This window comes from Verticillium nonalfalfae (genome assembly GCF_003724135.2).
Source record: "Verticillium nonalfalfae strain VnAa140/NRRL 66861 chromosome Unknown scaffold_159, whole genome shotgun sequence".
Lineage (NCBI taxonomy): Eukaryota > Fungi > Ascomycota > Sordariomycetes > Glomerellales > Plectosphaerellaceae > Verticillium > Verticillium nonalfalfae.
The window spans coordinates 1-60,388 of record NW_021167384.1 but is presented as its reverse complement, the minus strand read 5'-3'; the positions used below and the strand labels follow the sequence as shown (position 1 = coordinate 60,388).

The 60,388-nt window shown below is 56.0% G+C and overlaps 19 protein-coding genes across 19 annotated transcripts; 11 read left to right on the top strand and 8 right to left on the bottom strand.

Annotated features, from left to right (window-relative positions):
* Positions 1-880: 880 nt before the first annotated feature.
* Positions 881-1,978, bottom strand: D7B24_002408 (uncharacterized protein; the record flags this gene model as incomplete). The annotated part of the gene is made up of 2 exons (XM_028636617.1): positions 881-1,524; positions 1,618-1,978. The coding sequence occupies 2 exons, from the start codon at positions 1,976-1,978 to the stop codon at positions 881-883; spliced, it is 1,005 nt and encodes a 334-aa protein (XP_028491224.1).
* A 2,607-nt stretch (positions 1,979-4,585) lies between these two features.
* D7B24_002407 (uncharacterized protein) lies at positions 4,586-6,231 on the top strand (the record flags this gene model as incomplete). The annotated part of the gene is made up of 4 exons (XM_028636616.1): positions 4,586-4,656; positions 4,720-5,011; positions 5,081-5,934; positions 5,988-6,231. The coding sequence occupies 4 exons, from the start codon at positions 4,586-4,588 to the stop codon at positions 6,229-6,231; spliced, it is 1,461 nt and encodes a 486-aa protein (XP_028491223.1).
* Positions 6,232-9,643: 3,412 nt separating this feature from the next.
* D7B24_002406 (uncharacterized protein) lies at positions 9,644-10,675 on the bottom strand (the record flags this gene model as incomplete). The annotated part of the gene is made up of 3 exons (XM_028636615.1): positions 9,644-9,649; positions 9,715-10,552; positions 10,668-10,675. 3 exons carry the CDS (start codon positions 10,673-10,675, stop codon positions 9,644-9,646), a joined length of 852 nt encoding a protein of 283 aa, XP_028491222.1.
* A 1,520-nt stretch (positions 10,676-12,195) lies between these two features.
* D7B24_002405 (uncharacterized protein) lies at positions 12,196-14,671 on the top strand (the record flags this gene model as incomplete). Its single annotated transcript, XM_028636614.1, has 3 exons — positions 12,196-12,206; positions 13,176-13,587; positions 13,688-14,671. 3 exons carry the CDS (start codon positions 12,196-12,198, stop codon positions 14,669-14,671), a joined length of 1,407 nt encoding a protein of 468 aa, XP_028491221.1.
* A 697-nt stretch (positions 14,672-15,368) lies between these two features.
* Positions 15,369-16,009, top strand: D7B24_002404 (uncharacterized protein; the record flags this gene model as incomplete). The annotated part of the gene is made up of 5 exons (XM_028636613.1): positions 15,369-15,425; positions 15,529-15,693; positions 15,775-15,837; positions 15,901-15,950; positions 16,000-16,009. 5 exons carry the CDS (start codon positions 15,369-15,371, stop codon positions 16,007-16,009), a joined length of 345 nt encoding a protein of 114 aa, XP_028491220.1.
* Positions 16,010-16,904: 895 nt separating this feature from the next.
* Positions 16,905-19,320, top strand: D7B24_002403 (uncharacterized protein; the record flags this gene model as incomplete). Its single annotated transcript, XM_028636612.1, has 3 exons — positions 16,905-16,916; positions 16,991-17,770; positions 17,836-19,320. 3 exons carry the CDS (start codon positions 16,905-16,907, stop codon positions 19,318-19,320), a joined length of 2,277 nt encoding a protein of 758 aa, XP_028491219.1.
* Positions 19,321-20,083: 763 nt separating this feature from the next.
* Positions 20,084-22,534, top strand: D7B24_002402 (uncharacterized protein; the record flags this gene model as incomplete). The annotated part of the gene is made up of 4 exons (XM_028636611.1): positions 20,084-20,366; positions 20,451-20,619; positions 20,672-22,120; positions 22,192-22,534. The coding sequence occupies 4 exons, from the start codon at positions 20,084-20,086 to the stop codon at positions 22,532-22,534; spliced, it is 2,244 nt and encodes a 747-aa protein (XP_028491218.1).
* Positions 22,535-22,770: 236 nt separating this feature from the next.
* On the bottom strand, positions 22,771-25,368 carry D7B24_002401 (uncharacterized protein; the record flags this gene model as incomplete). The annotated part of the gene is made up of 1 exon (XM_028636610.1): positions 22,771-25,368. The coding sequence occupies one exon, from the start codon at positions 25,366-25,368 to the stop codon at positions 22,771-22,773; it is 2,598 nt and encodes an 865-aa protein (XP_028491217.1).
* A 2,967-nt stretch (positions 25,369-28,335) lies between these two features.
* On the top strand, positions 28,336-29,346 carry EXOSC8 (Exosome complex component RRP43; the record flags this gene model as incomplete). Its single annotated transcript, XM_028636609.1, has 1 exon — positions 28,336-29,346. One exon carries the CDS (start codon positions 28,336-28,338, stop codon positions 29,344-29,346), a length of 1,011 nt encoding a protein of 336 aa, XP_028491216.1.
* A 462-nt stretch (positions 29,347-29,808) lies between these two features.
* On the top strand, positions 29,809-31,635 carry MRS6 (Rab proteins geranylgeranyltransferase component A; the record flags this gene model as incomplete). The annotated part of the gene is made up of 3 exons (XM_028636608.1): positions 29,809-29,882; positions 29,972-31,086; positions 31,277-31,635. 3 exons carry the CDS (start codon positions 29,809-29,811, stop codon positions 31,633-31,635), a joined length of 1,548 nt encoding a protein of 515 aa, XP_028491215.1.
* A 524-nt stretch (positions 31,636-32,159) lies between these two features.
* On the bottom strand, positions 32,160-34,623 carry REC8 (meiosis-specific component of sister chromatid cohesion complex; the record flags this gene model as incomplete). The annotated part of the gene is made up of 5 exons (XM_028636607.1): positions 32,160-33,028; positions 33,329-33,966; positions 34,177-34,452; positions 34,515-34,551; positions 34,605-34,623. The coding sequence occupies 5 exons, from the start codon at positions 34,621-34,623 to the stop codon at positions 32,160-32,162; spliced, it is 1,839 nt and encodes a 612-aa protein (XP_028491214.1).
* Positions 34,624-35,498: 875 nt separating this feature from the next.
* Positions 35,499-37,074, bottom strand: WBP1 (oligosaccharyl transferase glycoprotein complex, beta subunit; the record flags this gene model as incomplete). Its single annotated transcript, XM_028636606.1, has 4 exons — positions 35,499-35,921; positions 35,978-36,690; positions 36,746-36,856; positions 36,930-37,074. 4 exons carry the CDS (start codon positions 37,072-37,074, stop codon positions 35,499-35,501), a joined length of 1,392 nt encoding a protein of 463 aa, XP_028491213.1.
* Positions 37,075-37,499: 425 nt separating this feature from the next.
* On the top strand, positions 37,500-37,795 carry D7B24_002396 (uncharacterized protein; the record flags this gene model as incomplete). The annotated part of the gene is made up of 2 exons (XM_028636605.1): positions 37,500-37,689; positions 37,749-37,795. The coding sequence occupies 2 exons, from the start codon at positions 37,500-37,502 to the stop codon at positions 37,793-37,795; spliced, it is 237 nt and encodes a 78-aa protein (XP_028491212.1).
* A 364-nt stretch (positions 37,796-38,159) lies between these two features.
* D7B24_002395 (uncharacterized protein) lies at positions 38,160-46,262 on the bottom strand (the record flags this gene model as incomplete). Its single annotated transcript, XM_028636604.1, has 6 exons — positions 38,160-38,192; positions 38,253-38,939; positions 38,994-39,151; positions 39,203-42,625; positions 42,674-43,615; positions 43,664-46,262. 6 exons carry the CDS (start codon positions 46,260-46,262, stop codon positions 38,160-38,162), a joined length of 7,842 nt encoding a protein of 2,613 aa, XP_028491211.1.
* Positions 46,263-47,634: 1,372 nt separating this feature from the next.
* Positions 47,635-48,591, top strand: D7B24_002394 (uncharacterized protein; the record flags this gene model as incomplete). Its single annotated transcript, XM_028636603.1, has 1 exon — positions 47,635-48,591. The coding sequence occupies one exon, from the start codon at positions 47,635-47,637 to the stop codon at positions 48,589-48,591; it is 957 nt and encodes a 318-aa protein (XP_028491210.1).
* Positions 48,592-49,938: 1,347 nt separating this feature from the next.
* On the bottom strand, positions 49,939-50,272 carry D7B24_002393 (uncharacterized protein; the record flags this gene model as incomplete). Its single annotated transcript, XM_028636602.1, has 2 exons — positions 49,939-50,008; positions 50,070-50,272. The coding sequence occupies 2 exons, from the start codon at positions 50,270-50,272 to the stop codon at positions 49,939-49,941; spliced, it is 273 nt and encodes a 90-aa protein (XP_028491209.1).
* Positions 50,273-54,862: 4,590 nt separating this feature from the next.
* SUB2_1 (Suppressor of the cold-sensitive snRNP biogenesis mutant brr1-1) lies at positions 54,863-56,502 on the top strand (the record flags this gene model as incomplete). Its single annotated transcript, XM_028636601.1, has 2 exons — positions 54,863-55,234; positions 55,294-56,502. 2 exons carry the CDS (start codon positions 54,863-54,865, stop codon positions 56,500-56,502), a joined length of 1,581 nt encoding a protein of 526 aa, XP_028491208.1.
* A 394-nt stretch (positions 56,503-56,896) lies between these two features.
* HST2 (Sir2 histone deacetylase Hst2) lies at positions 56,897-58,317 on the bottom strand (the record flags this gene model as incomplete). The annotated part of the gene is made up of 2 exons (XM_028636600.1): positions 56,897-58,056; positions 58,185-58,317. 2 exons carry the CDS (start codon positions 58,315-58,317, stop codon positions 56,897-56,899), a joined length of 1,293 nt encoding a protein of 430 aa, XP_028491207.1.
* Positions 58,318-59,193: 876 nt separating this feature from the next.
* On the top strand, positions 59,194-59,982 carry D7B24_002390 (uncharacterized protein; the record flags this gene model as incomplete). The annotated part of the gene is made up of 3 exons (XM_028636599.1): positions 59,194-59,235; positions 59,298-59,631; positions 59,744-59,982. The coding sequence occupies 3 exons, from the start codon at positions 59,194-59,196 to the stop codon at positions 59,980-59,982; spliced, it is 615 nt and encodes a 204-aa protein (XP_028491206.1).
* Positions 59,983-60,388: the final 406 nt, after the last annotated feature.

Sequence of the window (60,388 nt, the reverse complement as noted above, 5' to 3'; positions counted from 1 at the left end):
TAACATTTGACGCTCTCACCGTCAGGCTCAGGGTTCGATTCCCTGGTTCGGAAATTCTTTTGCCAGTGAGGTGTACTGACTTTTTGCACCAGCACAGAACCTCTTGAAATCAGTAAGGGGTTCAGGCCTTGGAACGCCCCGCGGTCTGAGATTTGTTGGGCATATTGTACAATGAAACTTCCAAGAACAAGTGCGCAGGTACGTCGGGGCGACCATCTGACTTGGACGCCCGGCCTGATCGGACGGCCGAAGAGGAATACCCGCGGAGACGGTGCCCGGCTCCTGACTCGGCGATCGGAACTATCGGGCTTGTCATGTTTGAGTGCGGCCTTGGCCGTCTGGTAAACTTTCTTGGCGATAAGCTCGCGGACGGACAATAGGGAGCCCCATTATCATACGTGGAGACGTTGGGATGGTGCTGTACGTGCAGTGGGTAGGGGGAAACGAGTGGTAGATGAACTTGACAGAGGGCGACTCGTGCTTCGATTTGCTGCGCCTCGATGCCGGCGTCCATGCGTTTTATGATTGCTTCACTGAACAGAACGCTAACCGTATCTTCCGACGACAGAGGTTCCGAGCCGGGCGGGTCTTCTCCAAGGAGCAGCTTGACGCGGCAGTGCGATATTTGTAATGAAGTTTAGCCGATGTCGCGCTCCTCTTAAGAGCAGGGATGCATGCGTAAAAGGCAAGGGTGCGAATCATCACGACCATGTTGCTGCTGAAGTATCATGTTTGTTCTTTTGAGTCTGTCCTGTTCGCCAAGCCATGGCTAGAAGGGTTCCTAATCTCCTTGCGTGTCCTGATCGGACCATGATCTGATCGTCATTACTCGTCTTCGTTCCAAGTTCCGTTCGTCGCGCCCGCAAGATGCCGTTCAGTTTCACAGAAAGGGCTCCAGTATCTCCATCGTTCTCGTCCAGGCACGCTCCTGCGCGGAGTCCCTGAGCTTCTCAAACACGGGCTTTTTGAACTTGACATCGCATCTGTGGTCGAGCAGGTAGAGGCCTCCCCCCTGGCGACCGCTCGTGCTCTCCGCATGGACGCTCTCAACCTTGGGCCCCCGGCCGCCAAAGTCCCCACTCGTGGCGAGGTACAGGTGCCGCTGTCCGGTCTCGTCGAGGCTGTAACCCATGATCCAGTAGATGGGCTTCAGCAGCGCCGTCAGGGGCAGCGGCGCCCAGAGGCTGGGGCCGTTCCAGTGACGGTAGGCGTTGCCTGTGTCGACGGCGCCGGGCCAGTCGTGGGTGATGGACAGGCTCGCGTTGGCAGGGTCGGCGGCGAGGCGATCGAGTGCCAGGTTCGTCAGGGAGCCGACCTGGGTCTGCGAGCGGATGCCGCCCCAGGCGCCGGGCTTGTCGAGGGTCATGTCATCCACGTTGAGGGATGTGTGAAGGAGGTTGCCGGAGAGGACGGTGACGACGCGCGGGCTCGCGGCTGCGCGGAGGTTGGGTAGAAGATGGAGCGTCATGAGGATGCGGCCAAAGTACTGCAGGGCCATGGTGACCTCGAAACCCTCGCTCGTGTCTGAAGGAGAGGAGGGGGGAGCTTGTTAGCTGACTGAGGGGAGACGGGGACAACTCCTGGTTGAAGGAGACAGGCAGGCAGGTGTCATCATACCGATGCGCCCCCCGAGCGGGGCATAGCCGGCGGAGAGGAACAGCAGGTCAACAGTTGGTTCACGCGACTTGATGTCGAGGCTGATGCGTTCCACCTCGGCGAGGAGCGAGACTTCGCCGGGCACGTAGATGAGGTCGGCCTTGGGGTTGCTGGCACGCAGTTCATCGAGAAAGGGCTTCATGGCAGACTCGGTCGATGCGCGACCAACTATGTACGCTCTCATGGGAGAGCCAATATTGACCAGAGACTGCAGCGTGGCCTTCCCAATGCCAGAGGTAGCACCGACAAAGACGGCGGTCCGGGGCACCGTCTCGTCGTTAAGCTGGGCATTGCAGGCTCGGATCTGTTTGATGGCGACCATGTCTGCGCAAAGTGTAAATGATCTGCAGCAGCGGCTGGATAACCTTGGGAAAGGCCGGGAACGACTTCTTGACCCTCTCTATTTGTGTTATCAAGAGGGTGGCATCTTGATATTTCTCTCCACAGAATCCTTCCAGGCAATGTTGACGAGGCGCTGTTGCCTGCCTGCCACCCACCTCATTTCGTCCCTGTACAACCGACCTAAGTACCCAGGCACCTACCTACCTACAGATACACCGAGGACGTCACGGGTAGACGACGGTGAGTCACCGAAGCACTGACACGCCAATGCGCGACCTAGCAGGCCTTCGGTACCGAAGATGCTGGAGTGGGTACCTACCTACCTACCTTACCTACCTAGGTACCTATAGGTAGGGAAGTAAGCAAGGTAAGGTAAGGTAGGTAAGGCACTTAAGGTAGGCAGGAGAAAGGGAGGGGGAGGTAAGGTGAGGAAGCGAGGAAAGAAAGAGGTAAGGTGAGGAAGGCAAGGGCAGGGGCGGCCGGGTCAGTGGGGGGAGGGTGGTTGTTTCGTCGCCATCTTGGCGGGGCAGCACAGGCAACAGACCGTCACCGACGCATGACCTCCCCCAGCACCCAACAGCAACAACACCACTTTATCTGGCTAACACGACCGTCGCTTGCCATCACAGGCTCCCGCATACACCGCCAGTCGGTTGCTGTGCATCTGAACTTCGCTGCAACATGTCTTTCTCTATTGATGACATGTTTTGTCTCAATGAAGACCGCATTGTATCGTGAGTCAACAAGAGGCCAGGCGGCCCTCCTCAAGATTGACTCAATACGACCGGGGCGGCGCTGGCCCAGACGCGCCACAGCCCGAAGGAGTCGTGGTTGTCATGCGGCACATCGTCCATGCCATCACGGAATGGCATCTTGGCTCTCCAGTCAACACGCAAGACCGAGACGGACGATCAAGGCTGTCGTTCCTCGACCCAATCAACGCCATGGAGATGCTGCTCCGCCGTCGCATGCGCTCGACAGCACAGACTGATACCGTCTTGAAGCTTGGATGGGATCAGAGGCCGGCGCTCGACAGGGGTCGGCTTCGGATGGTGGCCAGCCAGTCATCGAGCTGCTGATTCCCTCCAGCAGAAGGTCTTCCCTGTTTCATAGGGGTCCATCTCTGACTCTGGGTCTGCAGAAATCACCTGTTTTTTCCTTCTTACCCATGGGGTTACCCCCGAGTCGGCCCCCCAGTCGGTCCCCGTCCAAGCGTCTCGACGTCTTCCACCTTACCGTACCTACTGCTCCCACTCGAGACGACAAGCCAGCCAGCCTATTCTGTTGCGCCAGGCCTCCTTTTGATCCGTGCTCCTTGCCGTAGGCCGGCTTGGGCAACTCTCGCGGTTTGCTCGCCTCAAAGCAGCCAGCCCCGTGTGCCTGCTTGCCTGGCTTTCAAGCCTTCGTGCCTTCAGCACTCGTTTCACATCGTCGGAACTCCAGTTAGAGCTTTCAGCCATCACGTCCGGGGCAAGCTACCTCCAGGGGAACAGAGAGGGCCCAGGCCCAGGCCCGGCAATTCCTTCTCTTCTCTGTAGGGCAGCCCCGCCCAGGCTCCCCAACGTACGGGAACGGGGCCACCTTGGAAAGCTTTTGGGGTTTTGGGGGCCTTTTCCCCCCGGACGCTAAGCCTTGCTAAGTGTCTGGACAAGCCAACCTTGGCCTGGCCACCATCTGCATCGCAACCACGAGGGATCATCGACGCCTTTTTTCTTGGACATTCTTGGCTGCTTCTGACCGGCTTGGTATGGCAGAGCCGCATGTCTTGTTTAGCTCGATCGAACTTTCTCATGGTGGTCGATATTGTTTCCCATCATCAAGGATCGCCATGGCGGCCGCCTCACCAGAGTCTTCCTCTGAGAAACCCACTGGACGGCTGTCACAGACCTTGGCATTTGAGCCCCTTGACCCCCTTCACGCCATAGCTGGAGTGTCGGGCCTCAGCGCGTCGCAGGACAGACCTGCCGTCGCAACATGAGTCGCCCGCTGGCCTATACCGGCAATCTGGTTCATGCCGGGGGTCTTGCTCAGATGGTGCTGCCTTGGGAATCTTGACCTGGAGAGGACCGTCCGAAGAAAAATGGCCTTATTCCCCACGCAGTCTATCTCTCATCCTTAGTCGCCCCGGTTTCAGTACTTTATGGCAGTCTTGGCGGTCTCCTCTCGGGCTACCACATCCCAGGTAGACCCTCTTCGACATCCCGAAGGCGCATCCACCCCGGACGGCACCTAGAACGTCCTTGACGGTGTTCTTGCACCACCGCTCCCTCACGTAGCGCCCTACGCCAACCTTGGGCTTGTGTCCTCTCGTTCCGCTCTTGGGCGCCCTCCTGGCTGCTGCTTCGAAACACTGCACTTGCCTGCTGAACAGAGCGCCCTTGTAAGTGGGCCTGACTTGGGCCACAGGGGTTGTCATGATTCTTTTCACAATGTTTGGAAGGCCGGCGGGATCTACTGCTCGGTAGCTCATCATGCAGCCATCATTTCTATTGTTAGCTTTGTGAAAGTCGATCATAGAGGATCGTAGGCCACGAGCGGTCTGCGGACCAGAGTCGTGGTATATAACCATGTATGCAACCGCCGAGACATGGCGATGATCTTGCTCCCCATCCCGCTCAACATCCTCTGTCCGCACCTTTTCCGTCTCTTCAGACACTCGTCTGTTTGTTCTTTTCTGTCTCTATTCTTTCGAACACTTTTTGTATCTCACTCTTTCAGCAGGGCCGGTCTCTGTTCCACTCGAAAACCTTCTTTTCCCAAGTCCAACCTTGATAACCAAGCCTTTAACTTCTTCGCCTGGGCTCCCACAGCTTTCTTCTTCTTCTTCTTCTTCTTCTTCTTCTTCTTCTTCTTCTTCTTCTTCTTCTTCAACATGGTTCACTACGTTTTTTCGGGCCTCGTGATGGCCGCGTCTGTGACGCAAGTGCTGGGCTCTTGCGCCTATGGCACCCACTTGATGCCTCGCGCCGAGGAGGGCGTGACGATCAACACCTTCGGCTACACCGGCGATATCGTAAGTGTACCCATGCTCTCTCGTCCCACACCGTTTCACAATGGACCGCTTACTCACACGTGAGAACAGGGTCCTCTCAACTGGGTCAACCTGGATAATGCCAACGCACTCTGCGCGACTGGCACCCAGCAGTCACCTATCGACATGACCACGGGCACTTTCGAGCTCATCCCCGGCAGCTCTATCAACCTCCAGATCCCCAATATTGCCAACGGTACTCTCTTCGAGAACCTTGGCACCACCGTCGAGGTCGTCGCTGAAGGCGGCACGATGGAGATCGGCGGCGTTGCCTACACCATGCAACAGTTCCACTTCCATCTCCCCAGCGAGCACCTCGATGATGGCACCAGCCAGGCTATGGAGATGCACATGGTCTTCCAGAGCGCCGACAACCAGATCGCTGTCATTGGTACCTACATTGGAATCGACAACAACGCTGCCGGGGCCGCACCCGCCGCACCGGTCGTGCCCGAGGCTGCCGTCCCTGCCGAGCCTGCTGCCCCTGTTGCCCATGCTCCGGCCGTCCCTGCCGCTCATGCTCCGGCCGCCCCCGCCCAAGCAGCTCCCGTCGTCCATGCCCCGGCTGCTCCTGCTGCTCACGCCCCCGCGGCTCCTGTTGCCCACGCTCCCGCAGCTCCTGTTGCTCATGCTCCCGCGACTCCTGCAGCTCCTGCCGTCCCCATTGCTCAGGACCCTGCCGCCGTCGCCCATGCCCCCATGGCCCGACGTGGCCTCGACAAGGTGCTCAGGCGCGAGGCCGCCCGCAGCAAACATGCTAAGCGTGCCAACGCTGTGGCTTCGCCTCTTCTCGAGACTGTCCTTGCTTCTGTTGGTCAAATTGCCACCCCTGGTACCGTCACTCCTCTTGGTGCCATCGACATGACCGAAGTTGTTTCTCTCCTCACAGCCGGTGACTTGCAGGCGTAAGTTGTGTTCTCTCTATTCCACGTATGTACAGACACTGACACAGACACAGCTACTCCGGCTCTCTCACCACCCCTCCCTGCAGCGAGGGTGTGCAGTGGCTCGTCTCCACCCAGAAGCTCAGCATCCAGCCCCAGACCTTTATTGCCGCCCGCGATGTTATCAAGTTCAACTCTCGCTTTCCTCAGAACACGCCTGGCGCGGAGAACATCCTGCAGGTCGGCCGCCAGGGCGCTGGTGCTGGTGTCGTGGCCCCCGAGGCCCCCGCCAACGTCACCGCCGCTGTTATCCACTAAGCGGCGTGGTCACGCGAGGTGTCTCTCATGTACTAGCCAATGGTCCCCTAGGTGCGGACGAGGAGGGGATGAGGGGACCTTTAACTGGCAACTAGAATTTTGTTTAATGATAACTACGACGTGGCTGGAGCTTAACTTGGTGCACAATTGTGCTGTGACATGCCATGTTCGTGTTGTAACCAACATCCCCGTTCCAAGGTAATAGCTCAGAAACCAGTTCATCTGTTCTCTCCAAGACAATCAGCATAAGCTAACATTGATATGCCGCTCATTCTTTGGACGGCTTCAGAGAGTCCGTCGACATGGAAGCCAACTAGCTTAGTGAGTCAAGTGGGCGCTTGTTCCTCTTCGCTCATGGCGAGCGGTCACGTATACCCGATCTCAGCGGTTTCTCGGTGACACTGGGCCTTTGTCTAGCCTCTTTCTATGGGTGCCGTGTATGGCCAATACTGCGATCACTCATCTGGGCAGGCCAGCGATGTTCGAGCTACAACCTCGTAGACAACCTTGCTACTATCCAGTGATGTGCCCCCAGAGAAGGGTTCACGTGACGCTGTCGGACAGATATCGCAACTGTCTATCCCGCACCGGCGCCTCCTCCGACGAGCCAGGCGTCCGAACTCCAGAAACCCATCTCGCGGCCTCCGCACGTCTGACGCCCGGCTTACAACCCCTCCCCAAAAGCCCGGAGGAACGGTCCAGATACGGTAAAGCGTCCGTGACCCCCGCACCGCGGCCCGACCAGTGCGTCCGCAACCCGCGCGGTCCACACCGTTCCCACCCCCCTTTTCCCCCCTGTGTTTTCCCAGCGACTGTGGACGGGAGGCGGGCTCGGGAAGAGAGGGGACTCGGACGATGATCGACGAGCAGCCTTCTCTATACGGCTAAAACGTCGTTTCGTCAGACCCTGAAGGGACTCGACTTGAACGAAAAAAGGGGGGTGATCAGGAAACAGATGGACACGCGCGCCCGTGCGGCGATTCTGCAGCGAGCCGATCGCCATGTCAACGGCCGAATTGGGCCACGAGTGCTGTGCCTTTGCTCGCATTCTGTATATCCCCCCCCCGCCCGCCTGCCCGCCTGGCGTTCTGCGCCTCGTCTGTGCGTTTGCCAACTATTCACAATGGGCCTTCCTCCCTGATACCTCGACCCAGCGGCTGCTGATCGCGAGCGAGGTGGGAAATCATGACGGGATGATCGCAATCCTGTTTTGACACGTCGAGAGTGTGCCTTCTCCCTGTGCCCTCGTCGAGGAAGGCCGTTTTGTGCAGCACCAGGCAGCAGGGTTTGGTGCACAAAAGACCCTCATGAGAATTTCAAGAGGAGATGTGCAAGCACCGGGAATCGGAACTCAGCAACAGCTCCCCCCCCTCCCCCCCCTATCCTGGTCGCTACCACCCGGAGTGGTGGGGGGGGGGGGGGGGAAGGCGACGAGGCCACACGCCTGATGCGGTCCAGATCGCGAATGACGACACATTGCCACGCTGCTGCTCTGCCAGGCATCATCCCTTGACTCTTCCCATTCTAGTATTCCATTTAGGACAGGGCTGAAGATTTAAGATGGGCTGGTGGGGTGAGGGTGCAGCGAGGTGACGACTCGTGATGAGCTTCGCGAGAGTCTGAAACCTGGGGTTAATTTACCATTCTCTGAATCGGTCGTGCTCCGTGATTGCGAATCACAGTTTCGGGACCACGCCAAGCCAACGTCGTCAAGTTGGAATATCCTTGGCCGTTAGAGGAAAAGTCCCATGATAATAGACCATAAGGCATACTCGAGATGAGAGAAAGCACAAGTGGTATCGTACCAGTCAATTTAGAACGTTTCATTATGAATATCATACAGAGTCCGTCAAGCCGTGCCGCCGGCGACGTGATCCGGTGAACCCCTCCGGGATAGAGTCAACCATAAAAACTCCGGCTCGCGATTCGCGGCTTTGTGCAAGGGTATAAACACCGTCATCCGCGCCCAAACCTTATAATATCTGTCCTATCAGAGAGGACAAAAGAAAGACAAAGAGAAGAAGAAGAGAAGGAATTGATGTTCCAGACCGCTGTCGTTGAGAATGAAGACTAGGCTTATGCCGTCTCCTCACAACAGCGTACAATTTCGCACAACGATCGCACCAGCAAGGGGTCGATGTTCTCAAGCTTGGAATCCTCACCCGCCAAAAGTAAGGTTTCGTCTTCGGCACCCTCATCAGGACTTACACGCAGCGTCGTCACGAGCCGGCCTATGCATCGAGCCAACCCGACTTGAATTTCTTTCATAGGCCGACTATCCATGGATGTCGATTGCGTCGAAAGCGGTAAACGAGAGCCACGAAGCGTATCCAGAATGCTCGACTTCTTGCGAAGTCGTTGGGCTTGTGGTGAATGGGGAGAAGGTGGCGTGGCAGCATCTTGTAGCCCGAGAAGATGCGCCGCCTTCTTCGGAATGTCATTTGAGTTCGAATCCCTACTCTTCAAAGACTCGATCGATTGGCGCTCATGATTTGGAGTCGAAGGCATTCGGTCCACGCGGTTTGAGTGCTTGGTATTCGAGCGGGGTACCAGACCAGATACGTAGCTATATGCGACCAAGTGGGCGTACAATGCGTCCAGCAGATAATCAGAGCCATCAGGGAAAATGTTGCGAAGCCGTGACCATGGTGGCTGTGGTGACGGACACGCCGTCGTTGCTGAAGATTCGGTGCACGTGTTGAGCTCCGTGGAATGCCGTTGTGAAAGCGAATCACGTTTCAACGAGGAGACACTCCGTCGCTGACCCAGGACATTCGACCATTTCCACCTCTTTGGTGACGGGGGCGGAGTGTGTAGGCTGGCTGGTTCATTGGCCGGGTGCTTCACCTTCTTTGCATAGCTGCGAATGGTCTCGGTAGACAGGCTCGAACACAGCAACATCGTTTCTGGGAAGCAAGCGAGGGAGACCCGTAACGTCTCGACCACATCTGGCGGCAGTGGCATGCGGTGGCCCTCTTCCAGCTGTGAAGCGTCCAGTGAGCTGTCGAGCCAGGATTGCACTTCATCCAGCGGTGGAGTTGGCAGCGTGTGGGATTGCCGTTTCGAGGCATGAACTGTTCTTCGTCTTTCGGCGGAGGAGACGTGCTGCTGGTCTACATATCGGAACCACGGTTCTATGTCGTCGTTGAGGTCATCAAGAGCTGGGTTCGTCGCCTCTGCTTCGGCCGATCCGCGACCTTGATGAGGGACACCTGAGGCAGGCGCCTCGAATGAGGCTTGGCAAGACAAGTCAGGCGTCGCCAGAAAGCTCAAGTTCTTTAAATTGGCTGTTGTGTCGGCATAGAGCGAAGATCTCCGCTGCGGTATGGACATCTCAACATGATTGAGCGAACGGCGTCGCTCAGCATGGGTCGATGGAACTACCTGCATTTGCAAGCTCCATGTTCGGGTGCTAGATCTAGGAAAGCTCTCAAATGGGCTCGGAGCAGCTCGTAGCGCAGCGTTCGCTGTTGCCGCCCGTACAGGACTGCCGCCTCGATGACTCTCGTCAACGTCTGAAGATGGTCGCAGGCGCCTTGGCACAGTGACCCCATCGATGCTCGCGCCATCGTCCTCCGCAGTCACGTCGGGCTCCAAGTCTATCCAGCTGGCGTCGGTGTTGTGGCCAAGCGACGAGAGGCGTTTGTGGGAAGCCACAGAGTTTCGACCACCCGTGACAGACGTGGCAGCGGTAATTACTGACAGTTGCCTTGAGGATGCAGGCTCGACTTCGCTGAATGAAGGGCCGCTCGAGATGGATTCGGAGTCTGATAGTTCATGCTGCGTTGCCCGGAACTGCGTCTTCTCTTCCGTCTTCGGTTCAGCCGACTGGAATCGTACCGCAGAGTGCTGTTGCGGGGCAGCGCTGGACAGGGCCACCGAGGACTGCCATTGCCCTTCATCGGATCCAAGGGCAGGGGAGGGGGCGCCGGCGGACAGGTTCTTGGCGGTGAAGATCAGGTTTGAGAACTCGAGGTCGTTTGCTAGCAACTCGGGAAAGTTACAAGCGTCCATGTTGAGTTCGCCGTCGACGTCGAGGTGGGCCATGCCGCCACGTAAGAAGAGTGGTTGGGCCTGGGCCGAAAAGGTGTAACAGTTGGTATGCAATGCCAATGGCAGGAGGTTTTTCATGCTCCGGACGGACCGCCTGCGCGGGATGGTAGGGGATGAATCTCTTTTAAATCGGGGAGAGGATAGTGCTCGTCGCCGTGCCATATTTGCAAGGGCATCGGCCGAGCGTGGGGCTTGGGCAGGGGAGCTGCTTGCTGCGACGTCTAGAGCGAACATGGGGTGCAGGCCACATGGGTTGATGACGGTGCCACTGGACAAGAGATGTGAAAGCAAAAGAGCAGCAAGCCAGGGCTGGCGACGACAGGCTGTGACCTGTGTATTATACGGAGGGCAGCTGGCCGGGGTCAAGTCTACGCCACGAGGACGATAACATGAAGGCGCACGAGGGGACGAGGGATGAGGAAGACGGGCTTGCGGTGGAGCGCAGAGCGGAGGCAAAAATGTCGGGAGACTGGGACGAGACTGAGCTTGTGCAAGGAAAGCCGCGTCTGCAGTGATACCACACGGATTTCTTTCGGACGCACTCGACGAAAAAGAACTGTTGATGCCTAGGGCGAGACATGATCCCCCCTCGTCAAGAGAAGAGTGGGTGGGTGGATGGTGTGGTCCTCTTGCTCCCCTTGCCGACTCAGAGTATCCTCACAGCTGATGCTGTGTGTACCTGGTGGCCCTTCAAGACAGAGATTCGTAGACAGACACAAGGCAACTCCAGTTTCTCGAGGGTTGCCGCTCCGCCACTCCACCAGAGCCGAAGGTCAAGGGGGTCGAAGTGGAGAGCTTCCGATGGCGAGACAAGGGTGATCCTGACACCCTGGTCAGGGGAGATGGAGCGCTGACTTCGAAAACCCCAACTGCGGACGCTCGGATCAAGATATGAGAGAATAGAAGAAGAAAAAATAGGGTCCGTGATCAGGGTGTCGACCCTCCAAGAAGCCAAGACTCGAGTCCAGCTTGGTGCCCTCCGCTTCAAACTCAAAAGAAGTCGAGATTAGCGCATTCTCAGTCGCAAGTGCCCTGCGCAGAAGAGGAGTATGTCATGGATGTCACCAATGATGGAATCAGATCGTGGGTAACACTCGGCTGTTGAGGTCCCTCTGACACATGCGACGCGGTGGGCAAGCGGCTAGGCGGGCAAGAGGGATAAAACCGCTGAACGAGCGGAGCCATACGGCATGTCAGAGAGGGTACCTCATGCGGCTGCCGTGGTGGTTTTCCTGAATGAGAGCTGTCTAACTCGAAGAAATTAAGAGGCGAGGCAAAAGGGAGAGAGGCTTGGTGATTACGGGTAGGTGGCCCAACACTAGTGTGAAGGGAGGTGCTTGCCGAGCGCTCGACCTTCGGGAGAGACCAGTAGTGTATCTCTGACGTCCCGTCCCGATTCTAGTCGAACGGTTGGTCGCACGGTCGCACATTCATAAGAAGTACGCGAACGCCGCGCTTGCTCGCCACTGGCTGTTCGCAAGTAGATGAGTAGGGCGCTCGTGTCCTTGTCGTGTTGGAAATGATGCATAGGTTTCGGCGGGTAGCGGCAGAGGTTTGACAGAGTCGGCTGTCTATGGTGTTGAACTTGGCTCCCCCCTTTGAAGACCCTTGCGGACAATCCACCCAATTGCCTGTCATACTTTTGCTAGATCGCTCAGCGGATCGGCCGCATCCTATCCATTGGGTGCTGCCGTGCATTACCATGCCGGAGGTGGGCTGGATGACGGGGACAATTAGCCCAGACGTAGCATATGCAAACCCCCCATTCGTGGCTGCGGACAGGGGTACTCGGTTACTTGGGCAAAGACGGGGAGGGGTTTAGGTGCAGCGAGACGATCCACGCCAGGCACAACGCTATCGGGGAGAGTCGTTGTCGGAGCTGGCGGCAGGCCGTTGGTAACTGGTCGAGTCATGAAGCAAACGTTAGTTGCTTTGCTTGCTTGTCTCGGTGGTAATTGCGGAGGATTGTCGTCACTATCATCGTCGTTCGGTTGTCTGCTCACATCCAGGTGCCTGTGTTGCGGACTCTCTCTCCCCCTCTCTCGGCTGACCAGCTTCACCTGTAACGAGACGCATAGAGAAGATGCCACGAGGCTTCGGCATAGGCGAAAACAAAGCCCTACAAGGCCCCCAGAAGTGGCTGCAGATGACAGTGGCGGCGGTGGCCCAGAGTAGTCGAATCACCCAAGACAATAGCTGTCATGCTAGGAATACGCAAGATCGCGACATGGATGATGTCTTGAAAGAAAAAGGAATAGATGATCTATCTGCTGGCCGCAGGGAGACGTGGCCCCAGGTGCTGCTAGTGCTTGCAGGTGAGTGTGACCATGACCCCAAGCCTTCAAAAGAAAGCGTCGATTGATGGTGTCGATTGTCGGACGATGGCTGCATTGGAGCATTGGATGAGGGCGATGCAGGTGCGAAGGGAGCTTGGGCCAAGCGGCGTGGCAGGCAGCCACTACAGAGGACAGCGCCGTGGTCGCTTCCAGTTGTGGTGTTGAAAGGCAAGCCACAGGCTGAAGGCCCCACTTGGCCGAATGCTCCTGCTGCAACCCCCAATCCCCCATCACCTCCGTCGGCAGATAGTGCGCAGCACCAAGGCCAGCCGGCGCCGGCTGCAAAAGAAAAACCTCTATTTTTCCATCACCACCTTGTCGACGCTTGTCGTCTCAACATCAAGCCGGCTCACCCAAGAACGCCTTCAGTCTATGCAAATCGGGCCATGCTCAGCGTTGAATAGACCGGTCCGGAACGAAGCAGCCGCCGTCAGCTTCTATCCCCTCGTTGCGATCCATCGTACTCTGGGCATAGCGTGGTAGTGGCATTCCGCCACGGCATCCAACAGCACTTTCACCTCCACTCAGCTCCGGCAACTCTGAAGCCTGACCCAGATCCAGACTTGGTCTCGATCTCATCTCCTCGCCTAACACACTAAGGGACATCTACTCGGACCAACGTATCCCCGTCATGCTGTCTGAGGAATTCTTCTCCGCCGTTTGCGGCCCCCCTATCGCCGCCAATACGGCCATCTCAAAAGATGTCGGCATTCACTGTCACACTCTGACGCCGAGCTATGCTGTCAAGTCCAACTACAAAAAAAGCGCTGCTCCGACGAATTGCTTGGCCATCAGCCCGTCCCACGTGTTTGCCGCTCAAAACGAAAAGTCCCAGATCCATGTGTACTCCAAGGCGCGTGGCACCCAGGAGGTGACCGTCACCTTGGGTGAACGCATCAGGAGCTTGACCCTGATCGGCGATGTCCTTGCAGTTGGCACAGTCGACGGAAGCCTCATGCTGTGGGAGGTGCGTGCCCATTTCTTTTTTTTTTCGTCCCTCCTGCATTGTTTCCTTTCCTCCCTTTCATATCCTTCTTCTCGCAAACGATAGGCTGACGAGCACGCAGACATGTACTGGGCGTCTGGTTACGACACCGCCATGCCACGTCCAGCCCGTCACCTGCGTGGCCGCCACTTCTCACCACGTTGTCACAGCGTCTGAGGACTCCAATATCCACGTGTGGACCTTGTCCCGCCTCCTCGAGCTCAACGCCACCACAGAGCTGGAACCCGACTTGACCTTGTCAAATCACAGGGGCGCCATCACCTCGCTCGTCGTCAGCCAGAGCGTGAATCCCGAAACCAGCCTCTGCGTCTCAGCCAGTAAGGACAAGACCTGCATCATCTGGAATTACCAGACCGGTGAGCCCTTACGGACCTTGCTGTTCCCCAGCGTCCCTCTCTGCGTCGCCCTCGATCCCTGCTCGCGCGCCGTCCTCGTCTCGTGTGAGGACGGCTCACTCTACCTCGTCGAGCTTTTTGGTGCCAAGCCTCTGGTCGGCCAGCACAGCGCCGAAGTCTCCTCGACCGCCGTCCAAGTCACTTCTCCGCTTGGTGTCGCCGACGCCGAGTGCGGCCCAGCTTCGTGCCTGGCTATCAGTCACGACGGCACGGCCGTCCTTACCGGCCATACCAAGGGCAAGATTCTTCAGTGGCAGCTCACCGACAATGGCCACCCGACAGAACTGACGGACCTCAACGCCTCCGTTACGAACCTCGTGTTCCCACCTCTTACGCAGGCGACCCAGACGACAAGGCCCGTCACAGTCATCAAACCCAGCCTTGCCGAGAGGCAGTATACCTTTACGGCCCAGCTCGAGGCTGATCTGGCACCGCCCAGCAGATTCCAGAATATGCTCAACAGCGCAGGGTTCCCGGATGACGTTCTGGAGAAGGCTATTCTGTCCTTTACAGAACTACCGGCAACGCAGTCTGGCAACAGTGCTGAGGCGCAGACGCAGATTGATGAGCTGAAAGAGATTATCGAAGGTCAGAAGGCGCTGCATAAGGCCACACTGCAGAAGCTGGCTGATGCCAAATCTTCAAAATGAGGCCTCACTCCATTTTTTCCCTGGGCGTATATGATGGAGAAGGAAGAATGGCTTGACGGACGGATCATCCAGCCTCGCAGGAAGGTCTGCTAGACCTGCAGCATCGTGAGCACCGACAGCGCACACGACTGCTGGGCTTGGCCGGTAGCCGGGCCATAAGGTCACCTCTCGGAGCATATCCTGTAGACGTAGAGTCAAGAAGCCTCACGAGATCAGAGATAGGACTTGACGAATCTTGTCCGCGCAAGGGACGGCAGCTTAGGAAGGCTTGGACGACCTGCTGAAGGCTCCTGTTTTTTGGTTTCCGCTACACAAAAGCGCAGCATATCAGGGTACGGATTTGGGCGGTCGATTTTTAAGAAGATAATAGGAAAGAATAAAGAGTTCAACGAATGAAGAGCACGTAGAGTGTGACACTGTTCTACTGCCCGTCATGGCAAGAAAGTGAGGTGTCATCGCCAGAGACATGTCGATATGCTGAGTCATCCAAAGTCCGAACCCCCCCCCCCAAACCGCATAATGCCGAAGACGCTGAAAAGTGTTGCATCATACCCCGGGAATCCTCCAGCGAAATAATCCCCAGCACCTCCACCGTTGACCACCGACCACGCCTCTCCCCCCCCTTCGATCGTCCGTCCGCCACAAAACATCTACCTCCGATCCTTCAATCCACCAGTGCAGCACAGCATCACGCACCATGGCGACAGCGATCCAGGTGCTCAAGGGCGACGCGCCGCAGCAGGCTCGCTCCCTGGTACGTCCCGCCCAAACCACCCTGCGCCCGCCCGCGGCGCCTGCCTCAGCGCAGGGACAGAGAAGGACTTTTGTTGTACTGACGAGAGGTCCCAACATTGCAGTACCGCCAGCTCCTGCGACAGGGCGAGCAGTTTGCGGCCTACAACTTCCGGGACTACGCGAAAAGGCGAACGAGGGATGCGTTCAGGGAGCACCAGCACGTCCAGGATTCGCGGGAGGTGCAGGAGCTGATCCAGAAGGGCCTCAAGGAGCTGCAGGTGATGAAGGTTCGTGCCTTGACCCCTTGTCTTTCTTGGAGGCGGGCCATGCCGTACGCAGAGGGTCGTGGAACTGACCAAGGGCTGTAGCGTCAAACGCTGGTCAGCCAGTTCTTCCAGATGGACCGATTAGTTGTCGAGGGCGGCGTTGCTGTAAGTTTTCCGGTGATGCGTTTCCGATCATCCAGAATCTGCTCCATGCTAACTTTTTGGAAGGGCAAGGAGAAGGGCGACCACAGCGAGATTGTGAGGCAAAAGGAGCAGGGGTACGTCGTTTTCTTCTCGCATTCTCGAGCAGTTACTGATGTGATACAGTTACGATTAAGTCATCCCCACGGGGAAGCTGGCAATCGACCCTGTGTCTTGCACGACAAGAGATCATCAGGCAGGGAGGACCGCTGGACTTTGTACAATATGATCGGGGATGGAACGAAACTGTACACCAAAACACAAATGACTGGGCTGGGAGGGGAGGCAGCAGGGGACGCTGCATGCGCTGCGGGAGAGCTGACTTGGCTATGCTTTGGAAGCCGGATAGAGGACAGACGCCCCTCTGAGCACATAGATTCTCACAATGGAGTTTGCCTGGGCGACACTTTCTGCCGTCCACGCCACCCTTTAGCGTTACCTACGGTACGATGTGATTGCGAAGACACGGGCTTTGTCGACGGAAGTGCTACATCTACGGTCAGACAACTTTGGAAACCCATCCGTTGATAAACAAGAACAGACTGGGTTCATTCGATGCATTCATCCTCTACATCACCAAGTTTCCTTCCGCAGCATCTCTCTCCACTGGCCGATCATCAGAAGTCGGACCTCTGGGGATGGTGGTTGCTGAGTCATCTGGCGAGTGGGAGACTCGAGGTGGTCCGAGTGCCTTTTCAGATCGCGACTCTTGTCAACGCTCGTGCCTCGCCTGTTTGCATCCAAGGATCGCGTATCTGATCAGCTCGCGGCGCATCAATTGGCACCACCAGCGAGCAAATCGTCAACTCTGGGCTTTCGCTTCGGGCGCATTGGGCCCTGTCATTTCAGCACTCGTACAGAATAGACGGCATCTGTAGTCACGCATCGCACGCGTAGCGCCGCTTCTCAGCCTCGCATTGTTTCCACTTGCTGCAGTGCGCATTTGACGACATCTCGCTCCCTGACGGTCAATCCAAGCATCGGCATTTGCACCAGTCAGCAGCGGCCTACTTTTCGAAGAACAGGAAAAAATGGCGCCAGGTGTATGTCCCTCTCATCCCCATCCTCCCATCTTGGTGTGCACTGGCAGCAGGCTAAACCTTGTTGCTTCCTTCAGACTCGACGCGCGAATCGCGGCGGCTACGTCGAACACGACGACTTTGAAGGCCTACCCGTTCGGCAATGGCGCCAGGAAACCGTCAACGTCGCCCCGCCCCCGCCCCCGGAGACGACACGCAAGAATGACATTTGGTCGCGCGAGCTTCTCTGGGGCATGCCCCGGGACGCCGGCCTCCTGCCGCAGCACAGCCAAGACCTGCTGCGCGCTGCGCGCTCCGGTCGCCTCTACAAGCGGCCGGCGCCCGTCGAAGAAGAGGAGGTCGATCCCGAGGCCCCTGTCGAGAAGCCCGAGAAGAAGGAGGAGGAGGAGGAGGCCGTCAAGGGCTTCCACATCAAGATCTGGAGGCAGGTCCACCGCAACGCCGAGGGCGCCACCGTCTCCCATCTCGCCAAGCGGAGGAAAGGCACCGTTACCATTGCATCCAAGACAGTCACCGCGCCTGCCGTGGGCGCGACCGTCACCAAGGCCACGGTTCGCAAGGTCGACGCCGCCGGCAACGCGTACACCCAGGAAATCACCCTCCAGGATGGCCAGCAGGTCGAGGGCGAAATCATCTCCACTACGGTTGTGCCCGCTGCCGTTGCCGCACCGCAGGCCCAGGCCACGCCTCCGCGCAACCGTCGACCGCCACCGCCAAAGAAGAATAAGAAACTCGGAGGCCCTGGCCGCGGGCGCAAGAAGAAGATGCTGCCGCTGCCGGCACCAGTACCCGGCCAAGAGGGAGCCGTGGGCGCGACTGTTCCCACGCCGGCAGTCCCGGGTGTCGAGGGCGCAACGGTATGTATCCTGGAGAACCCTTTCCATGTCACGAAAGCTAACAGAAAATGCAGACACCTCAACAGGACCAGCGCGAAGGTTCCAACAATGCAGACAGCGAGATGGCTGATAACGATAATGACGACGACGAAGGGGATGATGATGGAGAGGATGGCGAGGACGGCGAGGACGGCGAGGACCAGGACCAGGAAATGACCGACGCATCCCCCTCGGCGCCTCCCGCGTCAGCCGATACTACCATGGACATGGGCGATGCTGAGTCGCCATCTACGAGCCGCCAACTGCCGCCGCCCAGCCAGCTCTTGGCGCCGCCCCTCAACCTGTCGCTGTCGACGTCTCCCAAGCTCGAAGGAAGCCCGCTGAAGAACGTTGTCATGCCATCTCCAACAGTGGCCTCACCTCAGGCGACGTCGCCACCGGCGGAGAAGCCTGAGCCGGTAGAAATGACAGCCTCTGAGCCAGAGAGGCCCAAGGTTCCCGAAGACGCCAAGGAAGCAGCTGAAAAAGTGTCGGAAGATGTTGCCACCCAAGACACACAAGCGAGCGCGCCGGAAACCAAGGCAGAAACAACATGTGAGCCTGCTAAGGAGGCTACGCCGGTTTCCACGTCAGAGCCCGCTGTCGAGCCTTCTCCAGAAAAGCCAACAGCACCCGCGCCAGAAATTGCGCCAGAACCCGCGCCAGAGCCCGCACCAGAGCCCGTGCCAGAGTCTGTGCCCGAGCCCGCATCACAGCCTGTAAATGAAACATCGCCCGAAGCTGGTGCAGACAACGAGAAGGAAGCAACCTCCGGATCGACCAAGTCCCCTTCTGAAGATGCTTTGGTTGCATCTCAGGCGCCGGTCGAGGGCCAGGCTGAGGTGGAGATGACACAGGCATCCACTTTCATCCCACCGCCAGAACGTGTGGGAGATATTGTATCTCCGGAACTGAGTCCTGATGTACCCATGCAAGACGCGGAGGACGCAGACGAGGCTGTGACACGGCCGGTCACAGAGGTTGCAGAGCCAGCCTCAGTAGCCAAGCCAACGGAAGTCGTAACCACCGAGGTGACCATTACCGAGAGTGTTACAGAACCCGTGGTGGACGAAGTAACCGACGTCAAGCCCGTAGAGCAAGTCACGCCAGTCGAAGAAGTGGCTGAGACGAAGGACGAGGGCGCAAGTGCCGAGGCGCCCAAGCTGGAAGAAGTTCCCGCGACAGAGTCTCTCGAACCCGTTGCGGAGCCAACTCCGGTAGCCGAATTAATTGCCCAACCAGTCGTGGTCGAATTGACTCCTCCCGCAGCAGCTGTGAGAAGCCCGACACCACATGCGCCTGCGGCACCTAAGCAGCCCTCACCCGAGGACGACGGCCCAGATCTGTTAGCCGGACTGGAGACGGCATTGGATCGCCAAGCCGAGGCCCAGAAAGCGCCGGAGCCCGCCGTTGTCGAAGCTGCCTCTGCACCGACAGAAGAGAAAGAGGTACAGCCGGAACCCGCGAGCGAGGATACTGCGAATGCGGAACCCGCCGTCTCGGCGCCAGAGGAGAAGTCCCAAGATCCCTAGAGGGGAGAAGCGTGCTTAGAGGTCAACACTTGGAAGCCGGGACTCGGCGCTTGGCATCGTCCATATGGGTTTACGAGTTCCCCGGGATTGGGAGAGATAGGGGTCAGGATGGTCTGATGGCGTAGGTTTCCGGCCCGCGTTGAGCACTTTGCCAACCGGCGCCTGGCGTGTCTGGCGTTTGTGCACTAAGCAGAATTCTATATGTATAGGTCGGAAGACGTTTTACGCATCCCGTATCCGATGCTCGCCGCTCACGAGCAAGATTGTGAGCAGATTATTCGAAAGATATCTGTGATGGCCTGATCTTTCCGAGTCACTCGTCCCAACCGTCAAAGTCTTTTTGGTGAGAGCAACTGCGTCGAAAAGTTTAACGCGGACCATGCTGCTAGCGAGCTGTCATGTTTTATGCTTATCGGCACTAAGGTCGCGACGAGACGCTGATCACATGGTGCCATGAGTGCCAACAACTTCCACGAGGCTACCAGTACCCGCCCCTTACATTCGAGGACGCGTAACGTTACGGGGTCCGGGAGTCTCTTGACATTGACAGTCGCCGTCTCAATGGCCAAGAGGGTGAAACGATCTGAGGTCAGAAAGGGGCCGAGGCCGGCGCGGGGCGTCTGCGGCTCTTTGCTAGGGCCGATGAGGCTTGAAGTCTATTGTCGGCGCGTCTCGATGAATAGTAGAATGACGAGGTTTGCCTACAGACGTATCAGTATAAGAGTACCTGTCGAAGCAGAAAGGGCCACCAAGTCCGCTCACAATGCAGAATAAGAGATGGGTTAGCAAAATGAAGAACTCCAACATGCCCAGGGAAGCCTCCGACATGTTCCAGCGAGGCCTACCTCAGGAGAATCCGCCCATCCCACCCCCCGTTCCCGCCAATACCCCAACTGACTTCCCAGACCTCGGTTCACTGTCTCCGAAGAAAGATCTCGGCCCTGAGACGGGCGAACTGGTCTCGGTGCCTGACGCAATTTGTCACATGCGAACTATCACACTCCCCAACATGTCTTCTGGGCCTCAGACAGATCCTCCAACCTCAGGTTGGTGCCAGGCACAAAGCGATAGGCATACTCTACATCGGGCGTCGACCTGGGCGTCCTCTGACACAAGAGTCGCAACAACAGACGTGCCAGTTTCGGCGCCCGCAGCGATGAGATGCTGGCAACGACCAGCAGTGCTGCTCTGTTTCTTCTATCTTGTTGGTCTGAGCACAACGTTGAGCCACATCGTGTACTACATCCATCTGAGCGGGACTGTTGCTGGGGATGGCTATCGTCAACAGAGCAACATCCGGTATTCACATTCTTCAGTACCCCTATGCAGCCTGCTGCTTACACCATTCTAGTATCGGGACGGCGTTGGCTGTTCTCACGCAATTCTCCTTCGTCACGGCCGTCTGGCTCTGTTATACCCAGTGTCTCTGGCGTAACCTCCAACGCAAACCGATGAGCCCTCGGGCTCTCAACGCGGCCTTCGGAGCCAACGAGTCGATTTTGTCTCTCGCCAATACAGAAATGCTGCGCAGATTCAAGCTCGGGTCCGCCCTCGCTCTGCTGGCCTGGTGTCTCCTCCTCCCAGCCTTCTTCACGCCATCGACGCTGTACATTCTTCCCAGCACCAGGCGGTCCGTGGTAGACCAAATGGTCCCCCAACTCGCCATCTCAAACAGTACAGAGGGCCACCGGTTCGCATACAGCCCCCCGACGCAGAGGAACGTGACGTACCTGGCAGCCGACGAGCCCCGCACCTTCGCCGGCCCCCGAACAGCCCTGAGCCTCGTGTCGACAGCCGCCTCAGCCCTCGGGGAGATCCTCCCGCTGACCGCTCCGCATGAGCACGCGAGTTACAACACGACCTTCTTCGGCCCTGCCGTCCGCTGCGGCCCCGCCAATGCGAGCGCAGAGGCCCTCATCGACGGCTTTCTCCAGCAGAAGATGGCCCAGCCGCTCGGTTCCGCCCGCGAGACCGACAACGCCTACTACGCCTTTGTGCCCGTCCGCGTCAACGGCACGCTCGCGCCCGTGTCGAAACCGCGCGACAGGGCGCCCAGCAATGCGACGAACGAGGTCTGGATCAGCTTATCGCGCTACGTCGATGAGGATGCCGACGCCGACGGGGGATCGCCGCGGCAGGGTGGGCTCCGGCCCCGCGCGAGGCAGCGGCTCGTTTGCGAGCTGTGGAACGCGAGCTACCACATCGCCGTGTCGTGGGACCACGGGGTACAGAGCGTCCGCGGCAGCTCGGTTCCGCTGGGACGCGTTGGGTTCCCCGCGGCCGGCGAGGCGGTGGCGGCGACAGATATGGCGAAGCATGCCTATTCTGCGTTGATGTGGGTCATCACAGACCAGGTCGTGGGTTCTCTGTCGTGGTACGAAGACGCAGCACAGGGGCAGCAGGAGCGGACGCCTCAGAATAACAAGGCGCTGCTCCCCGATTTTGAAAGGTGGTCGGACGCCAAGCCTTCGGCGTCGAGGGACAAGAAGCCGCCGGTTGATAGACGTCGCAGCGTGTCCGAGGTGAGCAAAACAGGCGCGTCAGCCCCTGCGCCGGGAGCCGCGCAGTTCGGTGTCATCGACACGCAGCTGGAACACAATGTCCTCCTCGGCTGCGACGACTTGGACGTCTTCTTCGACTTTAGCCAGCGGCTCTACAGCTTTGACACCTCGCGGCTGAAGGGCCTCAAGGAGCAGCGCCGGCGAGACAAGGCTGTGGCCGGTGGCCTGCCGCTTGGTAGACTCATCCAGCAGCTGGCCTTTAACGTGACTATTAGCTTGCTGCACAATGAGCTTTTGACGTGAGTTTGAGGGCCGGTCCTCCGCATGTGAATTGCAAAACAACAATGCGAAACCGCTGACACAAAAGCAGACAACCCGCCAAGATGTCTGTAGAGATTATAGATGACGTTAACCGTTACGGATACTTAGTGTTGGGCCTTTTGATACCGTATGCCCTGGCGAACCTCTTTACATTAGCTGTTGTTCTGTTGGGTTGTTACTCCTACTTCAAGCATGGGCCTATGCCGGGGAAATCCTTCTCCGATGTGGCTCGAGTCTTGCGGGATCCGGAGGTCATGGATTCCTTGGACCAGAGCCAATGTTCGTTGAGGGTCGTCGAGGTGGAGAGGCGACTCTCGTTCCGGTGCGATGAAAGCAGTGGCGGCAGCAGGAAAACTTCCGTCTGGTCATCGGGCGAAAAATGCCAACTTTGACACGCGGCAGGCTGTCAGTTTGAGAGAGATTATGGCCAAGAATAAGCGGATGTCTTCGCTGGAAAATCATGACATTAATTAAGTAAATATCTGGGGCAATGTGCACCGTCAAATCAGTCCCCGTGTGGGTATGCAAATCCCCCGTCTTGGTCCCCAACCTACGATCGCTCATGGTATCTCTAATCCACTTCAACATCCTTCCCATTGATAGGTTGATTGTACAGCTTCCAGCCCTCTCACAGGGCATAGTTCTCGGTGTGCAAGAAGATCTCCTCAAGCTCATCATCGCCCCAGATGCCCGCCTGCAGCGACGCAACCGTGTTGGCAACGCCCACACGCATGGCAGGAGGTCCGCACACAAAGACAGCGGTTCGTCTGCCGAGGATGCCGCGTCCATCGGCGCCGCCTGTTGCCCACTCCTTGAGCATATAGCCCAGATCCGGCCGGCCATATTCGACGGTCCAGCCGCCGTCGATTTGGTGGGGAATTGGGAAAGCAAAACGCATCAAGTTCTTCTGGAACTCGGTCGGTGTTTGTGGGAACCCAAAGTCGAAGCCTGATGGAGGCCCGAATGTGCTGGTCGGTCTCTGCGCCGCCGCACGCGCCGCGGCCTCAGGGCTGAGCTTGCGGAGGTGAGCGAGCTCGGGAGCGCGGACTGGGAGGTCGGAGCCGTCCTCATCTGCGTAGGGGCTCTCGGGTGGCGGCATGCGCGGCGAGGGTTGTGGTGGAGCGTAGTTGAAATGAGGGGCATCTTTTGTGTTGATTGGAGGAAAGTGGAAGTCGCGAGAGGCTCGCTTGTCAGTATCACTCTTGACGTCGAGCGGGAAATCGCGGCCCTCGAGCCTTCGGAGTGAGTCCTCTTGCAATGAGTGTCTGTTCGATGGCGGACCGTTGGGTCCTGGTGGGGGATATTGGTGTGGTTGCAAGTACTTTTGCTGAGGCAAGGCTGTGATTCTGTCCTCATTCTCGGCGCGGAGTTCTTGCTCGCGTGCAGGATCGCCCTGGGCCTCGGCCTGGATGAGAGCCGAGTTGCGTTTGGATGCGACGCCGGCAACGAAGCCGTCCAGCTTGTCATGGAACATGTGGCTGAGAGCGCGGGGTGCTGAGCGGTCGGCGCCGCCTCCAATCTGCTGGTGGCGGTTCCGAACCGTCGACGTAACAAAGAACTTGCAAGTGACACTCTCTGGTGGTGCTGACTCCCGGCAAATTCGGAGCTCTTCGCGGAACCAGTCGAGAGACTCGAGGCGCTTGATGGCCCAGACGACGACAACCTTTCTCGTGATTGCCTTGCCGTCGCGCATGCGCTTGATAAGGTTGAGGAGTTGCGACATTAATGCGGTGATGCCGCTTCCGCCTGCAATCAGGATGCACGTATCGAATGCAGCGAGATCTCTTCGCATGCCGCCGTAAGGTCCATCAAGGAAGGCACGGTACGTGTGGAAAGGCCCCTTCTCGATCGCTGTGTTGAGGACCTTGCGCGTGAAGCCACCGTAGGGCTTGAACACGACGACGCAGTCTCGGTACTGTTCTCCGTATTCGGAGGGGAAGTCCTCGCTGCACAAGGAAGAAATGGTAAAGGGGTGGTTCTCGAAGAGAGAAATGCCGGGCATACGGAGATAGACAAATTGGCCGGGCTTCCACCTCATCTGGGTGGGGATCGTGACCTTGATTGCGTTTTCTGCAAGAAGAGTAATGGCAGCCTCGTCACCAACCATGAACGCCAGACGCCATGGCTTGAGCCAGTTGAGCTTGAAAGCGCGGTATACGAGACAGAAAATCCAGATGGCGACAGTGGCCCATAGATAATCCCATGAGGCCAGGTAGTTCTTGGTGTGCCAGAAGAGCAAGCCGACGTAGACCATGGCCACGGGGATGTGGAGCAGAATGAATGCCTCATACGCAACTCTCCTGATCGGTGGCAGAGAGGCGACGCAGAGCCAGGCCAGCGGGACTAAGCAGGCGATACCGGTGCCGTAGATAACTCCGCTTCCGCCTTCAAAAAGCTTCTGGAACACTTCCATGCCACCATCGTCCCAGACTGGTTGTACGTAGAAGGGGACGGTATGAACGAGTGACAAGAAGAGAACGAGATATCCAGCCCATCTGTGGAATACATTGAGGCGTTCAGGTCCGATGCCGATGACGAAGGACATAACGTTGGCCTTCATGCTCGTTGCGATGATCCAAGGCGTTAGGGCGACAGCAAGCATGCCAGCCCGAATCGCGACGGGGGGCGAACCAAATTGTATGCTCTGCCAGTAGAGTGGCTGCAGCAGGAAGCAGTAAAGAACGACGAATACCAGTGCGATGAAGACGGTCGTCAGGACAGCGAGGGATGAAAAGGTAAAAACGTGTCGCTTGATCTTGATATCAGGGATGGGTCGGTAGAAAATCCACCGAAACAGCGCCAACGTGTCATTGATCCAGTTAACGGAGGACATGTGCTTCTGAGGGCGGAACTGCTTCTCCCCAAGGCCTTCGGTCTCAGGGAAGAAGTGCTGCGCCATCTGACCGGTCCTCAGCGCGGTTGCTCGTTCTGGGTCGAGGGTGTACATGTCCTCGTAGTGCTGCTCGACTTCGGCCTTGTAGATAGCCTGTCGAATCTTGTCTTGCCAGAAGTGCCAGACTCGCATAAAGACGACTGTGCCAGCCAGCGCCAAAGCGAAGTACGTCCATCCTCTGGCATACTTTCCGGACTCGGTCCAAGGGTCGACGGTGTTGGCCTCTACCAGTCCGGCGGGGCTGTCAGCTTCTAGCGGGATGTAGATACGCTTGTTGATATGCGATATGGCGTCAGAGGCGGCATTCGCCAGAGTGCCCAGTGGTGAGGCCATTGTGAGGGTGGGAGCAGGGGCAAAGCGCGCTCTCGCGATGAGAGTCCGGGTGGGCGACTACGCGCAGGAGGTCCGAATTCGCGTCCGCATGCGATTGGAAAACAAGCTGCGGGGTGCTCAATAAGAAACTGATGCTGAGCTGCTCGACCCAGGTGTTGCCGGTCGTCTTGATGTTGCTGGTGGGCTCCCTTCGAATGTCCTTCCAGTTGGGGTTCCGAGTCCAAGGTCCTGAGCCGAAGTGAGGGTCTTACTCAGTCTAACTGACGGTGAAGTGACGACCTTGGTTTGGCAGAGGAATACCAGACCCCTCAGCGAACAAGGCGAAACACGTCAGCGTGGGAGTAACACGGCAGGGAACGAAGGCCGGCAGTGAAACAGCGTGGAGGAACGTCGGTGGGCAGGTTTGGGGTCGGAAGACCGGATATATGGGACCAAGAGACCAGCAGCAAGGAGGGTCTGGTCAAGCAAGCAGGTGAAATCGCGTGAGGGCCTGTAGGTGAAAGCTCAGGGTGGCATGAGTGAGATGCAGGATGGCCATGTGGATGTGCACACTCAATGTTGCAATGTCGAATCAGCCAGTCAATCAAAGACAGAAAGAGGTCGAGTACCAGTCGCGGGATCGTGAGGATCGAGGTGGGAGGCGCAACGCCCAGCGGCTGGCCGGACCTTAATATTGGCTGGTCGAGATTTCGGCCGGCCCCCCCGCTGGCAGATGTCACGCAGCCAGGCCTCGTTGTGGTGAACAAGTGAAGTGAAGCGTAGGCGCTAGAGGTGTGCGTGGGTATGCAGGTCGTGCTGCAAGCTCTCAGCCAGGGTCTCGGCAGACCAGGTGTAATCACGGCCGAGGGCGGGAAGCGTCCACTAGGATGGGATGTGATGCTGGGCTCGCGCTTGCAGATGCTTGTCCAACGGAAGCTGCGCGAAGTGGAGGGTCGATGGCAGGTGAGCGCATTGATCGTCGAGACCAGCGAGTTGTTGGCACGTATCGCCTTGACCAAGGATTTGTCTTGTTCAAGCGTCAACAGACTATCTCTCTCTTTCAGCAATTGTGCACATTGTGGGCTAGTATTCGAAATGGGTGAGTCGGTAGAGAGCAAGAGCATGAGACGAAGCGCGCAAAAGAAGGCGAACAAGCGGTCGACATGATAGGCCTCTTTTTCCGTTCACCTATCTCTTCTCTCCGCGCAGTGTGCGGGGGAGGACCCTTTCAGGCGACCAAACGGCCGCAGGCGGCAAGGGGAATCTGCAGGCAAAGCACGTTCTGTGCACGCACGGCACACTGGGAGTTTGCTCCCCGAGCTCCGTCCAAGCCGCGGCCAAGCAATATTGGGGGCCGTGATGGGCGATCGAATGGCATGGCAGAGGACAGGCGGGCATGCAGGCGGGCGCCGTGATGTTGGTGAGGGTGGTCGTCGAGATGGCTGGGATGGCCGTCTTGATTCGCGGGGGAACCTTGTCAGGTGGAGGAGCCAGGAATTCCAGTTTGGCCTAGAAGGGCGAAGGGTCGCTCGACGGGCGCCAATGCGAAGCTCGTGATTCGCCCAGGCTGTGTGTCGAGCCGTGCATCCTGCCACCGCCTCGAGCCACTGGACGCTGGCTTTCGCGCTTTCGCCAACTGGCTATCGGTACCTGGATGCTCCAAGCCGAATGCTCCAAGCCAAGGGCTCGAGAAAGGCCAATTGAGTGAAGGCATTGCCCTGTTCCAACTGGTGCGTGCTGCTTGTTCGTGTTGATGGAACTCACGCGAGTCGTGCCTCCGCGGCTGGCTCGTTTGCTTGTCTCTTTAGTCGCAGCAGACGCAGACTGGGCTCTCGACTTGGCCAGTCTCGCAGACAATAGCAGGGGGCATGGCGCCATATCTGGCGAACCTGGGGCCGGCGTGGTACGCGTTGAGGAGTCTTGTCCGAATGAGGACGTTGGCGGGCAAGAAGGGATCGTGACGATGCTTGGCTCTTGGTTTGTTGAAGCAGAGATGGACAGGCGGTTGGTGGTCTGGTCGCGATTGTACCTCCCATCGATGCCTGCGGCATATTGCCCGCCGACCACATCCCGGCACTAAAACCCACGGAGATCAGATTGCCCGCGGTCTTGGCGGTTCATCGCCCATCTACGGGCCGCAACGTCCTTCCACCCTTGCAAGTCCGTTGGTGATAGCTGTTGACAATTCCGCATCAATGCCAGGACCAACAGTCGACTCGACTTAAGGCCGAGAATGTCGAGCGCGAAGACCGATGGTCGAGGATAGTGGTTCCGGGACATGTCCACTTGACTGTGACCTCGAACTGCTGTGGCCTCGCTTCGTACCCCAAAGGGACCTGCTGACCGGTCTCATGAAGTACATGGTTGGTGCACCTTTCAGGCTTGACTACGGCGTGCTGCCGTGTTCGACGGGGTTGCACACGTTCTTCATTTGTCCATGGGTCATGTTCGTCGCCACTGTGCTGACCACAATGCAACATGTCTGCCCTTCGATCAGGCGTGTTCATCCCAGCTAGTAGCGGTCTGAACTTGGTACACAACCTGGCAGCCAACCAGTACACCACCTCTTCCGCAGTGTACTGGAAGCAGAAGTGTCGTTCACGAATCGCATTTCCCCTTTCACACAACCGGTAGATGAATTGGTGACGCAGTTTGTCAGAGGAGCAATTAAAAAGCACCTAGACAAGCTGGTGATGAGGGCAAAGAAGGTAACACTCCCTAGGCATGCTCCTTCCTGGAGATGGATGACGAGGCTGAGCAAGCTCAGGTTCTATCTACGCTGATTGGCCACTTGTAGTGTGCCCCGCACAAAGTACTCTACGAGGCTGCGCTGGCTCTCGAAAAATCGAAGCAGTTGCCAGGTCCAAAAATCCACCCTTCTTTTACTTGCTTCACTGTCCAGATCCACATCTTCATGCTGTACAATCCGAATCTCAATCAATTCGTTAGCCCCAATACACATCGCATAACACACTTGGTCAAATTGCGATGGCCACGCCCCAAGGTCTCCCCCGCGAGACCTTCGCCAAACTCTCCCCACACCCATACCTTCTCGCCAATCTTCAGACTCCCCAAGCGGCAGGCGCAACGACACCGACGCGCAGTAACGGTCGGGCGCCCCACGAAGCTCGCACTCCCAACATCAACACGTCTACTCTGACCCACGCTCACGGCAGCGCCCTTGTCCGGATCGGCGACAACACAGTCATCTGTGGCATCCGCGGCGAGATCCTCCCGACCGCCAACATTCCCAACTATCGTGCCTCCATCCGCGACAGCGACGATGGCGGCCGCGCCGAGCTCCGAGACTACGACCTCCTCGTTCCTAACATTGAGCTGGCTACCGGCTCCGCACCCCAATTCCTGCCCGGTGTGCCCCCGACGAACCTCGCTCAGACTTTGAGCACCCGTGTCTTCTCGCTCCTTCACTCCTCTGGCCTCGTCAACGCGGACGACCTAAGGATATGGCACACGCGCCCAGCCGAGAACACAGGCTACAGCGCCGCAGATGACGAAGACGATGACATGGGCGAGCTGGAGGCTGGCGAGAGGGTCGTCATCGCGTACTGGGTGCTCTACATCGACATATACTTCATCTCGTTCGACGGCAACCCGTTCGACGCCGCCTGGGCCGCTATGCTAGCTGCACTGCGGAATACAAAGCTGCCAGCGGCACGGTGGGACCAGGACCGCGAGATTGTCGTCTGCTCGCGCGCAGAGCAGAAGCCGCTGACATTGTCAGGCTTCCCGATTGCCACTTCGGCTGCCGTCTTCCAAGGCAAAGAGCCCGGCCGCTTCTGGACACTGGTGGACCCGGACCGCCTGGAGGAAACTCTGTGTCGCGAGAATCTGACGGTTGTCGTGGACAAGAACGGCGGCGAGACGAAGCTCCTCGCAGTGTCCAAGCACGGCGGCACAACGTTACAGCCGAAGCTTGTCGGAGAGTTTGTGGCCGTTGCAGAGAGGCGGTGGGACGAGTTCCGTCGTGTGATGACCTGAGCATCATGATACCCCAATAAACAATTTCAAAACAAGGACGCACGTGAATAGCATTATGACACCTGAATACCGTGATTTGCAAGACATCACAAGAGCGACGAGATGTATTCCTCACATCGAGCTACCGTATCAGACGTTATTCTAGGCAGCAGATACTGGAGGAAGAAAGCAGTTTGTCTTCCGCCCAGCGTGGATCGCCTAATGAAAGACGTCGTATCCTGCCCGCGAGTCTTGTTGACAACTTGCGGTGGATGCTGAGCGGTTATTTCAGAAGAGAAAAGAGTAAAGCACCGAATTTCGTAACGACGAGAATTTGAGGCTCGGGCTCTACGGTGTTCCGATACAGTGCACACGGTACACCCCCACCAGTAGTTCTCCACTTCTCTAGCAGCCGAACTTGCCATCAATTTCTGCTTCGAGGTCAATCTTTCTCTTCGGTTTCCTTCCTTCACACCTCGCACCATGGAGTCCCTCGCAGAGACCGTCTGGGACGTCGTCATCTGCGGTACGGGGCTGCAGCAGTCCCTCCTTGCCTTGTAAGTTCCTGAGCCATTCAAGTACCACCTGCATCGTCATCAAGGCGACCTGACCTGACTGACTGACCCAGTCCTGGCGCTTCCTGAAGAGCTCTTTCGCGCTCGGGCAAGCAGATATTGCATCTCGATCCCAACGAGTACTACGGAGGCAATGAAGCGGCTCTCACCCTTCAAGAGGCAGAAGCATGGGTAGAGCAGTTACAAAAGCAGCAGCCTGCCGCCGAAGCGCCCATGTTCTCCTCCGCGTCCGCGTCACGGCAGGCAGAGGCCGGGAGCCCCCTCTCCTTCTCCCGCGCCTACTCTCTAGCCCTCGCACCCTTCATCCTTCACACCCGATCCACTCTGCTCTCACAGCTTGTCTCATCCCGGGCCTACCGCCAGCTCGAGTTTCTCGCCGTCGGCGCCTTCCACGTCTTTCGGCCAGGCGACGACAGTTCTGGTGGTTTGCCTCTGCTAACCCCCATCCCTTCGACGCGAGAGGCCATCTTCGCCAGCACAGCCATTCAGCCACGTCCCAAGCGTGCGCTGATGAAGTTTCTTCGCTTCGTGCTTGACCACAATGCCCCTGCCCAACAGGAGAAGTGGCAGTCCCGAGCCGACGATCCCCTCGCCGCGTTCATTGAGGACGAGTTCAAGCTGGATGCTGAGCTGCGCACCCTGATTCTGGCCCTCACCCTCTCTCTGGACGGAGCTATCAAAGTCCGAGACGGCCTAGTTGCTATCGAGCGACATTTGACCTCCATGGGCATGTTCGGTCCCGGCTTCGCTGCCGTATATCCCAAGTGGGGCGGCGGAAGTGAGATCGCGCAGGTCGGATGCAGGGCGTGCGCCGTCGGCGGCGGCGTGTACATGTTGGGCACTGGTGTCAAGAGCACACGTCCCCTGCAGGCTGACGAAGATGGCGCTCAGTTCGAGGTGGCGCTCGGCACGGGAGATGTGAAGGTCAAGACCAGGATGCTAATCCGCAGCGATCATGCGACGGCGGCGGAAGGGCAGGACACCAGGGTAGCCCGGCTCGTTGCAGTCATCAACTCGCCGCTTGCCTCTCTATTCGAACCCATTATGGAGGGCGGGCCCAACCCTGCCGTGGCCGTCGTCGCCATGCCTGCCGGCTCCGTGAACGACAGCGACGGCCAGCCGGCGCAGTATCCAGTTTACATCTTCGCTCACTCGAGCGAAACGGGTGAATGCCCTTCAGGACAAAGTAAGCGATTTCCCCACTCTCACCTCCAAAACATCTCTGCATCATGATGATTTTTTATAATCAAACTTATCCACATTGGCTGAGCGCTGCTTTGACGTCAACGATTACTGTTCTGTCTGATCTCTTGCACCTTCACACTCGTTATTCGCGATTTTCTTCACCTCCGATCCAGGCTAACCAGTGTCACAAGGCGTACTCTACTTCACCACACCCGCAACACCAAACGCTTCCGCCATTCTTGACTGTGCGCTTTCCTCCCTCCTCGCTGCCTTGTCAGGACCAGAGGCAGCCCAGGAACTCTCGTCGATCTACCAGCTTCGATATGAGCAAGCTCACAGTAGTCAGACACAGAGTCAGAGCTCCGCGACTGATGAAGAGGGCTTGGTACTTCTGCCAACGCTGCCGCTTGACTTGGCGTTCACAGACTCTACTTTGAAACCAGTCGAAGCGGCGTGGGCCAAGATCATGGGGTCTGCGGCTGGGCCAGATGAATTCCATGAGTACATGAAGTTTGAGGATCGTGAGGGCGTTGGCGAAGACGAAGACTAAGCCGGCCGGGTCCTGCTAGGGATTGTATGAAGTCATGAGCAAGAATACTTAATTGATAACGGATCACGCACTTGCATGCATGTTAACTGTGACCATCTTCAGATTGACTCATCTGAAACCATGTGATATGAAAACGCCTGAAGCAAACCCATAGATGAGTGATCAAACCCCCGATGGAACCATCTCAACGAATTCCCAGCCTCGGCGCGTCAACACAATATCATCAGAAACTCCCAAGTCGCAGCTGAAAAGATCATCTCCGCCATCCTGTCTGCGTTCTTCGTTAATGGACCCGACCAAAATCCGAACCCCGAGTTCTGCCCTCCTGATATCATGTCCATACGCCCCTGAACCCTTTTGCCATTCGAAATTTCAGCCCAGGAGTTGATCATGAATGCCGTGTCATTGTTGTAGTGTTGCCGGCGCTGTATCCGTAAAAGCCGAGTAAGAAACCACCCGCCCATTCCACCCTCAGAGGTGCCCAGAAATAGATTGACTTCAGAGACAAATTCTTCGCTTCCGGCCTAGTTGCTGTGGCTGTTCATCGAGGCGTCTTCGCCCTCGACCGACTCCTCAACAGCATGTTCGTCTCTTTTTGGGACCTCGACACCGATACGGATGATGCCGAATGGCCGGGTGTTCTCCCACTCCTGTTGCAGTGCAAGCATACCTTTGGTGCGCAAAGTTAAGATATGGTAGAATGCTTGTGCGGCGATTGCCTTGGAGTGCTCTTCCGGACGAGCGAGCTCCTCGAATTCGACCCACCGACGCGACGATTCCTCGCCATCACAACTCCTGGCCCGTCCGGTTCTCTCAGCCTGCGTTAAGGAGTACCGCAGGAAGCATTCGCTGTCGACATCGAGTGTAGTGCGCATCCACTGTGGACCGACTTCTTGTTGTGGGTTAACAGTGAAGGCAGCACCAACTTCCTCATCAATGGATGGGTCCTGAGAATATCCCCACTCGCCAACAAGTTCAGATCCGTGGTTTTCTAAGCCGATCCCGCTGCGTCGTTCGAAGGGTCGAGTGCTGACTTTGGGGCTGAGTGTGGGCTGACGACTACCAGTGCTCCACTGCTTTGAGCCGAAGACGCCAACAGAGGATGGACGATGAATGCTCGGTGTACGGTTCCAGGGCATCATTAAAGATGACATGCGGTCTTCAAAGTGCTCTTGTTCTCCCAGTCCCACTTCAGGCGGAAGTTCATCATCGTTGTCAACGATGAAGCCCATGTCCGCGTCCTGTTGACCCTGGGCGGGCTCTTGGGTCTCTTCACTAAGTCGAGGCCGGACGCGCCTCTCGTTGGTATTGTCTTCCAAATCGTTATCGAAGGCTTGGGTCGCAGACCTTCGACGGCTTTTTTCGATGTCAGAGGGCGTTGGCGAGCGTGCATCTTGATTATTAGGATCTCGGTTACCAAACACCAAGTTTCGAAGAGCATCGCCTGCGAACAAGTGCGCGAGAGGGTGAACGAATTCAGGAGACACCGAAGTTTGGCCGATCCCATGTATGCCCTGGCCGAAGCTTACTGCATAGGCATTGGTCCTTGCCTTTGCAATGCTGATCTTTGGTTTGCTCGCTCTTTCCCTAGCCATGCGCTGAAGATAATCATCCTGATTGCGCAAATGTTCTTGTCTCGAAATAACCGTACTTGAATCAAGGAAACTACGCGTTCCAGCGGTACGGATCTTACCTGGCCCTTTGGTGCCGGGGACGGGTTCCTCTTGTTCTGGGTCCGGCTGGGGTATAGGTGAATAGAGCTGCTGCTGGGCTGACATGGCGTTACCTGGCTCTTTCTCAAGCATAGGGACGTCGTCCTCGTTAGGAGGTGGTTGAAGTGGGTTATCGTCGCCGAAAGCTGGAATCTCCTCTTGGGCCATGGCCATGTCATTGTTTATGAATTGGTCTTGTTGAATCAGGTTGGGAAGGAGTTCGGGGAGACGGGGCTCCTCAAAGGGATCTGCGATGCCAATGATATTGCCCTCATCGTCGATATCGAACATAATGTCGCTGGAGCCCTCCAGGTCGTTCGATTGCTCCAGAGGGGCGATCCGTTCTTGGAGTGTGTTTCTCTTAGCCGATGAATCGACTCTGAATGGAGAAGCCAGGAAGAGGCTGCCGCCATCAGATTGAGATAGGTTGAAACTCATGATTGAGCCTGCCCGCCCGCTGTGGATGCTGCTGCTGTTCACAAGGCTGAGTTGCGAGAACTCTTTGTTTGAAGACGACTGGCTTGTGTTGAAGGCAGTGCCACCCCCGTTCAAGTTGAAAGCGGGAATGACAGGGTCTAGAACAAAGCTCGGGTCGTCTGGAAGTAAAATCTGCTCTCGTCTTCGTCTGGTTAGCATAGAGGGCTTCAATACTAACGTTGTAGTTCGTGCTCCCAAGGCATTTACCATTCCACAGCAAAGCTGAGGAAAGGCCATCACTATATAAGCAGAAGGCTAATGGGCGAGAAGCAACGACGCAAAGAACGCTGAGCAGGCCCTCGAGAATAGGTGCAACGCAAAATTTGATCAGAAATGAGAAATCTAGACTCACTCAACTAGACCAGCCTTGGGGTCGGTGTCATTTTGTGCGAGGAGTTGATAGAACATTTGCATGTCAGTCCGGGTTTTTTCCGCATCGCCCAGGACATAGACGCACTGCTGTGCAAAAACCCGCGACACGCCATACAACAAATTGCCCTGAACACGCAGGGCCAGGGGCGCGCCCGGCTGGAGGATCGTCTCGCATGCTTTTCTCACATTAACCTCCTGAATAGCCTTGCGGGTGACCTTCAGGGCGCCGCCCCGCGGACCAACTGTCGCGACGAGCCTGCAAAGCCTATCAATATCCTGTTGAATCGTACACTGAAGGATTGTGAAGTTTGTGTTTACCAGATGGTAGAGACGCCATGCCGAGGATTGGTCAGGACTGAGACTCATTGTAAGCCGAGTAATCTGCGTGCCAGGTCGCCTCGAGCTTACTGTCATTGCTGTAAAACATGGCGACAACGCGGGACCTGCAAGCCTTCGCTTAAGCCGTATATGTATTGATCCGCTCGAGTATCTGCAATGGGCCTCAAAGACCTGCTCGAGAAATATGGACTTTTGTTTCGAAGCGTCCTGCGCCAAATATGGAAAAGACTCTGGCGTATTGTGTCAGTCTTAGTCGTATGTCGGTCATGTGACTGCTAAGACTGCCACTATGATCGAGACTCAACCAGGGTTGTGCGGATGGGGAGACTAAGGAGAGACAATACTGCCACCCGGTGGAGGAATGGACGTGGTGGTGTGTTTCGCGCAAGAATAAAAATTTCAGTCCCCATCACAATAGAAAAGTAAGCGCAAGATGACGGGGGGAAGGAGCTTGAATTTGGCAACTGCCTCGCATTTGAACGAGGCAGGAGCACCCCCTTCCTCGTCCTACAAGCACATGCTTTCCCCAAGTGTGCCCCAGATCCTTCCTTGTTCAACAGCTGTCAACCCATCGCAACATTGAGTAGGTAGCCGGTTCTCTCAGATGATCACTCACAAATTTGTGCTAGCCGAATACTCCTGATGGCGTGTGTCACCAGCACTTTCATGTCGTTCGCCCAGTACGAACATTATGACTCGGACCATCGTGCCGCCAGTCCAGCTGGACAGATTTCGTGCCCGTGCTATAAAGTCATGAACAACCAAATCATGCAAATGTCAAGGCATATTGTCAACTCGAAATGCATTTCATGACTCCTGAGCTTTTTGGTTCCCTTTTCACGGGTATAACCTTTGCCAGATGTACAATCCTACTGATACATTCTCCAGCGTCAGTCTAGACCTGACGGCGTTCCTCTATCCATTTTTCTCATTCGGCTCAGAGCTCTGCCAACAAATCGTCTTTTACTGCGTCTTCTTGGCGCCCACCTGCTTTGCTGGCGCGCTGTACATCCAGACAGCGCTGAAAGACAGGAAGCCCAGAACGGTGATGACGATGCCTCCCAGTGGTGTCCAGGCGCCCGTAATGGCGTAAGAGCGAGTGAATTCGTCGTGAGCCATGTGGCGCACAGTGACGGTGTTCTTCTCGTAGACGTTGGAGAGGAAAGGGCGCTTGTAGTTTGTCAAGAAGTTGTAAACGCCATGCTGGTCCGGCAGGTCGAACGTTGTCTCGTACGTCGCCGCCTTGAGGTCGCTGTGAACTGGCTTTAGGTTGCGACGGTGGTACGCAGAAAGCATGCTGAACTCGACCTGGAGCTCATCGTCCTCAGGCACAAAGAACGGGCCCCAGCTGTCCCACGAGTACTCTGAAAGCGACACGGAATAAGACTGAGGCTTGTCAGATCAAACATGTTGAAGGCACGCATTAGTGAGGGAAGACTTACCACAGTGCTGTTGATCCTGTAGATGGAAGGGTTCAGGTCCTCGGGGGACTCCTTGAGGTAGTGCTGAATGCCGTTGACACGCAGAACACCAATCTCGTGGAAGGTCCAGCCGGCAACCCTCTTGGCGAACTCGCGGTTCCACGTCTTCGCCTTGTCCCCACCCTTGACCTGGACTTTGGCGTCGAACCACTTGTTGCTCAAGAGGTCTGCTGATCCAACCACGGTGAAGCGCGCAGAGTTGCGTGCCTGGAAAGAAGATACCAGGGAAAGCTGCTCGCCTGCGGCATACAGCTCGTCGGCATCGATAACGTCGCCCTGCTCCTTGGGGTTGTAGCTGTAGGCGGTCTTGGGGGCGCGCAGGATGGGGGTCAAAAGGGCGCTGGCGCCGAGAGTGTGGCCGACGCCGGAGGGGAATGCGATGACCTCGTTGATGGGCTCAGTCTCGGGGCGGAAGTATGACTTGACATCGGGTCGGACAGCGGCGGGGGCAGGGAGGACGAGAACATCGTGCTTCTCAGCGGCACTGAGGGTGTCGTAGTTGAAGTGGTCAACCACGAGGCCGGTCCTCTCAAGGGGGAGAGAGATATCAAACTCGGCAAGAAGGTTGGCAACGGTTGACGGGATCGTGGACGCGGAGCTCGTGGTGAGGAGGACGTTGCCCTCAGCATTCACGAACTGAACGAGGATGTTGGGGGTCAGGTTAGGACCAAGGCCTGGCGCTTGTCAGCAAACGGCTAATTCCGTATCCATCCATTGATGAGGCCGTACTCTTGATTTTGGAGGGGAACAGCAGAACGTGGTCAAAAGTTCGCTCGCCAAGGTGGAAGAGCTTCAGTGACTCGCTCTTGGGGGTTTCGTAACTGATCTTGAACCCGCGGCCTGCAGCACCTGTCAGTGATTGTGTTCTCCATTGGCTGCATGGAATTTCAGCGTTGGTGAAGGTGGCACATACTCTCCAAGTCGCCGAGGAACGTGGAGTATTGCTCTTTCTCTTCGACATCATCCAGCAGCACCAGTAGCCTCTCTCCACCTGTAGCACTGATGGCGTGCACTGCTGCGGCAAAGAGCAGCGAGAAGAGCGAGAAAAACGACTTCATTTTGATTCCTTGTCGTCTCGACTCGCGATAGGGTATCAAAGGGGGAGAAGAGATTGTGCACAAAGAATTGCGACAGCTTGCCTCTGATTTCGCTGTCGCAAGTGAGCTGGAGCTTGATCTCTCCAATCGTAGGTGTCTCGAAGCTTGGGGATACGTAGCCGATGCCAAGACACCCTCCACTGCCGGAACAACCCACCCCTGAGGGGCGCCCCACTTGATTGTGAGGGCAGTGATAATCCGATGTTCTTCCGGCCCTGGCACGAGCCTGGTTGGTTCCATCGCGAACGTCAATCAAGCACCTCAAAGCCAGCTTGAGCTTATTCAATTCCAACTGGCAGCACCATTACCGGTCAATTCAGTAAGCACCATCTTTCGGACTATATGGACAACAAGTACTGACCAATTCATCTTTGCCAGCACCGAAAATGACCTACGCGACCCCCCGATTCTGGGCTGCGCCCTTGACCTACCTCCGTTGGGCATCCCGCGAGCGTCCCGCCTACTTCTGGTCCATCGTCATTGGCGTCGCGGGCCCCGTCCAGCTTGCTATCGTCCCCCCCGTGAGGAAGATGCTTGGCGATGAGAACGCACCTCAGATTCCCGTTACATATCCCGGTAGGCTCACCATTCATGGAGTAGCGCGAGGCACGACGGCTGACTATGAACCACAACAGTACCCTCCGGCCCGAGGAAGCAGCTGACTGGCTACGATGACGAGTAATCAGCCATTGCGTGCGACGTTGAATCGACACATACTATTGTACATAACCTGGCGTTGGGGCTCTTCACTAAGTGTTGTTGGAGGACGTGTGGGATAGGAGGAAGGATTTGGTCACTCTTTCGTCCAGAATTGAGCAACCAGCTCCCGCATTGGAGCATGCGAGCGAGTCAGATTCAATGCACACCACATTTGCCTCTGCTGGTGACGACAGTCTAAGTTTTGGCCGCTATCTATGCCAGGCTCTCAGACCTGGGCCGGCACAGTATGACACGGCAGCTCAATACAAATCCTCCCATTCCATACTTCATATCGATACTGCTCTTCCGACGAAACATCCAGATCTTGTTCCCTGCGTGAACGGACTCTATCTGTCTCGCTGCACAAGATTCCATTCATACTACAAGCATGTCAGTCATAGGCTTCGCCAAACGCCAAACGGGGTCAGGGTAGCTCTTACCACTCGTCCGTCGTCGTCCCCGGTGTAGACACAATGGGGCAACGGAGTGACGCAACTGATACCAGCATCATAATTCTGCCCTGACTCCGAGCGAGGGTCAATGTGATCGAGGCGCCTGAGGAGCTCGAGCGTCCATTTGCCGTTCCTTATAATTTTCCTCCAGACGTTGACGCGGCCCCTTCGATGGCCCGTGAAAATGAGTGAGTTTTCCAGCCACTCGCTGGCTGTGCCTTCATAGAATGCACAGGCGTGGACAAAGTCATCCGGCTCCATACACACGTTCTGATCCAGAATCAGGGATCCGTTGATGGTGTACAGCACAACGTTGGGTCCGCTGCACAGCATGATCTCACCCGAGACGTCGTTGATCGCGGCACATTCGACTTGTCGAGCAAGGGGTAGCTTTCGTATAAATTCCAATCGGTTCATGTCCCACAAGAATGCCTGACCATCCGCGGAGCTGGACACAAATGTGCTAAAGGACTTCGAGACAGCTATTGTTGTGACCGGCGCTTTGTGTCCGAAGAGCGAGGATCGCGGTAGAAGATCTACTGGGCGGCCCGGCGCTGTCTGCACAGCATACACCGAGATGACACAGTCCTCGCCGGCGGTAATCAGTGTCTTCGAATTCGCGAAAACTACGCATGAAATTTGACCGATGTGGAGATTCTCGAACATTCCCGCAGCCTAGCACAAAGTTTAGCAAGTCGTTCTGTTGGTGATGAGCGTCACTGTTCATACCTTTCGGTTGTCGCTGAAGAAGAATCGAATGCTATTATCAGCGTAACCCCATTCTAACCACTTGTCGTACGGCGGGACATTGAGCCGGAAAGAAGAGGCACACAAGAGGCGATCGAGCTTGTTGGCATAAATAAGTGTAGCAACCTTGTCGTGAGATTCTGTGGTGGTATTAGCTCCGTCATGGTACAAACTCGTGCCCAATCACCTACCAAGCAAAGGATGGGGTAGTCGCGTCAAGGCATAAACGGACGTGTCCAGTCTCCGGGGAGGGCTTTGACCATTATCTCGCTGCGGATGTGCCCTGGAAAATACCTGGTGAGGTGTCTGGCCAAAATTATGGATGACACCCGCTGCGATCCTTCGTTCTTGTGGGTCGCTGATATTGTCCAAGTCGGTAGCGCCTCTATATGAGAGGTGATGGAATACGTTCAGGTTGTCGACGGCAGCCTCGCCTCTTTGTTTCAGGCCAAAGACGAGGTCGATCCAGCTGTGTAGGTGTTGGCTGACATAGGGACTCTCCAAAGCTTCGCGGTGCTTGGCAATGAATATCTTCGGATCACCCTTGGCCCACGGCGGTAACACCACATTGTCGACCTTTGTACCAGTGCTTTCTCGGTTTCCAAAATTGTACCCATTGATATTTGTCAGAAATTCTGGCAGGCAGAAAAATTCTGGAATCAGCTCCCTGACATCGGCCTTGTTTTCGCATGATGCAGATTTCCAAGCCTGGGGGATGGACTGGAACAGCCTATCAGCATGATCGAATGATCCGCCCTGCAGCAGGATGTAAGATTGGACGAAGGGCGGAAGCCGGATGAGATACGACGAGACGATCATGGCAGAGGAATAGTGCGTTCCATAATGGAAGGGCGTTTCTCCTATCTCTTCCAAGGCGTTGTAAGATTCCTTGAAACCAGAGACTCGACCGGATGTCTGAGCTCCCATAGGCTTGGAGAGATCGCGGAACGTGGCGGGGTCGTTCAAGTTGAGCTCCTCACTGGTGTAGTCAGCCAGCACCCAAGGGAAAACGGGATACTGCGTTAGATCATTGAAGGTACGGCCAGCCATTGTGTTGACGAGCATGAGGTAGTGAAAGTTGGAGATCTCCCCCTTTTGCCATTTCTTCATCGAGGGGTTCCATGGCGCAGTATTGAAGATGTTACCGAACTTAGAGCTGAGCCCTTGTGGGGATTCTTCAAAGACCTTCAGAGTCTCGAGTCTCCAGCCATCTTCTGGATTGGGTAGTGAACTCGCTGCGTATGTGTGCGGCGCTTTATTCATGAGCTTTCCGAACAACTCGTCTCTTGATGGAGAGTTCATTGTGGTAAGCAAATAGCTTCGTCCGTCCGTGAAAAATACTTCGACAGCAACGTCGCGGAAGAGGAAACGTCGCTTGGAGATACTGATTACGTCGTGCCATCGCCAACTCCTCGACTCCTGTTCGCTGCGGCCCAGGTTTTGTCGCTTCTCTGTGGTCTTCGCATCCGTGATGATTTCTGAGAAGGGGTCGCGCTCATCGGGTGGGGCTTGCCATGCGTTCACGATCTCCCCAGAAGCGCATTGAAAAACATTGTCCACAATGTACATCGCATCCTTGCCGATGATCAAGATGCCCTCGCATGCTTCTAGGCCAACGATGCGGGAAACATTATAGACTGCCAGCACTTGATCACCTTGCTCGAGACGCCGCATGACTTTTCGATTCTTGTCTTCGAAGCCATCATCACCGTCAAAAGCATCATTTGGATCATCCACAAGCTCGAAATCATCTTCCGGCGCGACAACTGACCCGGAGGTTGCAGCCTCGGCCTTGGCGAAGGTAGCTTCAGAGTCATCTTCGAGATCGTTGCTGTCAAGACCTCGGGCCAATGAAGCTTTGGGAGCTGTGGGTGTAGCTGAGGGAGGCGTCGGACTGATCGCCACGGCTGTATTCAATTTTGGTGCGGATCCAATCGCGCCGTCGCCGGCCTTTCGCTTTGGTTGAAACACCTCGTGATCTCTGGAGTAATCGGGCAAAAGTCGGAGGCGCATTCGATTTCGACCCTCCGTCCGATCAAGCTTCCACTTGAGATGAGTGTGCTCACTGAAAACAGCGCCTGGACGATGAAGCTCCCGGTCCATTTTGGTGAGTGATGAGGCCAAGAAAGCCATGTCATCCTGCTGGTCCTGCATGAGACGCTGATGTTTAAAGTGCTCACTGTTGAAGATACTCTTCATCCATGAGCTGTTAGCCATTTGGTGTCTGATCATGATATTGTCTGCCATGAGGGCTTCGTTGTGCCACGCCTTGAGGCGCTCCTTCCGTCTCAAAAGGCGCACTCTGCCACTTTCCATGGTTCTCTGATTTTCGATGGCAACGAAGTCTTCCCATGTCTTAGAGATACCACCAAAGAAGAAGGCGTCCAGCGATGGTCGTTGTTGATCAACCCAATCGACGAACGTTTCGTTGTCGACTTCAGTCAGCTTTTTGAAATCTGCCGTCAGCTTCCGTTCGTCACTTGACAAGCCTTGTCTGAAGAGCGCAGTGGTTTCCTCAGGCTTCTGTACAAGCATAATCCGCAGGATGTTAGCTGCAGCTAGACGAATAGACTCCCGCTCGTCTACAAGTTTGGTATACAGCTGGTACCAAAGTAGTCGTGTATACTCATCATCTCCAGATAAGCACCCGAGGATCGAAGTCTGCCAGTAGAACAACCTCCCCATGAACCTCGTCGCATCCTCTTCTGGCGTCTGAGGGTCGTCCAGCTCAGAGAAGCGGAGGAGGATGGCTTTCATGAACGAATCACGTATGGTGTTGACGGCTTGGTGACACAGGCGGACGCTCTTGAGAGACGATATTTCAGGCCGTTGAAGGTACTCTAAGAGCATGCCGCCAAGCTCCATCATGACTTCTGCGCCATTCAAAAACCAACCCTCGAAGATGGCTTCCCCAATGTGAGTGCTGAATCGGGCCATGTTGGTGAGGACTTTGGGTTCGCTCAGTATATCCTGTTTTAATTGAATACTGTTGCTCAGATGTTTGATGGTGTGGCGAAGAACATAGGACTCGAAGTAGGCTTGGTGCTCCTGGAAGCCTGGCGGCACCTTTGAAAAGAGCCCGAAGCCCGGAAATTCCTTCCGATTCAGCACTTGATCCATGAAAACGTTGATGACCAGTTCCAGGAGACCATCGCGAGTAGCACCGCTCGTGTGCTGGGACGATGTGGTCCTGGCGTGTTTGTTTTTCGTCGATGCGCTGTCAGAAGCTTGCGAAGCAGTGGAGAGGAGGATGAAAGACGATGCTTTGCGGAGAGGAGTGCCTCGTAAATTTGTCTGTGGCGTAGTCGGATCCTCGATACTGCTCGTTCGAATGATCGGAGACGGGCCAGACGCAGCCAAAGGTCGGATGATGACATCTGCCCCTTCGAAAGTAAGGGTCGAGTCACGCGATCCCAGTTCCGTCTCTGGAGTCAAAGCATCGGTGCTAACAACAATAGGATACAATGCAGAGAGGAGCTGTCGAACATAATCAGAGGACAGAGCAAAGTCTCTGAAATCAGAAGACCGAGAGTGAAGGTCGGACAAAAACTGTATGACAGTATTTAGGGTCGATGCGTGGCTCATAACCCGTTCGCTGGGCTTTCGTGTGTGGTCTGTTCATACATCAGTAAAATCCTTTCAATCAAGGTAGTCCATCATACTTCGCGATTCCAAAGCTGGCGCAAGTTCCATAGACCTTGCGCGAGGCCGGGTCTCGACCGCGGTACCGCGAATTGTCTGAGCGATTGATGAGCTCTCCTCTGCATGAGGGGAGTTGGGGTCTTCCTGATTCCTGAAAACATCCTTGAGGCCGTTCTGAAGCATTGAGATGATGACAGGGAGAGCCTCAGGATACACAACCTTGGACTTGCCGAAAATCTCCAGCAAACTGAAGAACTCAAAATCCCGAGTGAAGTCAATCTCAGCAACATCATACCCAAAAAGAATGCTGAAGCATATTGGCCACAAGGTAGGGAGATCCCACCAGCGCTTTAGACGATTCGCCATGATCGTCAAGCCCCCAGTCTTGCTTGCGAACTTGGAAGTGTACGCGGTCCCATGAGTCACTAACAGTCGTGCAAGTGTCTTTGCTCCGTACACGACCGTCTCGGCATCGTCTTCGGCCAACAGGTATAGCAGCCACTGGTCCATACTCAGTAAAGCAGATTGAGGATCGTCGGGCATCCTCACCTTGTTCGTTACCGTCCTGGCGAACTTTCGTATATTGGTCAAATTGCCTTTCTCGCACAGCAAATCGGCGTACATGCCTAGAACTTTGGTGCCCAACTGCTTCTTGGTGAGATATCGCGATGATGGAGAGCTCGAGGCTACACTTCCGACAGGTGCGTTCACGTCAGTTGTAGACCGCCGCACGAGGCCGCCGGGAGTGCTGGATCGACTGATGATGGACAATGGTTTTGGTGTCCTCGAGGCAGATGATGCGGGCGAATGGAAAGCATACGTGATAAAGAGGGCCAATGCACGGTGAACCTCAGCTGTGTAATTGCATTTGACGAGTTGTTCCAAGGCTTTCATCAGATGAGAAATGACGTCTTCTGAAATCATCTCGGCTTTCATGGCATCAAGCAGCCTCTTCACAATTCCTGCTTACTGTTAGCTGACACATTGCGACGGCTTGAAGCTACACCTACTCATGCGTATCAACCGGCGACCGTTGAACTGATGATACTTGCTCATCACAGAGAATGTGACGAACTGCTTGTAGTAAAGCTCTTGGGTGAGAGATGCGGATCGTCTCCAGGTGTCAAAGTCGATGAGGAGAACGCGGTATGCTAAAGGATTAATGATGAACGACTCGAGTGGCTCCTCGTGGTTGTAGCCAACAAATTCAAGGATGCGGCTTAATAGTTGCAAGCTCAATGCGTCTCGCTCGGCAGTTGAAATGGCCAGGCGGAGGTTAACGCTTTCAGCTCCCAAATTGGCGCTGTACCCGAGTTTCGCTCTCAGCAACATGCCGAGAATGGCATAGCCATTGTCTCGCTCCATCGCCTCGCTGTTCCGCCAGCTCTTCTTGATACATAAGAAAAGCATCTCGACAGCGCGAACAACATCCTCTACCGTGGAAGCACGTTCAACAATCTTGAGACCCAGCGGGGTGAAGCCAGCCAAGCGCCAAAGGTTGTCATCAAAATGCGAGGGTGTGATGACGACCGGGTCTCCTATCAGTACCGCAACGCCGTGAGTCCTTGCCAAAGCATCCGGCAGGGATGGCAAGGCGGCATTGATTGCAATCGCAGAACCACTGCGATGCGTCATCTGGATAAGATTGGCAGCAGCTGCTCTCGGCAGTGAGCGGTGCAATTGGGTGTCTTGATGCAGACCATCTTCCCGAAAGACCGCAGTTGGGAGAATGCTAAGGAGTGTTTTGCTTTCAGGTAGTAGAGTCCCTGCCTTTTCGCGAATGGCCCTCAAGATATCAGAGCTCTCGTCCTTGCCCGGGTGAAAGACCTCATTCCGGAGGCCCAGGTTGGCCGATGCCTCATAGGTTTGGAATCCTCCCAAGCTGTCTTGGTAGTTGCCCTGATAGCGAGCGCCCAGCGCATGATGAACAGCAATCAGATCGTCGCTCAGCACGTCCTCAAAAAGATGAGCAGAGGCGAGTGACCATCTTGACAGGACCAGGCCTGCACCCAGCCGGCTGGCGAGTCCCTTCGGTGTGCCAAGAAACGCCTGTACTGGTTTGGGTTTGGGTGTGGCGGTGGTGAAGGCCGAAAATCCATCTGCTATTCCGTTGGAAGACGGAGGGGGCGTGGGATATGCACATTTGAGCTGTTCGACAAACTCGCCATTGATATAGAGCGAGGCCTTACTTGCAGTGATGGTCTTGGGCCGTTTGTGAACCAAAGTAATGTGATACCATTGCCGTTCTTTGAAGGCGACAGACTTGAACCTCACACTTGGGCGTTGCGTCTTCACAGAAGTCTGGAGGATGAAGTTGCGCGTGTCCCTTTCGAGATAGATGAGGAGGAAGCACGTCTGGGTGGCATCGCAGACACCGAACAAGGTTGTGTGAGAAGAAGGATCGAACCTGTCAACCCTCACCCATGCCGTGAATGTGTACCCTGGTGATGTGTTGGGCGGGAATGAGCGCCCTAGGGTGGGCAGTTCAATAGATGAGTGGCCATGCAAAGATAAATCAAACTGAAAGAAAGGGGGACCGCTGTACGTGGAAGTCATTTCAAGAGCAAAATCAGATGCCTCAGAAGATCTGCTGGCGAGAAGAAACTGAGTATCGGCAGGTTGATTGACACCCAGATACATCAGTTTCTTGCAGAGTTGCAGTACTTTCTCCTTCTCGGGGACGCTGAGCATGCTGTTGTCAGTGAAATAAACGCGAAGGAATCGCGACAGCACCCCAGTGGAATGGAGCGCAGCCAAGTTGAACACCGAGACGGACACAGCTGTGGACAGGACATCAAGAACGACGAGGGATGTCAGCTCAGCTGGGATGTCAGAGCCCCGTGGTATTGATTCCCAGAATCCAACCACGGTCCGTATGATCTCCGGATTCCGGAAGACGCTGTCTTTCTGAATAACATTGCGTACCTCGTGCGCAATGTCGAAAGCCGGCTCCTCGATCGCTGTGGCCTCCGAATTGCCTTCTGCTGTCTGACTCTTCGTGTCTGAGGCTGGGTGGCTACTGCTGTCAGGTATCGACTGAGCAACGGCCTGACACAGATCATCCAGCCGTTTGTCGCCCAGCGAGAATGACAGGAGCTTGCCAAATATTTGATATTGAGTCCAAGGGTCAGAGTCACTGCCGCCAAGGCCTATGCTGGCTGTTGTCTGCTCGAGAGCTTCCCACCCGCCTCGTTCGACCCGATTGCGAAAGTAACGCTTATTGCCTGGGTGGTCGCGGAACGCGACAGAAAGAACATCCAGAACAGCTTCTAGTAGCTCAAATAGCTCTTTTTTCTCCGATTGCGTTCGCGTCTGTGGGTTGTAGAAACCGGAAAAGGCTCGAAGGACTTCCAGCAAGCGGTAGAAGCCTCGAAGGTATCGGAAATCGTCTTGAGGTGAGCTTGGAGGGTCGGCGGCGGCGACATGTTGGCGTATGTGGTTGAGTGTCTTCAAGAGAGTCGGTATCTGCGGGTAGCCGGTCGAGGTCGGATTTTGTGCACCGGCGCTCAGCTTATCTAGGAGTGCTCGCAGAATTTCCGTGGCTTTGGAGGTGTTGGCGGGGTTCGAGTTTGAGGTAGACGAGCGGTATCGTCGCGGTAGGGTTGCCATTTTTCTTCAATTTCGGTATTCCTTCATTCCAATTCTTTCGGTCCCAGCACCCTCCGTGGGTCTAGGTAGCAGTCAAGGCGCTCTGGCATCGGCGTTGGTATTTGCGTTGTAGGCTTCGCGTACAAGATCGAAGCTCGACTGGTCGATATCGATGGAGAGTCCGGAAGCTTGCAACTGGTAGGAGCCGTTCGGTCGCACAGACGTGCGCAGGGTGACAAGACTACCAACAAGAAGCACGACAGCCCTCAAAATCCAAGGCGAAACGGTCCAAAGAGACGATAAAGGCGTATACGTAGGCGAGTCGAGTAGCAGAAACCTTGCCGTTGTTGCATGGAAGCTCAGGTGTCAGCCTCAAATGCAGTGTGGCTCATCCTGGCTGTCACGCCCCGCCGTGAGCCAAGCGTAGTGGGGTTCATAGTGGCAGTGCGAAACCCAACCAGGCAGCCGCTTGGCGACGGAAAATGGTTATTTGCTCAGCCCAATAAGGGCAAAGCTACAATCGATAGGGAAAAAGCTATAAGCATAGCTGAATTCCGGAAATTGGCTATAGAGTTAATATACCTAATCTTTTTTCTCTTACACTCGAGTATCTCGATAAATTCAGAGTGTAAAACTAGTTATAACTACGTAATAGATAAATTAATAAAGGGCTAGTAAATAGCCCTTAAAGCTCTATAATTATTTCATATCTCTATTAAATTTTAAGTATTTAATATAATAATAGTCCTAATTACTACTTATTTGAAGCTCTTTAGATAGAATATTGAAGTGGGGTGAGCGAAGGCTCCCTCTGATCAGGGCAATGTCGACAGTCACTTGAGAAAAAGGTAGCTGCTTCAAAGTGTGATGTTTGATTGATGATGCCCCTCCTTGGAGGCCCTCGCCACAAGTCTACCTAATGTCCGTTCCCCTGATCAGCCACTCCTCACACTAATACAACCTGCCCGGTTTCAATATATATTTACTACTTGATTATAAGATAACCCTTTCTAGTACTTCCTATTGTAAGTAAAGTATAGAGATAGTTATATAACCTTATTCTACTTCTCAAAGTATTAGAAGGCCAGAGGGTGCATGGAGAAAGGGAAATCTCGTAGTGAAGGACCGTAGGATTTAATCCAGGACTAGCTGGTGATTGCTCCAGGTTGCTTAATTGCTGATACTGGAATCCTTTCGGGACAAGGGCTTAGTTGGTATTTCAGGAGGGAGGAGCCACTCACAGCGTGCAGTCAGTCTCGGTTTCGACGATGCAAACCACGGGTGCCCAAGGGTACTACTTGGTAAAAGCTCACCGCTCACGCGGGCCCTTTATAAAGAACCTAGGATTGGCACCTATCGTTCAACCTCACATTGGACATCAAGATCAATCAACATGCCGTCAATTAGCTCGTCTCAGCCGCACCTCAACGAATCTATACGGGAAGTCGATGAATACTCCTGGCTAATCTCAAATATCTTTCTCCTTACTCGTTCGTCGTCGCCACCCCCCGAAGAAGTTCCAACCGACCAGGTGTGCTGGAGCGACAGCAATGGGGGCCATTTCACCCTCGACGTTGTGTCTGAGCCTCTCCCGGATTCCAAGCCCCTTGCAGAAGACCCATCTTCTATCTCGATAGTCCACGCAGTTGACAATCAGGCAGCCGTTTGGCGGGCGGGCGAAGCGTTCATTAAAGCGCATCACATCGACTATCCGGACGTGACCAGAGAGCATGTTACTCTACAGTTTCTCAAAGACCAGAAGCCCCAAGGTTTTGTCTTTCCGACTGTATTCCATCACTTTGAGACAAACTCGCGATACTTCCTTATCGTTTCGAGAATTCCCGGCCAACTTCTTGATGAGGCTTGGCCCAGCCTGGACGAAGCTGAACGTCAGTATTACATCGCCCAGGTGGCAGAGATTTGCAATCGCCTAGCAGCATGGAAGGGCGATATCATCGGCGGCGTGGATAGACGCCAGTTGTTGGAGCGTTATCTCGTCAAAGGCAACAGCAAGATGACGGATGCCCTTTCTCCACAGCAGCTTCTGAAGAACTGCACTGAGATTTCTATGGACATCTCCACACTTGTCTTTTATCACTGTGATCTTGGCCCTACCAATATTCTTGTCGATGCCTCGACAGGCTCGCTGGGCATCATCGATTGGGAGCTTGCTGGCTATGTTCCCATCGAATGGGTTAGAACCAAGTTTCGCCTCTCGGCAGGAATGGATTTTACTCATGGGGATGAAGACTCTAGAAGGGATTGGCGCCGTAGAGTCGCCCAGCATCTGGAAAAGATAGGTTACGACGATGCTGTGGATGCATGGCGGAAGTTTCAGAACAGCAAGTAGACATTGGTATTAGTTTCAACTCCTCTTCTCTTGGCAGTTTCCTTATTTCACCAACCCCTTATTCCCCTTGGGGTCCCCAGACAAGAAGGCAAAGTCCAGACGAAAGAGGATATTAAGCTATCGCCAGAGATATGGAGTGTGAAACCTGATCCACTTATGTCAGGAGGCCCCTCCAGAGTCGCGGAGCATGGGGCTGGTTAGCGGCTAGGGACTACGAGAACGTGCATATAAGGACTGCGGGGGGCTTCCTAGCTGCGGAAGGTTAGAATTCAGATTGATTCTGCCTCCATGCATATTATCCATTGCCCCTGGACCTAGCACGAAAAACCTCTCCACTCTGCTCAAACCATGCTCTGTCAACTTGCTACCTATATACAATAAGTAACACCAAGTAGTGCACGCAGGGCTTGGAACAGGGATTCTTCAATGTTAAGACTGATGCATTTCTCAGACAAACCAGCATAAATCCCATTATGCAAATTCAACAGCCTGTGGCAGTCCTCTTACATCGGGTGTTGGCCACAAGGCCCAACGCGCAACCAGCTCTGAAAACGGCCAGATGTGATATCTTCGGAAGAAATTAAGTCGCGGTTAGGGCGGAGGTGAAATAATGACAAGTATTGGCCTGTGCTATGTGCCTTAGATTTTATCTATTGCATCAAATTTCATGTTACGAAAGTCCCGTCCCATTTGAAATTCATCGATGTGCCTAGTGGAGCCGATGAATCGGTGCAAAAAGTCCTAAAAGCTGGTCGAGATGCCGCTATTGTACTTGACTGGAAGTGCACTGCGAGCTAATTATCAGAGCGTTATTTAGAGCAGAGTAAAGGGGTCTTCCGCAGAGTCCGCAGATAGATAGAATATAGGTATAGGATAGGAATATATCTGAATTCTAGCCCTCCGTAGCTTAGGGGGCCATCCGCAGCCTATATATACGTTCTCTCCGGGCCCTTAGCTCCCTAGCTAGCCCCTTAGCTTGGCAGCCCCTTGGTGGCTCCGCAGGGGTCCTGACACCAATGCACTGCACGTCTCTCTCCCTTCGACGATTTGTGCGTCGTGGACGTTGCTGATGCCTGCAAGGGGTGGACCTCGTTGTTGCTAGTTGGAAGTGTCTGTTGGCGGATGCTTCGGGCATAGACGCAGTTGACGAATATTAGTCTAATCAAAAGTCTCACTTCGTAGTATGGTAGTTGATTGTGCGGTACCGATGATTTTTATTTGATAAGAATACTGAAAATTTCCTGTTCTATCCTTTTCGTTGCCTGCAGCGTCCTGCTGACCCCGAAACCCATACTTAACCAAATATTTCGATACTCAAAGGGATCGAATCTGATGTGGTTTACAGGCCTACTCCTTGACAGGAAGGGGAACACCCGAGAGAATGCAGTCAAGGGCAGAGAGAATGACGCGGACGGGGCTGCGAGCGACTCATGTCAGCACCTGAACATTTGGTTTTGAGAAGTGCTGGAACAACATACCAGCCGAGAAGATCACTCAGGAGCGTGTCAGCATCAACGCCACCAGGGACGCAGGAAGTGATGCCGGCGATACGCAGGAGGCAAGTTGGGTTCAGAGGAAGACCAGGCAGGCTGGGAATGACAGGAAGCTGGCGCTCCTCAACAGCGGGAGTTGCCGCAGCGAGGGCAAGGGCAGGAAGTGCGAGGATGACGGAGACCTTCATGGTTGCTGGTTGCTGTTGGAGTCGCAAAAAAATGTGAAAGCGTTTGTAGGTTGAATGTTGTTGTGAGAGCTAATGACAAGATGAAGAGAGATCGGTAGAAACTTGCGGGAAGGCCCAAGGTTTTTATATTCGCTTGCCGCGTGGATCAAGAGTCAATTTCCGGTGGATATACTCTCACCTCAGGATTTGAGATGAGAGCAATTCGCAGCAACACACTCGTCGTGCATCAAGACTGAAACATCCCCTATCGCTGGACTGTACCTCGAGCCTGGAGAAACATGGCGCTGTTTGTGAACCATGTGACAGAGTCTTTTGTGTGAGTGACGTGCTATCGAATGGCACATGAGGTCGGAACTCGCCAGTACATACTTCCGGCCGGTTGAAAGGCTGGCAATGGCTCGGCGCGTGCCGCAACGCCAGCCTCAACGGCGGCTTAGGGAGCGAGCCTGTAGTAGAGCGGGTTTAGTCTGTCTTGCTTTCAAATCGTGGGGGTAATGTGGACATGGGACATGAGAAGTGACATATGATGAGTTTATGCCACCATCTACCAAAGCTCCCAGACTGTTGAGGGTTGCTGGGGTTTCTCAACCGGATGATTGCCAGCGCACATCCCACATTACCCGATCGTCTCGCATGTGTCAGACCGCGATCTCTGATAACGTATTTGTCGTTATTCCTCACTTTCGAGCTAGTTTAGATACAACTAGAATACAAAAACAAAATGTCTGTTTTACGATGATTCACATGTGATGGAAGTCGGCAGACCTCAAAGTACTCGTGTTGTGATCCAAGCCTAGATACAGAGCAACTTCTCCAGGAAGTGCACGGGAAGAACAATTTGTGTACATATCTCTCTAGACGTAATGAAAAAGACGATATTGGTTGTATACACCGGAGAACCACGATAACTATACGCTTTACAACTTCTCCGAACTGCGTCCATGTCAAAAGGAAGGGTGTTTTGCCACTTTTGTAAAAGCACATGGTCCATCTAGCCTTTCTCGACCCGGTGATCTCCGGTAAGGAAACGACACTTCATTTGTTACATCGAAAAGCCGGGGTTGCGATTGTCTGTCAATGTGGTATAGCTACTTCTATCCCTGTTGAAGTCCCGTTCCTCACATTCCGCGCCACAAGACAGTCCACTTGCCCAGGTCCTCATGTTGGTAAGATGATGACGACAGTGGACAGGAGTATGGAGGATGAAAATCCATGTCGGTTCTAGCATTGGAAGAGGTCCATATGTCGCGCGGGTGTACCCGCCTGCAGTCGCAAGACAGTGTCTTGCTTGTGCTAGCATTGCACGTACTTGTGTCTCAACACCACGACCAGACGGCACTGAGGCGGAGCGCTGTCTCCGCACACCAGACGGTTCTCACAACTCCACGAGACATCAATCCCTCGAGAAGATAAAGCACTCGTGGCGTGACGTGCTTCGATTGGTTCCTTGACGGCACTTCTGTCAGGTCAAACTGACACGTCGCATTTCTGTTGGCTCCCTGCTTAACGCTACGTAAGAAATGGTCAATAGGTGCCTTCACATCAAAATTTCATACATTCCTAAAATTATGATGGACGAAATATGTTCGCTGTAGGCTTCCTGCGGATCCACACAGAAAACAGTGCTTGGCGAGACATCACTGGCGGTCCAGACGACAATTCGGAAGGCGAAGTTGCAATCGGGATGCCAGGGTTCACTCCTTGAGGCTGAAGGAATGACGGAAACAAGAATGGGCGCAAAATCGGAGGGAACAGATCAACGAGCATTGGAGATATCGAGTCCTTGACCCAGGAGCATCATCTAACATCGTTGTCGGGGCAAGCACCTTGATTTGGATAACTCCTGCTTGCAGCTCATGGACAGGCTGAATTGCCAACCTCATAATTGTCTATGCACTGGTATACGCACAGGAGTTCAAACCATGATGTGTAAGCGCTTAGGAGAGGGCCACGGCGATGATTGATGGACATTTCACAGGAGGTCTCTTTTCAAATGGCAGGAATAACAATAATGCCTCCCTGCGTCTCGATCACATGACCCTCTCCTGTGTCATGTTCTCTTGATGATCTTACTTCTCGGCCATAGATGTATGCCGCAACCGATTTCAATGCTGTAATTTTTCGATCCTGAAGCCCGTGAGTTGGCCGCGCTGATGTGAAGAGCTAATAGAGCTCTGACTCTCTGAGCATGATATTTGATTGTCGATTGGATAAAAAAAGGCGAGAATCTTGCATCATTAGGTACTGAGGACAAGGAAACCTGAGAGTCCATAATCACCCTTCCGCAGAGTCATGGCATGTGTCAGAGCGAGGGAATGAGCATAGTGAAGAGGTCTTCCGCAGACGATATCTGCAGTCAACTGTCGGGGAAGGGGTCAGAAAACATCTGGAATTCGGCCCTCCGCAGCTAAGGGGAAGACCTTGTATACGCTCTTTCGGGGCCTCAGTCTTTTGAAACAGTTCTCTGGGGCCCCCTGTTGCTCGGCTCAGCAGGTGCCTCCCGATACGTGACCATCAGTGGCCTGGACAGCACTGGCGACCTTGTTCTCCTGCAGGCGGAGCAGATAGCCTTCAGAAGGCGAGACAGGCTGTAAATTTCCATCGGTATCACGAACAGAAGTCGCTCGAGGTGATCAGTGTATCCGCACTCCATGCTGTGGTTTGGTTCGATGATGAACACCTACATGGGAGATGCTGACCAAGCTACGGGCGTTCCGTCCTCTCAGGCGTCGGCGGCACTAGGAATAGATGAAGCAATTGTTGATTCCTTCGCATCCGAGACACAGTCCAAATGAAATTCTCTGGGCCATGTTTCTACTTTCAGCTGGGTTTTGCATTGGTGCGACGTGTACTGATGGTGGTTCGTGATGCCTTGAGGGGTCATCTAGCAGACTCGAGACCCGAGGCGAGCACGGCCTGGGTCACTACCGGGAAGGCGAAAGAGCTTGACTTTTGTCCTTCAGTGCCACTGGATGGGTGTTCATCAGCACGGCGAGACTCGGTACTAACGAGAGCTAAGATACGGAGTAGAACTGAGTCTTCCACGAAAGGGACATACTTGAAATGCTCTGCGATGAGCAAGCTACAGGTGTCAGGCTCGTGTCGGTGACGGACGGTCAATGCACCGACACAAGCCACGCGTCAGCCCCCTTCCGGATGCGCCACACTCAAAAGTCCCACCACCACCTACTCCGCCATGAACCGTCATGTGTGCGTGCATGGCTCGAGGCTAGGCACGGGTCAGAGCGGGTGGGTAGAACCATCAAGGTCAGGTGTTGGATCTGGAAGAAGCCCACGCCCTTCAAAACGCAGTCTTCGATCCGATCGCGGGTTAAAGTTAGAGCATAAAGTTATGCCATTGTCTGGGCCTCTCTGGACTCCCGGTAGCAGGCACATGTTCCCTTAGGGCAGACCAGCAACCGAATAACTGATTGATGCGTGTACGCCAAACGGGCAGCGATGCTATCATATGCCCAGACCCTCATGTGACCTGGACGGGTGGCGTTCGTCGACGACGGGTCGTCTTGGGTGTGTCCCCCGCTCGTCATGGCAATTGCACCAGAGCAGTGGTGGAACACACCATGGCGGTGAAATGGGAAAGCTGACTCGGATGTACGGCTAAGCTCCGAGGGTTCCCTGGGGACCTACAAGTGCCTACCCGGATCGAGAGCGAGGGGGGCGCCTGTCTGCCTGTGTGTTTGTCACTTGTGCGTTATCTGATAAGGCGGAACCCCCATCAAGGGACTCCGTCGTGCCAGAGAGGGAGCAGGGCGAGCGAGGTTCCCCGCACCATCAGGGCGGAGCAGGCCAGCAGTCCCTCGCAGTGGCCTAGGCCTGAGGTACAGGAGAGACAAGCAGGATCGCTGCCTGCACTCAACAGAAAAGCAATCGTCATGGAGCTCGTAAAAGGGCAGCCCGCGCTGTGCCGCGGCAGCTGGGGGGACTGAGGCATCCATGGAGGCCACCACAGCCGGAGCTCAAGCAGCTCAAGCTCTCTTGCCGCCTCACTGCATCCCCTCCCCCCCATTCCGCGCCAGGCTGGAACCTTGGAAACGTGACCTGTTCCTGAGTACATGCATCGCCTAGGGAACCCGCCAGGTGGCGTTGATTGGCCGCTCCGCCTTGCGCTAAGCCGATCTCGGGTGGTCAGTCAGTGGTGGGAAGCTGGGGTCTGGTGTTGTTATCTGTGTGGAGAAGGGGCGTGGACGTAGTGCACAGTGTTATCGTCTGTTTCGGCGCTGGTTTGTGCTGCCCTGTGGGGTGCTGTTGCCCGCTGCCAGCACGGTGCGTCGGTCCTGATAGTACGGCCAAGTGTCAGCCACCCTGGTGCCTGGATGCGTCACACACTCCAAGCTGCGCACGCGCACGCAATGAACGAACGGCTGGCTGGCTTCGCCGCCTCCGGCGGTTTATCTAGCCAGAGCTCCCTCCTCCTCCTCTCAACCTCCTCCATCACTCCTCCATCTCCTCACCATCCATCCTCCTCTCTCCCCCCCATCCAGCTCCATCACCAATCAAGCCTTGTTTGTCGTGTCCCTTTGTTGTCGAGTTCCCCGTGTCGCAGGTAGACCAGCTCGATTTCTGCCCAGCATGAGAGTCATCGTCAGTGCCGTTGCCGTGGCGGCTGTTGTCAGCGCCACCCCCTCCTTCTCAACCGAGACCATCCACGGAGATGCCGCACCCATCCTCTCGTCCTCCAACGCCGAGGCCATTCCCGACTCGTACATCGTCAAGTTCAAGGACCATGTGAGCGAGTCATCCGCCTCGGACCACCACTCGTGGGTCCAGAAGATCCACGACTCCAAGGGCGCCGAGCGCCTCGAGCTGCGCAAGCGCGGCCAGGAGCCTCTTGTCGAGACGACCTTTGACGGTCTCAAGCACACCTACACTCTCGGTGGCTTCCTCGGCTACTCTGGCCACTTTGACGAGGCCACCATTGAGGAGGTCCGCAAGCACGCCGATGTACGTCGCCCCACGCAAGTCTCCCATCAGTTCAGCTGCTGACCATGATCCCCCCCCAGGTCGAGTTTGTCGAGAAGGACTCGATCGTCCACACCATGGTGCCCGTCCAGACGGAGGCCCAGACGGAGGACAAGTGCGATGGCGAGGTCGAGAAGTCGGCCCCCTGGGGCCTCGCTCGTGTCTCGCACCGTGAGAGCCTGAACTTTGGTAACTACAACAAGTACCTGTTCGCCGACAACGCTGGCGAGGGTGTCGATGCCTACATCATCGACACCGGTACCAACGTCGACCACGTCGACTTTGAGGGCCGCGCCAAGTGGGGCAAGACCATCCCCCAGGGCGATGAGGATGTCGATGGCAACGGCCACGGCACGCACTGCTCGGGTACCGTCGCCGGTTCCAAGTACGGTGTGGCCAAGAAGGCCCACGTCTATGCCGTCAAGGTCCTCCGCTCCAACGGCTCCGGCACCATGTCCGACGTCGTCAAGGGTGTCGAGTGGGCTGCCCAGTCTCACCTCGAGCAGGTGAAGAAGGCCAAGGACGGCAAGCGCAAGGGCTTCAAGGGCTCTGTCGCCAACATGTCTCTCGGCGGTGGCAAGACCACTGCCCTCGACCGCGTCGTGGATGCCGCCGTCGAGGCCGGCATTCACTTCGCCGTCGCCGCCGGCAACGACAACGCTGATGCTTGCAACTACTCGCCCGCTGCCGCCGCCCAGGCCGTCACCGTCGGTGCCACCGAGCTCGGCGACGCCCGCTCGTACTTCTCCAACTACGGCAAGTGCACTGACATCTTCGCCCCCGGCACCAACATCCTGTCCACCTGGATCGGCTCCAAGTACGCCACCAACACCATCTCCGGCACCTCCATGGCCTCGCCTCACATCTGCGGCCTCCTCGCCTACTACCTGTCTCTCCAGCCTGCCACCGACTCGGAGTACTCGGTCTCTCCCATCACCCCCAAGAAGCTCAAGGCCAACCTGATCGCCGTCGGCACCATCGGCGCCCTCTCCGGCATCCCCAGCGACACCCCCAACATCCTCGCCTGGAACGGCGGTGGCTGCAACAACTACTCTGCCATCGTCGCCAAGGGCAGCTACACTGCCAAGGGTGCCGCCAAGAAGACCACCTTCAACTCTGTTGTCGAGGATGTCGAGGAGGTCATCCAGAAGGACTTTGCGGTTGTCGCCGACAAGGCCAAGAAGTTCTCCTCCAAGTTCCACAAGATTGAGGAGGAGCTCAAGGAGCTTCTTGATGAGGTCTCCCTGTAAAGGGTCTGCCTCGGCGCGGTCGTCTTTGTTGGACACGGAGCTTCGGCATCATATTTTTCTTATCAGTCAGGAACACGGCATCATCATTGGGATTTTTAGCATTCTGCTAGGAAGGATTGGTGTTTTGTTGTACAGCTAGGGCTACAGTAGCACGGAACGGATTTCTTTCAGTCAATCATAACACAATTCACTTGACCACTAGAACGCAATTGTGAACGTGCTGCCTTCTGTGTCTCGTAGTGGCAAGACGGCCAGTTCATGTCATGACATTATGCTATGACCTGGAGGAGGGTGGAATACGGTAAGACGGACGATGTTCGAGAATGTCATGACATTATGTAAGGTTAACTTGTAGGATGGTGAAATTGTGTAAGAGAAAAGATGTTCAACAACGTCATGACTCTGGTTCGCGTCCGCTTCCCGGGTCTTCCGACAAGCGCGTCGACCTGTCTACGACGTTTGGTGTAACTGTATGGCTGGCCCTCGCAGCGGAGTCGTCGTCGGCTGTCGCAGTAGCGTCTCGCGGCTTCGACTCGGCTGCGCCCGTCGTCTCCTTCACGGCAGTCGTGTCGGCGGCCTTCCACGGAGTCTCCAACGGAATGCGTGCTGATGCCTCCTCGCTGGTGTCCCCCTCGTCCTTCTCGTTCGGGGGGGCCCCAGGCGAGGTCGCCTCGGCAGCCCCCTCCCCCTCCCCCTCCCCCTCCCCCTCCCCGCGGCCATCGTCAGCATCCAGCCGCAGCGCGCTCTCGACCTCGCGCGTCAGCTTGTCGACCTCGTCCCGCATCGCGTCCTCGCCCTTCTCCGCCGCGGCCCGCTGCCTCGCGGCCTCCTTGTCGCCGACGACGCGGCGCCACAGCGCCTCGAGCTCGTCGCCCCAGCCCAGCAGCGCCGCGAGCTTGCGCACGCCGTCATCGCAGGCGCCGAGCTCGACGACGTCGTCGGCGCGCTGGCCGACGCGGCCGACGCGCTCCCGGTTCAGCAGCAGGCGCGGCACGCCGGGGCGCGCGTGCTCGGGCAGGCCGGCAAAGGGGTAGACGCTGAGGCTCGTGCCGAGGACGACGACGAGGTCGGCGCGCGCGGCGAGGTGCGTGTTGTCGCGGAAGCGCGCCGGCAGGGCCTCGCCGAAGAAGACGATATCGGGCTTCACGAGGCCGCCGCTGCACGCCTCGTCCGCGCAGCGCGGCACCACCTCGTCCAGCACGTGGCGGCGCATGGCGTCGTCGGGGAAGGGCGCCTGGCAGGCGATGCAGCGCTGGGTGGCGAAGCTGCCGTGGGCCTCGATGATGAGGTCGCTCGGCACGCCGGCGCTGCGCTCGAGGCAGTCGATGTTTTGGGTAAAGTTCATGAGCAGCAGGCCCTTCTGCGCGAGGAGCGCGATGAAGGCGTGCGACACGGTCGGGTGGAAGCGGCCCGGGTAGAGCTCCTTGGCGAGGCAGTAGAAGGGTTCTGGGTGTTTCTGGAAGTAGTCAATGTCGAAGACGGCCTCGGCGTAGGGGAGCTTGAGCCGGGCCAGGTTGGCGTAGAGGCCTGTGCCGGGGGAGCGAAAGTCGGGTACTACGGACGGGGTCAGCGGGTCAGCGGCTCGGCGAAGAAGCAGATGTGTGTTTTCAACGTTCGAGAAGGTGGTGCGATCGGAGGCTGGCTTTCGATCCAAGACAAAGACAAAAATACCCAGCACGTACTTCCCGCGGCGGTGGAAATGCCGGCACCGGTCATGACGACGATGCGTTCGGCTTTGCCTTCCTTGATGTAGTCGGCGACGGCCTTGAGGTTGCGGCCGGACAGGGTCTCAGGCGTGAGACTCTCGTCCGCCATGGTGGATTCCTCGTTTCCCATCTTGTGGTTGCGCTTGGGGGCACGGGACGCCTTGGGATGGCGGTCACGGCGTCGGCGACCTATTTTGGCGACGTTGCAGTAGTTTCGTCAGTTGATGATGGGTCATTCGATTGAATCACAGCAGCGCCGTGTGAAGGTGGATGAAGGAGCTTTCCAGGTGGCCGGCCGTGTGAGAATGCTGTGGAGGTGAGCAACCGGCGGCGGGCAGTTGTTACATCATGACCCACATTCGGTGTGCTCGGTAAGATGGAGACATGAGCAGAGGTAGGGGTGAAGGAGGCGTATTGGTGGTTCTTGAATCTCTAGGTCTCAACCGTATTTTTCCTATATCCTGCCAAACGTACTGACGACGTATCGCACTTAGATGTGTACACTGCATGTGAACGCAGGTGGACATGAGCTTGTTCGTGGCGGATGGAGGCGAGATGACATGGCACCCACGTAGTGCTTCAGTCTGGATAGAAACCCTGGGACAGAAACTCTGAACAGACACTGAACAGAAACACTGAACAGAACACTGAACAGAAGCATCGTTCCACCCTTTTCCACCATGGTCCAAGGCAACCACTCGCCGTCAACCCGTCCAAACTTGCTTTTCCTCGGCCACGAGAATCACGAGACGAGGTGGCCCAGGCCCCCGTTGGGCGCTGTGGCCCAGGCCCCCGTCGGGCGCTGTGGCCCCCTGAAGCCCCTGTAAAAGCGGTGGCTACAGCCTGCCCAACCAACCCCACTCAGCTTCAGCTCGGGCAGTGTGGTCCAGTCAGTATAAGAGAGGAATCGTGTGTGTGATGTCCAAGACGACTCATCCTCTGACCGACAGTCGACACCGCCATTCTCTGTCCGAACTTCAACACCATGGCGTCTCAAGAAGCAAAAGTGCTGTCCACCGAGCCTCTGGTACTGGTCACTCGAACGAACCCGACAGCGCATGAACTGACCCCCTCACTGACGCTCGCCAGCCCGAAGCGGAAGCCGCCTGGATCAAGCTCACGAAGCTCACCTACCGAGACCCGGCCGGCCAGACCCGAACATGGGAGTCGGCCGAACGGCGCACGCGGCCCAGTGGCAGCGACATTGACGCCGTCGGCATCGTCGCCATCATGCAGAAGGCCGCGGGCCCGGCCATCGTCCTGCAGAAGCAGTACCGCCCGCCCATCGACGCCATCTCCATCGAGGTCCCCGCCGGCCTCGTCGATGCCGGAGAGACGCCCGAGCAGGCGGCGGTCAGGGAGCTCAGGGAGGAGACGGGCTTCGTCGGCGTCGTGGACGAGACGTCGCCCGTCATGTGCAACGGTAGGAACCCTCTTCTTCACCACCTGCGCATCTTGTCCTGGTGTCGCTGTTGCCAACACCCAACCCCCATGCCCCGAGACGACAGCGACTGACACGCGAGACGTGGGAACAGATCCCGGCTTCTGCAACACCAACACCAAGATGGTGCACGTCACCATCGACATGTCGCTGCCGGAGAACCAGAACCCCGTGCCGCAGCTGGAGGAGAGCGAGTTCATCGAGGTCTTCACGGCGCCGCTAGCAACCCTCTGGGACGAGTGCAAGAGGCTCGAGGCCGAGGGGTACGCCATTGACGCCCGCGTCGGGACCCTGGCCGAGGGCATCGAGCTGGCCAAGACGTGGAAGCTGTAGTGGCAGACATGCAGCCCTTTTTTTTTTTTTTTTTTTTTTTTTTTTTTTTTAGTGTCATCATCAAAATACTCATGAGAGACGGGGGGCTTCCCTTACGGTTGTATATTTTACACAAGACCAAAATAGAAATTCAGGCCAAGAAAGATGAGAAGAAAAACGCGTCACAGCCTGCCCTCGCGCTTGAGCCCCTCATACAGCGCCAGCGCCGCAAGGCACTTGGCATCCCGCGCCCCAACCCGCCACAGCTGCGCAAACGGCACGAGCAGCAGCGTGATCCTCTCGCCCTCGTCCCTGCACCCCGTCAGCTTGCCGTGCCACGCGTCGAGCTGCGCCCGCGGCACGCGCCGCTCGTGGCTGTAGATGGTGATGTGCTCGTCGCAGCCGCCGGCCGAGGGATACATGGCGC